Source organism: Quercus robur, chromosome 11 (genome assembly GCF_932294415.1).
Source record: "Quercus robur chromosome 11, dhQueRobu3.1, whole genome shotgun sequence".
NCBI lineage: Eukaryota > Viridiplantae > Streptophyta > Magnoliopsida > Fagales > Fagaceae > Quercus > Quercus robur.
Window position 1 is genome coordinate 6,668,635 of NC_065544.1, and position 72,089 is coordinate 6,740,723.

A 72,089-nucleotide genomic window follows, 5' to 3' on the forward strand; every position below is an offset into this window, starting at 1 on the left:
TCTAAAGAGTATCATGAATTTTTGGACTTAACTCTCCTTATTTATTTACATTTATCGAATCTAAGAGGTGTTTTGGACAATTTTCCTTCTATTTGGCATTTCTGAAAATTGACCCCGACAAATTTCAAATCAGATTTCTCTAATTTTGGACATCAAAAACTAGTTAATTTCAATTAAGAATTTCTTATTATTTGTAAAGTTGTTATTTACAACTATTTTGTGTTGATTTTAATTTTGTACCAAATTTGATTGTAATTATGTTTAATCATGTTTACCCTGTATTGTATGTGAGATTTTATTGTAAGGGTTGCGTGTGAGAGAGAGTGTGAAGACTCAAGCTATTATTGAAGAACAAGTGGATTTCGCGAGAAGATTTACGAGAAACTATCCCGCGAAGTAAGCCACATGCAGAGCACATGACTGGAATGCGAAGAGTCATGACAGCTGGTTTTCGCGAGTAATTCGCAGGTAAGGCCTTCCCGCAAAATACCTGTGAAACATTCTGTTTTGCTATTTTGGCTTATCTGCTCCACCATGTCTTCACCCACACTATTTATACCTTCATTACCCACATATTGTAAGGAGTTCTTTTTAGAGAGAAAACCCTAGCATACACACTTGAGAGTTAGAGATTGTTATTCCTACAATCATTGACACACTCCCTTGTGGTTTTCCTCTACTCTTACCTCTCCATATCCAAATCCTTGAGAGGTTGATAGCCCAAATGTTGGGACATATATGATTCACTTGTTGGGAACATATGTCACTATTTTATGTAATTGGCTAATCCTTTAACAAAACGTACTTTACTTGTAATTAGGTAGATCTAGGTGTTTTTAATACTTCAAGAAACTGTGTTTCAAGATCAAGTGTTGAAGTCATCAAGTCTATCCAAGAAACAAGTTGAGAAGTGCAAGTTCATTAGAGCTCGACAGCTAGCTTGACAGCTAGCATGTGTCGAAGTTTAAGAAGCTGTTCAGCCCGTGTGCTCGACACCTACTCAACAGCTGCGCGACACCTCCTATCTGTCGAGGTTTAAGAAAGAATCAGAAATTCTGATATGTTTTCTTGGAATCCGTGAATGTGTCTTTGGGACTTCTTTTCTCCCAACCCTAGACATATAAAAAGATTATTTTAAAGGCCATCAGAGAATTCACAAGTTGCACAAGCTTTGAGAAAAGTCTGTTCAAGCAAATTGTGACAAGAGATAAAGTTTTTCCCTAGTTCATCTCTTCTGAAGAAGTTGCTGTGTTTGTGCACTGTAGGGTTTTGTAACCAAGCATCTTCTTTATCTTCATCGTGTGGATGAACTGAAGAACTTTGCAACCAACAACCTTCTCTAGTTGGTGATTGAAGTCGCATACTAGGATCCGCACAATTGGTTAGTCACATACTTTGGAGCCGTGCATCAAAAGGAGAAATTGTCACTATAGAACAAATCCAATTGGGTATTGGGGTAAGGGTTCGACTGTAGGTTGGTATAAGGTACTGGGATTCCTTTACGTGTAACCGCTTGTTGTGATAATAGTGGAATTTCGGGAGTGGTGACCTTAAAATCACCCGATGGGGTTTTTGCCGTGTTGGTTTTCCCCATTCATAAACAAATCACTGTGTCAAATTTATTTTCCGTTGCATACTTAGTCTATTGGTGATTTGTTTGTGCTACCACGCATTTGCATGTTAATTAACTTAATTAATTCACTTGGCTAAATTAATTGGTTAATTTATCACAAGGGGTCAATTCGTTTTTGGCCTATCACCAAACACTTACCACACCCAATTTGAGTGTAAAGTGAGATTTTGGTGCTGTTGGGAAGTATTGGAAGAAGCCAATCGTTAGCGGATGCAATAGGGCTGAATTGCGTGATCCGAGAAAGCTAAAGAAGACAAGGTTTAGTCAAGTTAGTTGGTAGCAGAAGCTTGGAGGGCTCGAGTACATGGGGTAGACTAGGCTTGGAGGGTCTTTTGTTATTCATGTACTCCAAGTTATTCTCTAGTGGATTGATTTACCACTTGGACGGCGGCGGAGAGGTTTTTCGCTGAGTTCTTCGGTTTCCTCTTCGATAACACGTCTTGGTGTTATCTTGTATTTGCATTCTTCTTCCCTACTCTTTTAACTTTCATTTTATTGTTGATATTTGATGAATATGGCTTAGAGTAGTTTTATCATTTGTTCACACGCATTTACTCTTATTCCGCACTTAGTTTAAATCAAAGTAAAAGCAATTGAGCCGTATCTTTTAATTGGGGGTCTAAACAAACTCTTGTGTATTCACACATATTCGAGCTTTCATTATTGTATGTCACATAACCTCGCTTTTTAAATCAACATAACCTTATTCCTATTGGCTATGATTGGCTACAGGATTCATAATCCTTAATTAAATCCATGTTCAATATATGATTAAGAGAGTGAACAGATATCAAACTAAAACCTTAAACTCTAAATCTAAAGGGTTAAAAAGGACCAAATAGAAAAAGGCCATAGTGACTAATCCATCCAAGCTCAATTGGAAATGCTACTTCTTTTCTAGATCAAAAAAATTATGCAAAATTAATTAATTTAACACAGAAAATGAGTTCAAATTTTGCATAAAATTGATTAAAACTCGCAAAACAAAAATGCATAATCAAAACAATTTAAAGAACTCAACGAAAACTCGAACCACAACCATCTATTATATAATATCAAGATGGTTTGCCAGTCCACAATATTCACCCCAGGTGTTTTGCTTGATGGATCTGAATTGCATCTTCATATATAGTTCTCAACTCCATGGTATCCACTAGAACTAGAGGTCCATATTATTAAAAAAAATCACTTCCTAACCTCAAACTTATTTAACCCAAAAAAAAAAACACATAAACCCATTATTTTCTCAAATAGTAGATGTCGGTAGACTCGGTGCTAGTGTCTAGCGGCTTCCTTGTAAAGATATCACAATGAAACAAACCAATCTTATGGAACCATCCTCATTAATTCTATAATCCAAGACCATCTTGGAGTCTCACTTAAATGACACGAAGTGTAACTTAAACGCACCTATTATATATATATGAAATGCTAACGGATGCCCTTAAGGTAATGATTAACAATCCATTTAAAGAAATTTTTTATGGGGGAAAAAAAAAGCAATTAATATTTTGATAGTTTTTTTCATTTCTCATAAAAGTGGTGACAAAACTTTCTTAAAATGGATTGTTAACCATTACCCTAAAGGCACTCGTTAGTATGACCCTATATATATATATATATATATATATATATATATATATAGAGAGAGAGAGAGAGAGAGAGAGAGAGAGAGAGAGAGATGAGTTGGCCAGAATCCATAATTATTAGCAATGTCTGAAATCAAACTGCGTTTGGAATTCTTTATGCATGGTAAGTAATGTTTGTGAATGGGGGGTACCTATTGAAAACTCACTAAGTGTATAAAACACTTGTGAATGTTTAGACCCCCAAATGCAAAATTTCCAATACAAGTTTATATTTAAACAATATATGTGTGGAATATGAAATATAAGCAATAAGCAAATAAGCAAACTATTCTAAGCCATTAATTAATCACAACCAGCAGAAATTAAAAGCTAAGAGTAAAGGAAAGAGAGATGCAAACACAAGATACCGACATGTGTTATTGAAGAGGAAACTGAAGAACTCGGCGAAAAACCTCTCCGCCGCCCTCAAAGCGGTAAATCATCCACTAGAAAATCAGTTGGGATACATGAATAGTAATAGACCCTCCAAGCCTATTCTACCCAATGCACCTAAACCCTCCAAGTTTCTTGCTCCAAAAAGGTTACACCAAACTGTGTCTTCTCTAGCTTTTCGGATCCCACAATTAGCCTATTGCATCAACCAATATGAATTGGTTCTCTCTTAATCTGCTTCCCAAACACTAAGAACCTTCTCACTGCTCTGAACTTGGTGAGGCAAGGATTTGGTTTATGATCCTCTCATAGGTATGACAATGGAAAGGGTGGAGTAGAGGAATTTGGATAAACAAGTGTGTAAGATTGTGGATGAAGCAATCTTGTTTTTCTCCAAAGTTTCTCTCTCAAAATTCTCTCTAGATACTCTCTACATTTCGTGGGTACTTATAGTAGGGTAAGAGATAGAATGTGAAAAGTCACTTTTCAGCAAAATAGGATGCATTGGCGAGTCACTCGCGATTGGGATGAGTCACATGTTCCAGTCACCAGTTACTAGACTAGGCCAGACTATACTTTTTGTCCTGTAGTGATCCAACTGGCCTGACTCTTCATTTTCTTGCATGCTTCACATGTGTGCTTTATTTTGGCGAGTCACCACTCGCGAGTCAGTCGCGAGTTCAGTCGCAAGTCACCTTCTTGTTGCACACTCTTGATCAAATCTTCACACTCTCTCATACACAACCCTTACATTATTCCCACCTAAATACAAGGTTTCTAAATGCGAATTACAAGCAAATTTGGCACGGAATAAAGCCAATACATAGTTGAATAAATTTAACTTTACACATATATCAAGCAGGTTGAGGTGGAGTGTTATTGACGAGAAGGTATCTTTTGAAACCAGCATATAAAACATTCTCCCTCTCACAGAATGTGAAGTGAACTCCACAATTTGTGTGACTCACATGTTGTGATAGAGAGGGTGCATATGTCAAATGTATAAGATATTTATTAGTAACTAATAACCTGGTTGCATGGATTTGCTCAATGTGCCTTGGAAATATTATATAGCACCCAAGTCGACAAGGGAGTACTTTGATCACATGGCTTCTTTGTTTGGAAAACTTTTAGGCAATAGGGACAGTTTTTGTAGGTTAGAATCCATAATTTCCGTAAGGAAGAGCATAAAGTTTCTCGTCTTTTATTCCTATAGAGCCTCTTTCACATGTCTAGTTTGTTCCCATGCTTAGCTAGCTTCAGATGCTTGTCTATATAACTATTCTCTCTCTCTCTCTCTCTCTCTCTCTCTCATAGCTGATTATTCATCCTACCACATCCTCATTGAATAAGCAATATCATCACATACATGAATCAAAGCCAATAGAACTCCTGGCTTGGTGGAAAAATAAAAATGAGGAGGGCTTATCTATGAGTATGCAAAAATTGTTCCTTATTGGAGCCAAACAAATACAATTCAACATGTTCCATCGAAATCCGTAGCAACTAAATTAGAAAACCATGTTTTTTTGTAAGGTGGTAGTGCTGATGGCTGCTATGAAATAGTTCCATTCCTTGACATTTGAAGGTCTGGAATGATTTGCAGTTAATAATTGTCATCAATGGGCTGGCCCATCCTGTTTTTACTTGGCCCATAGGCCTATTGGACAGGGTCAAGTGAGCCATTGACTAGTCAATAGGCAAGGTTGAGCCGGGCTGAAAGGGAAAATCTTAACCTATGCCCTGCTTATGGGCAATGCTCATTTTATCTAAAGTGGACTGGGTCACCAGGTTAGGCCGAATGGGCTAACTATAGGCTTCTTAATGTTTTTTTTTTTTTTAATAAAAATTTTATCTTTAAAGAAAAAAATTAAACTATTATTTTTTTTAAAGAAAGAATCAAAGAATTCAAAAAAATATTTAATTTATGGACATAACTTAGGTACAATATCTTAAATATTGTTCGTTAGGTTCATTTATTCAAATTCAACCATGTGACTACTTAACTAAAAAATACACTTCCATCTTTTGAGAAAAAATCTACATGACAGAATCTTAAAGGAGAACCTAAATAATAGCATCTAAATACTGTATCTAAGTTTTGCTCTTAATTTATTTACTGTCAAAACCTAATAAATTTTTTTGCTAGGGTTTTAAATAGTTTTTTCTTTTTCTATCTTTTAATAAACAAAATGTCTAGCATTTATTATTATTTTTTTTTATAAAATTACCAACCTATTAGCAAAAATATATATTTAGAAAACGTAATTTAGCTCAATCACGAATTTAAAGTAATGGCCTAGGGATTTAACTTGGAGCTCATTTGACTGAACCCTAGAATTAAGCAAAGACGAACTAAAAGGGAAGGAAAATAAAAGGCAAATATTCACAAAAGATTAAAATATTTTTGGTATTTTAGGTTTTATAAGTGAAATTAAAATAAAACAAACAATGGTAGAAAATAAATTATTTATAAAAAGAAAATAAAAGGGAAAACTATACACCCTTAGTACACCCTTAGTGCAATAGTCACTCCACAAGTATAAGTACTTATAGGCTGTAGGGGGAAAAGGGCAGAGATTCAAATCTCTAAGAGAGAACTTTACACACATATATACTTAAATTAAGTTAGAATAGAATTTCTATCTTGTATATATATATATATATATATATATATAAATAAAAAAGAATCTGGGTTCTGTCAAAAATGCGTACGAAATGTGTCATTATGTTGGAATAAGTACTGGGCTTCAACTAGATTTCTAGATTCATATTATTTCTAAAAACTAAAAAATGAAATTAAAACATAAGTAAACAACATGTTATCATTTAAATTATCATACATCATGCATTATATTAATAACAAAATATAAAAACGAATGTAAAAAAAGAACATAACACAATATACCAAGCATCATATTAATAACAAAACATACAACAAATAAAAAACAACATAAGAATATACATCACACATCATACTAATAATAAAACATAAAAATATAAAATGAAAATAATTTTTTTAAAAAATGACATAAAGCAAAATAATAATAATCGTCGTCATCGTCGTCATCATCATCAAGGAGGAGAAATATGGGTCATGCAAAAAGATCCATACCTCACTCTTTTACCTCCTTACATGGATGTAAATGACCAGTCTAATGGTTGAAATGAACTATTGCAACTATGTTTATGAATCAACATCTTGAACAAAGGTGAGATTGTTTTGGTATTTTGGTGGAGAAACTTAAGACTAATGAAATGATGGCTAAATGATCATAAAAATAGTGAGTTTAATTGAGAAATCATGAGAAAAATATTAGCTTTCTAGCTACTAAAGGTCAAAAAATCAAGTTCTTCCAAAAATTGTTTTTAAACTCTTTGAAAATTATGGAATGATTTGGCAAAACTTTGCTACGGGTGTAAAAAGTGGGATCTTTTGAAGGTTGAAAGTGGGGGTATTTATAGAGTTTATTAGGCTCTAGGGTTTGGTGGGAAATTCAGGCCGCCAGGCTGATTGACTAGAAGATCCCATCAAAATAGAAGTGAAGTGATTTTAGGCTTTTGTCACAAAGATGCATATGCCACAACTTTGGTGAGCCATTTGCAAAAATGGGTTAGAAATGGAATTTTGGGTTAAAACTTGGGGTTTTTGTTTTTGGTCATTGAACTTCATACACAATACTAATAATTTTGCTGGTAATTTAATTTTTCGTCATTAAGACTGGGGACTTCCAAGTACATATAGGCCATGCAGAACAAAATGAGATGTCTACAACATCAGTTATAACTTACAAACTAAAATAATTAAAAGGTGTAAACATAAGACTTAGGCAAAATCCTTATTTGAATTTAAAAATGTTCCCCTGAACAATTTATGGTTTCACACGTTACTCTTTTTCTAATTCTACCATTATCATTTTCAGAATCCAAACAAGTAGCAATCGTATGACTAGAAAAACTAACTTAATACTACAAAGACAAGAAAACAAACTATTTCTTTGCAACAACAATACTGTCTGGCTTTGCTGGATTCTGAAGTTTTCTTGAACCACCACCAACGCTATTGCTATCATCTGTCTTCGGGTGATTGCGGCGCCAGATTCGCTGTACACGAGCAGCTGCCTTAGACTGCAATTGCTCTTGGCCTAATCTTGACAACTTAGAATGCCATATTTGTTTCAAGTCATGGGCCATTAGAGCAAAGGCTTCCACTTTTGTGTGTGTTTTCAGGGTTTTTGAAGAAATAGGGAGTTTTGATAGGTTGTACATGTCGTCGGAGGTAGGTGACAAAACCCATTCAAGAAGTTTTCCTCCAAAGTACTGACCTTTTTCAAGACGCTCAGCATGTCGAGGGTCAGATCCTTCACCATTGTTGCTTGTATAAGTCCATACAATGCCTTCTGTAAACAAGAATACTGCATCAATTGGGTCTCCCTCCCTAACAATGTACTGGTGCTCGTTGAAGAACACTGGTTTGAGAGAGTCGCAGATTTTAAGCAATAGTGGTTCTTCTTAGCAAATCCACTATCTTTTATGATAGTCAGCTGATGAAGAAAAACAAATATAAGTCGAAGTACAAATGTAGTTCATAACCATATAAAGAGATGCTCAAGTTGAAAATACCATAAAACTTTTTTTTTTTTTTTGACAAAATACCATAAAACTAATTAACCTTTAATTATATTACACTAGCAATATGAGCATTTAATGCATTAATTAATAAAAGAAACATATGTATATTAATTTAAGAAATGATTTGAGTAATATAATTTAATTCAAATATTAATTAAAGAAACATATGTAAATTAATTAAAGAAATGATTTTTTTTTAATAAATAGTTTGATAGTTATAAGTTATAACGGGGGAGAATGAATTCAAATCCTTGATGTCTCTGTTGGAAACATCAGGAATTAAGTTACAAAACTCTTAGCAATTAAAGAAATGTTTTAAATAATTAATATCATTGATCTTAAAAAATATAGACAAGTGTTTTTTAAGATCGCATGTGGAAACACATTTTGTAACATAAAGTAATTTTTTTTATGAACGTAATTAACTATATATCAATACCTACTATTACGGTAAATTAAAAAAAAAAGTACTTGCTTTTAAATTTTGTAGGAATTTTGGTAATAAAATTTTAGCCAGAGTACTATTTTAAACTTCTAGGTAAGTACTTTGATATTACAGTTTCATGTACAGCAAATTATCTTAATAATTTTACTATTTTTATAATAAATTACAAGATAAAAGCTTCTCATATGTAATATTTATATCCATTTGACATAAGCACAGTGTTTAAGACCCGAGTTTTATTATATTAGCTTAGACTTGTATTATATCTATATATATAACAGAATTCACAAGCCATAGCCACCCACTGCTGTCTATGCTGCAAGCCCACTTTATGGAAAATTGTTTGTACATAAATCTATAAATTGTAAAGAAATTGTGGATAATTGTAGAGAAATCATAGAAATTATGAAAATTTATAAAGATGTTAGGGAATTTGCTGCGTATATATTTTTTTTGTTCTGGTTTTTGTACAAATAATCAAATTAAAAAATAAATTTTTTTTCATATATCTAATTATATCATCTTTAGAGTTTAACAATTTTTTGTTCTTGGGTTATTATTTACTAAAATGATTAGTTGTATAATATTTTAATAATAAATTATTATTTGATGAAAAGAATATTCCCAAAAACATAATCGAATGCAATTTCAATCGGCATAATTATTTTTTCATAATAGTTCAACATAATTGAAAATTACATTTCTCTAAACAATGTATTTTGCCAAAATTCATATTTGTTAGAATCGATTCGAATTTTTATTTTCCAATAGTCTGACCACACGTAGCCACAACTATTCTTATGTATACTTAATAAATTCTAAAATCTATTTATTTAACATTTTATTTAATTTAATTCTCAAATGATATTTTATTACTCATTAGATATTGGATCTAGTAGGATATTATTATTAATTTTAAAAATAATTCATTCTCACTATCAATAATACATTAAAGCTAATAAATACTTGTTTCTAACTGTTATTCATGTAATTATATAACAAGCATATACAAATAACAAATTACATAAATTAGTTGTATTGGGTATTCATGCATGTTTGTGTAAAGTCAAACATTAAATAATAATGACAATAGTGAGTGCTTAATATAATTCGGCTTGAGCTTTCGTTTTTGTGTTAAGTAATATTCCCTATATATTATATTAACTAATCAATTGAAGTCTTTTAAAAAAAAAAAAAAAAAAAATTGAAGTCTCTTCAAATTATTTTCTATTTCATTCTAAAAAGAAAAAAGAAGTGTTCTCTATCTCAATAAGCTGGGATTTATTTATACTATTCTTCTTTTTTTCCCTTTTTATTTATGAAATTTAAAGTACAATTCTTAGTCATTAATTATGCATGGGAAAAAGAGTTATTTACCAAATTTATAAAGGTAATGAAACTCACATTCTTTAGTAGATCTAAGCAGATATGGCGCTTGACATCGCTTTGAAGTTCAGAAGGAAGATCAGGGATAAGGGTCTCGACATAAACGTCTTCGTCTGCTTCATATCTCTGACCTATGTAGTCATTAATATTGCCCTTTGTTGCACCATGAAATTCATGTTTGGACATCCACGACTTAAGATTTTTTTGTTGCTTTTGTCGTTTACTCGACTTCATCTTCATGCGTTTCTTTTCCCACTTTTTAATTGATTTTGATGTTGTCCACTGCATGTACATCTGTCCCACTTCTCTTGTCAGTTCAATTCACCAAATTCTTAACAGGGATTGAAATTAAGAGTTTCAATTCGGTAAAAGTAAGGTGTAAAACTCATATTTTATACCATTCAAGAAGATATTGATACATTAGTTTTTTACTTAAAATTTAATAAATCCTACTGCACATAATAACATCTCAATAAATTTATAGTTAAGTTGGATTTTTCAAATGGATATCAGAATTGATTGAGTGTGGTTGTGTTTATTCTTTAATACGTAATATGATTATGTGGCCTGTTGAGATTAGAGAGGTAAAACTTAGGTTTTACATCACATTCTTGTAGAATTTAATTTCTAAAATTAATTATAATAGTTTACATTTTACAATTATACATCTCATTGTTCAACTTCAACACACAACTTCTTTGGGTAATTCACAAAAAAAAAAAAAAAAAAAAAATGTTACCCTAAATTACATGTGTCGTGCACTAATACATTTCCCAAAAAAAAGAAAAAAAGAAAGGAAAATAAGATATAGAGAGAAGGTTTAGGTTTCAAATGATCCTTCTTCTCAAAAAAAAAAAAAAAAAAAAAAAAAAAGGTTTCAAATGACCTAAGGAACCTATGATATCGTAATGTGGATATCATAACGTAAAGTCTCAAATACATGGGACACCATGGTTCACCTTGGTGCACCATAAGCAGAATGCTGTTGTTGCATGTTAAACGTGTAAAATGTGGAACTCTACTAGATTTCTACTTTGAAAATAAGATGAAACTTTGCCGAATTTTCGTTGTGAAAATTTCTTCTTGACTCTTTACAACCAAGTGTGATATGCTCAATAAATTGAACCCTTACCCTCACCAAGAAATGGGCCACATTTCTTCTAATCTAGTTAGTGAAATAGACACCTGGTTATCTTAGGTTAGAATGGGATTTCAAGTACATCCTTTTTTTTTTTTTTTTTTTTTCAAGTACATCCTGACGCTAACATATTGATAAACCTTAATTGGTTTCTTAAAAAGTTGCCTGTTTGCATCATTTTTTATGTAAACATATCATGATGGAACACTTACCTTGAAAACTAGAAGTTAATGTTTTTATTTATTTTCTACTTATTGGTCAACAAGATTCAGTAAAAAAAAGGATGGGCATCATGGGATGTCTAACAATTTTCTCATGTATAATCGAATTTCCAAACTCATGTTTTTCGTTCAAGAATTTATTATTATTAATAAAAATGATGTCTCATACTTCATAGTTCCTATCTACAAATCACTCTCTCTTTCTCTCTCTTCATTATGTGCATCTACATCTAGTGTATAACAAATTTCTCTCGCATAAACATGAATCTTGTCGATGGGTCCATATATGAAGCTTCTAGTGTATAACAAATTTCTCTCGCATAAACATGAATCTTGTCGATGGGTCCATATATGAAGCTTATTTTTATGTGAGAGGAAAATGTAATATTTTGAATGTACTAAATAATTTCACATATAACTAGGAGACTTAAAAATTTTCAGAAAGAAGAGAATAGAAGAGAATAGAATTGGGTACTCACCTGCAAATTTCCCAAGAAATATAGAAATAGTATCATGCCAAAGATGGAAATACAAAGTGCAAAGCAATTTTCCCATATATAGTTACTTGTTTGGAGGTTTTGACCAAGGGAACTGCAAAAAAGGAACAACTATAATGTATGATAATTAATGTTAAAAATTTATAACAACAATGAATAAAATAAGACTACAAATTTTTTTGGGGAAATTGATAAGAATAATGCTAGAGATACAAACTATTTTTCAAAAAATTCTACAAACTGCTGATGTGGTGAGTAATTATTGATAAATAAAAAAGTGATATTAATAATGGGCATAAATAAAAACTAATAAGAGCTAGCCACATCAACATTTTGTAAAAATGTTGTAAAATAGTTTGTGTCTGTAACATTACTCTTCATTTTTTTTTTTCATTGAGAAATTTTCTCATTAATGTAAGAGGATTGAATTATCCATTGAGTACTGCTACAGACACAAACTATTTTACAACATTTTTACAAAATGTTGATGTGGCTAGCTCTTATTAGTTTTTATTTATGCCCATCATTAATTTCACTATGAATAGAAAGAAACCATAATCACATGCCTAAAAGAAGAAAACAAAAATTGAAGACTAATATTGAACTCGAATTCTATCACATGCTACTATTTCTTTTTTTAGGTAAAGCGCAAAACACACCCTTGAAATTTGGGATGTTTGGATTTTATACTCCAAAGTTTCAGAATTTTAATTGTGCCCCTTAACGTTCTATGTTGTTTGGATTGTTAACTCTCTGTCACTTTTTTTGCTAATGTGTCTGTTAAATGCCATATTAGCTTATGACATATATTAGTCGTCCCAATTAAATTGTGACATGGGGATTATTTATTACATGTAATAAAATATCTTTAAAAAATCTTTAAAATAATTAAAATAAATCCTAAAATCTAATAAAATAAAATAATTAGATTAATTTTTTTTCTTTTGAATATAATTTCGGAAAAACAGTATGAATTTGTTCTTCCCCAAAGAATCAAAACTCCTCAAGAGTGCAACACCGAATCTAATGAAGACTAGTGACTAGGTTTGGCATCAAAACAAATCCAAACCTTACAATCGATATGAACAGAAACAACAGTGATAAAACCAAGATGAAAGGCTCCTTCGACCCATTCCCCTCTGTTGGCTCTTTCTTTCTCTATTATAACCACAACTCCACAAAGAAGGTCCACTCCCATCAAAGAATCAGAGAGGCAAAATGGCGTAATACCACTTATTTTTGAAATATTTAGCAAAATAACATTATTTCCAAACTATCTGGCAAAATACCACCCTTTTGGAATTTGATAGTTTGAAAATCGAGTTCTATGTGAACTCAATATTACCAATATTGAATTCCATGTGTGTTTTGCCATGGTGGCTGGTGCTGATGTGGCTTTTCTGAATAAAAATTGCCATGTGAAACTTGATATTAGAAAACTTGTATTCTGTACAATTTTTTTTTTTTTTTTTTTTTTTTTTTTTTTTTTTTTTTTAAGTTGAACTATTGAGTTCTTTGCAAATTATATTTTTAAAAATAAAGTGGAACTCGATATCAGTAATGTTGAGTTCCACCACAACTAAACTTAGAAGCAAAAGATTATGTGAGAGAAGACTACTTGCAGAAGCTACTTTTGTGAGATAAGAGTACAAGTCAGAAAGCATTTTAAAAAATAAAAAAATAAAAAAATAGAAAAAAAAGAAATACAACAAATGTAGGACTAGGATTTTTTTTTAATAATCAGTTATACTTACTAGAAAACACACGAAAATAGTAATATTAGTGTCTTAAACTAGGTTTATAATACATTACATAACCAGAATACAATTACAAAATGGTCTAACCTTTGTAGTTGTAGACTAAGGTTATAAACAGCGGACACTAGACATACACAACTAATGTGGGATAAACATCCCTACTTTTTTTATTTTTTGAGTAAACAGTAATACTTACTAGGACATACACGAAAATAATAATATTAGTGTTTTAAACCGGGTTTATAATACATTACATAACCAAAATACAACTACAAAATGGCCTAATCTTTGTAATTGTAGACTGGGGTTATAAACAGCGGACAATAGACACACAAAACCAATTGGGACTAAGAAAATTGAAACTGATTTATTGTGGAAATCAAGGAAAACATGCACAGTACATTAACAGCAAAAGAGACTATGTTTTTCTCTTTCACTCTTTCTTATACAATCTGCCACACAAAGGCATATATATAGAGCAAAAGTTCATTTATAGTTGTATAACGCAAAACTTCATTTATAGTTGAATATTTTTGTTATTCTACTCCCCCCGCCTTGTACAATTTATAATTTTGTTATATGATTTTGTGCTGTCCTAGGTAATCCACAGAAGGGTTGTTGTTTTAAGGATTTATTTTGTGTTTTTAGGTGGTTCTATTGCAAATTTTGAATGACTATCAGGAAAATAGTTCTTTAAATCACTTTTGTGACATTAAGATAAAAATATCATTCTTATTCTCCTCTCTTAGGTTCCTTTTACATATTACAGTACATTTTAAGTGCAAACGAATAAGTTTGCTTTGTTTGTTTTGATATTCTTACTGAAAGATAACTTATAATTGTTTTTTTTATACAATGATTGGATAATTTATTCTGGTGCCTAGTAGAGATATAATGGATATAGATATAGTGACACGCTCTCATTTGAAAATGTAGACTATAGACTCTAGTTATTGAGTGTAAAAACCAAAGAATTCAAATTCAATTAAATTTTAAATTAGATTTCAATTAGAATCCAATTTTTTGCCATGTGTTTATCTAAGTTTCTAATTTTTGTGGCAAGTAAATTATTAGGTGCAAAAACTGAAGAGTCTAAAACTATTTAAATTCTAAATTATATATATATATATATATATATATATATATTAGTCCTAATATGTGCAGCCATCAAATTTAAGAATATATCTAAATAGATTAATAAGGAATATAATATAGCATATGTGCATACCTCAAATTTCGCATGCCCCACCAGAAACTGTAAAATAGTTTTTGTGGAAAATCTGTGGAATCTAAGACACCAGATCGAAGGGCTTCAAGAAATATTCCAAAGTTAAATGACGTTGTATTTTCGGTCTTTATAGGGCAAATATCATCTATAAAAGAGAGATTTCCAAAATTTTGGTCACAGTTAAATGAACTTCTACATTCCTTTTGATTTTCACATGCTATGTGCCAACAAGCCGCTAGTCGTTGAGAAGAGAAGAAATACCAAAAGGCTCCCAATACCTAAAAGACCATAAAATTATTAAACATCGTGAATAAATTCTATAGATGTCCAAACTAAATAATATTAATTGTTGCAACAAGAAAAAATAATATAGAGAAATAGAGAATTATGTAGAGATGAAACTTCTAATTAATATCTTTGAAAGATTTTAAGATATGTATCAGATATAAATCATTCTCAATCAACGAAAGTAGATGTTCTAAAAATTCAGGACCGGTGGAAAAATACTTAGGAAATTATGCAGGATCATCTACTATTGTTACTAAGACATTCTATTTGAACGTGACATGCAAATAACTCATGGGTTTGAACCAGAAAGTAGCAAAGAAAAATAAAACAAGTACATAGAGTGAGAACACAATATTATACATGATTTGGAAAGATCCTTGCGTCTAAGGAGTGCAAGATCAAATGAGTTTCACTCAATAACGATATAGGTGTTGGAAAGATAAATACCTTGGAGGGCTTCTTTAACTAATTAATATAACATATAGAGCCACACATTAACCCAAAAGGCTAAGCCCAATGAATATGTGCTCAATTATGTTATATTTTTTTGATACAAGATAAAAATTCTGCTCTAGCCTAATTTAAGTATACACATGTGTTGGGAAGATAAATACCTTGGAGGGCTTCTTTAACTAATTAATATAACATATAGAGCCACACATTAACCCAAAAAGCTAAGCCCAATGAATATGTGCTCAATTATGTTATATTTTTTTGATATAAGATAGAAATTCTGCTCTAGCCTAATTTAAGTATACACGTGTGTGGACAGTATCGGCTCTACAGGATAAGCAATTGATGTGATCGCTTAAGGCCCCAAGTAGAAAAAAATGCCCCAAATTTTAATTTAATTAAGCTCAAATATTAGCTGTAAGAACCAAGTGCAAGACTTTTGGACCTTAGGTCACTTGGGCTCACAATTTATTTGTAGTGGGCTTAAGTATTTCCTACAATGGGTCGTTCTCGGCAGAGAGACTCAAAGTAACACCCAGTTAGTACCCTCTCCTTGACTGTTTTCCCTCAAATTTTCTGAACCCCTTCTTCTCCCAACTTTCTCCTATTTATAGCCAAGGTTAGTGGGGAGAGCATGATTACAATCACCGTTAGTGCTACTGAAGGTCCAGTATTATCTGGTTAAAGTGGTTGTTTAGGTGAAAGGGCGGTGCAGCATTTATGATCTTGGAACTTGGTTCCATTTTCACCGATTATGTTCGGCAACTCACGTTCCCGTGCATATCATGACCTTCCCGGATATGACTCATGCGCTCTACCGGGAAAGATTAACCGGTCAACCCCGGGAACTTAATACCCAAAACTTGTTTTTACTCTAAGGCAGTTTCAAGAAGGGCATAAGGTAACTGGAACTTTCTGCTGGGCCTGTGCCCAAGGCCGGTATGGGCTTGGGCCCGGGGCCTAGATGGGTCTGGGCCCAAGGCCAGTATGGGCCTAGATGGGTCTGGGCCCAAGGCCAGTATGGGCTTTGGAAACTCAGTGCCGTACAATAGCCCCCCCTTGATTCATACTCGGTCGCCGAGGAGAATCAAGGAGCTGCCTGGGCCTTTTGACCTCGGGAATCTTCTAGTCTGGGACTTCTGGCTGTCACTTCTCATTAATATTCATCTCAAAAGACGCGCCGTTTCGCGGCGCCAGGCGCAGTCGTCATTATTGCCTGACAGTTCGTGAACCGAAGCGGCGCGCAAAAAGGTTACGCTTGGCATTTGTTGGGTCGCTCGTAGGCTGTGCCCATTTATTGCTTGATTAAGTGTTTCTTCTTTCCCCATTTCTTCTGACTCTATAAATAGTCCTTCTCCAAACATCATTCCGTTTTTCCTTCGCCTCTGATCTTTAGTGCCTACTCTCTGCCGACCACATTTCTGTGCGCTTGCTTGCTCAGCGTTCTTTTCCTCCTTAGAACCCAAAGTAAGTCTTTCTTCCCCTTCCTGTTCCTTCAGCTTTGTTTCTTTGAGTTCATTCTTGTAGTTTTAGGCTTTATAGATGGGTTATTCTTACCTTCTAGATACCCCGGCTGCTTTGGCCACCTTTAGGAGTAAATTTAGTATTCCCAATGACGTGGACGTGGCTTACTGCCATGAGAGTGATATGGAACTCCACCGAGGGCAGGGTACAGCCTTCTTTCCTTTGATGTCCATTTTAGAAGGTGGGGTTAGGTTCCCGGTAGATCCCCTCCTGATAAGCACACTCACCTACTATGGGCTGTGCCCCGACCAGCTTCCCCCCAATTTTTACCGGGTAGTTAGTTGTGTCAGCCAGTTGAACCATACCCTTGACTTACAATTAGACCACCATGATATCAACCAAATGTACAGCCTCTGTGGGAGCAAATCCACAAATTATTACTTAAAGACGAGGGATGCTCGGGTATGGCTGATATCGTGCCTACCCGATTCGAACAGGAACTCCGCCGGGGAGTTCGTCAGGGTGCGCGGCAATTGGTTTGCCGGGGAGATCCCTTGCCCCCTCACACGGCGTGAAGTGGGTTCGTACCATCCCCTTCTTATAATTGTTTGAGTAAAAAATTTTTTATTGTTGAAAGCTAATGCGTTATCTGTTCTTTTGCAGACGGCAAAATGTTTGTTCAGGACCTCAGAGCCGTCCACACCAGGGACTTAAACTTCGTCCTCCGTTCCGAGATCTACGTGCATTGGGACGGGCAACTCCAGGCCTCACACCTGATCCTCGGCGTGGAACCGGTTTACTCTACTTGGCAGCCTTTCAAGCAGGCGTTGATAGTTGACAGCCCCCTGCTATCGTACATAGACGTCCGGTACGTGAATTTCTTGCCGCCGAAGCTTACAACCGGGGAAGCGAGGGAATTTGGTCGGCGGTTCACTGCTGCGGACGAACTAGTTCCCCTGCGAGACGATTCCGCGGAACAGGTATCTCGGCGCCTTAGAGAGAGAGCTCACGAAGCCATACAACAAGGGGACCAAGCCCAAGAGCAGCCCCATCCCGAGGATCCACCCGCCGAGCCTCAACAGCAAGTGACAGACGCGGCTAACTTGCTAGTTGAAGCGATCCAGCCCGGTGCAAGAATGGTGGCAAGGAGAGTCATGACCCTTGATCGGTTCGTGCCTGGTGCCCGGCCGACTAACCAGCCCCCGCCTACTCAGGGTCGGGGTCCAGTGTCTCAGCCTCCTCCCCCTCCGCAGTCCGGACGGGCCCGTAAGAAGCAGAAAGTAACCGAGCAACATTCCACGGGCCCGGGGGATGCCGCTGTCCAGACTCCTCCCCGACCAACAGGGGGAATTGTTATCCGTGAGCCGCCAACCGAAGCCGGCACGGGGGGCGCGTCCTCCTCCCAAGTGGCTTCAGCGTGGGAGCCAAAGTTCCTTCTGGACGGCAAGCCATTGCCATCGACGGCCTCTGTTCGGATGTGGGATAAGGGCGAGGGCGGCCGTATTGCCCAAACCTTGGCCGGAGCTCTCCAACTTCCCGAGGACGTGCACGCCTTTGATGATGGGTCCGAGGAGTCCGTGGGGCGCCGGTTAGAGTGGCACGCCATTGCGGTAATTCTTTTGTCTATTTACTCCATGTAGATTTCCTTTTGTCACTTTGCTAACCTTCGTGCTTGCTAGGCCGCTCAACTGGCTCACATTGTGGCTGCCCGGGCACGGGAGCTTGATGAGGAAAACGAGCGCGAGAAGGGGGCGCGGGAGTCAGCAGTAAAAACGGCTAAGGAAAAGGCAAAGATTGCTGAGGCTGCCGAGAAGAAGGCTACTGCCGCGGAGAAGTTCCGGGCATCAGCCGAAAAAAGGTGTGCTGACCTCCTGGCCAGGCAAAATGAGACGGAACTCAAACTAGCCGAAGCCCTCAGCCTCAACACTTCCCATGCCGACGAGATAGCCGATCTCAGGGCAGGCTTGGCGGCCGCGGAGCAAAAGTGGTATGACGTAGGCTTTGCCGACGCCGAGAACTCCGCAGAGCCGGTGGTGGCTCGGGCTTGGCATATGGGTTTCGAGGCCGGGTGGTTTGCTGCTCTTCAGGCAATGGGAGTTCCTGAAGACTCGCCGCTGAGAGACCCCAGCCAGATTCCATTTTCGAACCCTGTACCTGCCGTCCAGAACGCCCCGGCTGCTTTTGACGAGGAGGAGACGGCCAGTATGAGGGAGTTGGTTGAGCAAATCGACTCTCATGCCGAGCCCGAGGATATGGAGGCCACGAGCATACCTACCGTGCAGGAGCTTCTTGGTGAGGGCCAGCCTTTTCCCCTGACCGTCCAGCAGGAAGTGCCAACACCGACTCAACCTCCCAGCTGATTTTATTTTTACTTGTTAGCTTATTTTTATTTTGCTTTTATTTGCCTATGTCACCGGGATGTGGTGATTGAACAATGGTTTTTAGTTTGTCGGTTTTATTTGCCCATGTCACCGAGATGTGGTGATTGAACAATTGCTTTTACCTGTTTAATTAGTAGTCCGTTTTCTTCTTCGTTCCAATTTGTTGAATGAAATTATCTTTGTTTTGCGTTTTGCTTGAATTATACCAGTGCTATGGTCGCTTAATAGAATGGTACCCTCAAAAACCTGTTGTGCGGCGCTGTGGGTAATTTGAGAGCGCTATTGGACTTAGTTTTTGCAAAAAGGGTTAGGTTTTTATCAGGATTTGGTTTAACCGAGAATTGTGCTTTCGTCCTTATAGATTTGATTGTAAGGTTCTCACCTGTTCGGCGATATTGATCGAGCCGAGAATCAGTTTTTTGTCCTTAAGATTTACTCGTAAGGTTTTCACCTGCTCGGTGACATTGATCGAGCCGAGGGTCAGGTTTCTGTCCTTAGGTTTTATTCGTAAGGTTTTCACCTGCTCGGCGATATTGATCGAGCCGAGGGTCAGGTTTCTGTCCTTAGGATTTATTCGTAAGGTTTTCACCTGCTCGGCGATATTGATCGAGCCGAGGGTCAGGTTTCTGTCCTTAGAATTTATTTGTAAGGTTTTCACCTGCTCGGCAATATTGATCGAGCCGAGGGTCAGGTTTCTGTCCTTAGGCTTTATTCGTAAGGTTTTCACCTGCTCGGCGATATTGATCGAGCCGAGGGTCAGGTTTCTGTCCTTAGGATTTATTTGTAAGGTTTTCACCTGCTCGGCGATATTGATCGAGCCGAGGGTCAGGTTTCTGTCCTTAGGCTTTATTCGTAAGGTTTTCACCTGCTCGGCGATATTGATCGATCCGAGGGTCAGGTTTCTGTCCTTAGGCTTTATTCGTAAGGTTTTCACCTGCTCGGCGATATTGATCGAGCCGAGGGTCAGGTTTCTGTCCTTAGGATTTATTCGTAAGGTTTTCACCTGCTCGGCGATATTGATCGAGCCGAGGGTCAGGTTTCTGTCCTTAGGATTTATTCGTAAGGTTTTCACCTGCTCGGCGATATTGATCGATCCGAGGGTCAGGTTTCTGTCCTTAGGATTTATTTGTAAGGTTTTCACCTGCTCGGCGATATTGATCGAGCCGAGGGTCAGGTTTCTGTCCTTAGAATTTATTTGTAAGGTTTTCACCTGCTCGGCAATATTGATCGAGCCGAGGGTCAGGTTTCTGTCCTTAGGCTTTATTCGTAAGGTTTTCACCTGCTCGGCGATATTGATCGAGCCGAGGGTCAGGTTTCTGTCCTTAGGATTTATTTGTAAGGTTTTCACCTGCTCGGCGATATTGATCGAGCCGAGGGTCAGGTTTCTGTCCTTAGGCTTTATTCGTAAGGTTTTCACCTGCTCGGCGATATTGATCGATCCGAGGGTCAGGTTTCTGTCCTTAGGCTTTATTCGTAAGGTTTTCACCTGCTCGGCGATATTGATCGAGCCGAGGGTCAGGTTTCTGTCCTTAGGATTTATTTGTAAGGTTTTCACCTGCTCGGCGATATTGATCGAGCCGAGGGTCAGGTTTCTGTCCTTAGGCTTTATTCGTAAGGTTTTCACCTGCTCGGCGATATTGATCGAGCTGAGGGTCAGGTTTCTGTCCTTAGGCTTTATTGGCGATTCTCTTGGTGTGGTTACAGGGTCAAAAAAAGAACAGCACAGACAAAAAAGTTCATCATGCTCTTAATCTTAATAGAATACAAGTTTTGGCTTACATTGATGGTTACGCGTAGAATTTCTTCAGGTTGTTGGCGTTCCATGGTCGGGGGAGCGGCCTCTCGTCCAGGTCCTCCAAGTAGTAGGCCCCTGCACCTGCGACGGCTGTGACCCTGTACGGTCCTTCCCAACTCTGAGCAAACTTCCCTGCAGCCATGTCCCGCATGTTCCCCACTACCCTTCTTAACACTAATTCCCCGGCACTGAATTCCCTGGTCTTTACATTTCGGTTGTACCTTTGCGCCAGCTTCTGCTGATACTTGGCAAGACGTACGGTCGCGGCCTCCCTGCATTCTTCTAGCCAATCCAAATGCTCCATCATAAGGTCGGCGTTCTGTACGGGGTCAAACCCGGCGACCCGTGCACTGCATAAGCTCACCTCGGTTGGTATCACTGCTTCTGCTCCGTATGCCAGAGAAAATGGGGTTTCTCCCGTGGATCTCCTGGGGGTCGTGCGGTAGGCCCATAAAACACTAGGTAGTTCTTCTACCCATCTTCCTTTCGCTCCATCCAACCTTCTCTTGAGCCCGTTCAAAATAGTCTTGTTTACTGCTTCAGCTTGGCCGTTGCTCTGGGGGTATGCCGGGGTTGAATACCTGTTCTTGATGCCGAGCTCGCTGCAAAAAGTCCGAAAAGCGTTGCTGTCGAACTGTAGCCCGTTGTCTGTCACTAGTGAATTCGGCACCCCAAACCTTGTAACTATGTTTTTCCATACAAATTTTTTTACGTCAGTATCCCGGATATTGGCCAAGGCTTCAGTTTCAGCCCACTTTGTGAAGTAATCCACAGCCACCAGTACAAAACGGCGGTTCCCCGTTGCTCAGGGGAACGGCCCGAGGATATCAAGCCCCCATTGTGCAAATGGCCACGGGCTGCTGACAGGATTTAGATGTCCTGCCGGCTGATGGATCATTGGGGCGTGCTTTTGACATTGTTCGCAACTCCGAACGTATTCGGCGGCGTCCTTCTGCATCTGTGGCCACCAAAACCCCTGCGTCATTGCTCTGTGTGCTAAAGATCGTCCCCCAGCATGCCCGCCGCATACTCCTTCATGCAGCTCGGTTAGGAGCTCCTTGACTCTTTCAGGATGCAGGCACAAGAGGTAAGGGCCCGCGAAGGACCTTCTGTACAACTTTCGGTCCGAAGACAACCAGTACCTGGGAACCATTCGTCGAATCTTGTTGGCCTCGGCCTCATCCTCTGGAACTTTATCTTCGGAAAGAAAGTCTATGATCGGGTTCATCCAGCATGGTCCGGCCACCGCCACCTGCGCAACCTCTACTCCGGCCTGGTCGAGAGCAGTCTTCACACAGATGCTTGGCTCCCTTACAAGTTCAATCGTGATAAGCCTCGGGGTGTCCTCGGTAGCAGATGAGGCTAACGTGGCAAGAGAGTCAGCATGCCTGTTTTGTGACCGGGCTACCTGGGATATCTTCACCGTTCCAAACTGACCGATAATTTGCTTTGCCGTACTTAGATAAGCTTTCATTCGGGGATCCCGAGCCTCGAAGTCTCCAGTGATCTGACAAACAACCAGCCGAGAGTCCGAGTAGATTTCCACGTCCTTGGCGCCCAGATGCAATACTGCCCTCAGTCCGGCCAGCAGGGCTTCATATTCGGCTTCGTTGTTCGAGGCTTTAAACCCCAATCTGAAGGAGTGTTCCAGTCGCATACCTTCAGGGGTGACTATGACAATACCAGCCCCAGCCCCCAGAGCATTTGATGCGCCGTCCACAAATAACCTCCACGGGCGAATCTCCGCATTACAGATTACCATGCCTTCACTCTTAGGTGTAAATTCCGCGATGAAATCAGCGAGAACCTGCCCTTTCACCGAGCTTCTAGGTCGGTATCTTATGTCAAACGATCCCAACCGAGTCCCCTATTTAGCAATCCGTCCTGTGAAATCGGATCTTTTCAACAGTGATTGCAATGGATACTCGGTGAGGACGAACACTGTGTGTGCCTGGAAGTAGTGTGGTAACTTCCTCGTGGCGTGTACCAAGGCCAAAACCAACTTTTCAAGAGGCAGGTACCTTGTCTCGGCATCGACCAAGGTCTTGCTCACGTAATACACCGGCATTTGCACTCCCCGGTCCCTTAGTAACACAGCACTTACGGCATGATTGGTGACTGCAAGGTACATAAACAGATCCTCCCCGGGTTCCGGGGCCGTCAACCTCGGCACCTTTGCCAAATATTCCTTTAGTTCTCGAAAAGCTTCATCGCAGCTCTCGTCCCACTGAAATCCCTTCCACTTCTTCAGAAGTTGATAGAATGGCCGGCAGCGATCGGCAAACTTGGAGATGAATCGGTTCAGGGCGGCCAACATCCCGGTGAGCACTTGCACCTCCTTAGGGTTGCTCGGTGGTTTGAGGCGATTGACGGCCTCTATTTGGTCGGGGTTAGCCTCTATTCCCCGAGTGGAGATCAGATAACCCAGGAACTTGCCAGCCCCCACTCCGAAAGTGCACTTTTCGGCATTTAGGCGCAGCCTGTGTCGCCGTAGTATCTCGAGTACTCCCCGAAGGTCTTCAGTATGCAGCGACTCTTTTCTGCTTTTTACTACCATGTCGTCGATATAAACTTCAACCGTGCACCCAAATTTTTCCCCGGAACATCCTTGTCATCATACGCTGGTAGGTGGCCCCGGCATTCTTCAATCCAAACGGCATGACCTCGTAGTAATAGTTTGCATTCGGGGATATAAATGCTGTCTTCTCTCGGTCCTCGGGCGCCAAGGCAATCTGGTGGTAGCCTTGGAAGGCGTCCAGGAAACTCATTCTCGGGTGCCCGTACGTGGCATCCACTAGCTGATCAATCTTGGGCATTGGGAATGGATCCTTGGGACACGCTCTGTTTAAATCGGTGAAGTCCACGTAAACTCTCCATTTACCGCTCTTCTTCTTTACTACGACAGTGTTTGCTAGCCATCTCGGGAAGAATATTTCTTTTATGACCCCGGCTTCCTTCAGTCGCTGGACCTCCAGGTTTACTGCATCGACGTGTTCCTTTGATGCTCTTCTCGGCTTCTGCTTTTTCGGGGGAAACGATGGGTCCACATTGAGTTTGTGAACAATGAACTCGGGGTCTACACCGGGCACTTCATACGGGTTCCACGCGAAGACATCTATGTTCTGCAATAGGAACAACAACATCTCTACCCTTTCCCGGTCATTCATGCTTGTACCTATCTGGAAGTATTTGTCACTATCTGGGAGAATTCTTACCTTCAGCACCTCCTCGGCAACGTCCGCCCCATTTTCCTGGGGTATCTGTAATTGCTATGCAGTCTCTTTCTCGGCGTGCTCAGCTTGGCCGAGCTGTTCCTTTTCCCACTGGACCGTGGCTACGAGGCATTGCTTCGCCACCTGTTGATTCCCCCTTACCTCCACAACTCCGTACTCAGTAGGAAATTTCACTTTTACGTGAAGGGTGGACGAAACAGCCCCCATGGCGTGAATCCACGGTCTCCCCAGGATTGCGGTGTAAGGTGCGAATGATCGGACTACTATGAACGTAACTACAACTTCCTTGCCCTCCATGTCCACTGGGAGAGAGATTTGCCCCTCGGGAATCACAATTCTCCCGTCAAACGAGACCAATGGCGTGTTATACTTCGCCAAATCCTGGGTTTTTAACCCGAGCCCTTCAAAGAGGTCCGGGTACATAACGTCAGCCCCGCTACCCTGATCAATCATCACCCTCTTTACCAAGAATCCGCCTATCCGGGCTGTCACCACCAAAGCGTCGTCGTGAGGTTGGATGGTTCCTTCGAAATCATCTTCTCCGAACGAGATGTCCGGCCGTCCAACTTTCTTTTGCTTCTTGGATGATTCTCCCTCCGCGCAAGCCACTGTCATCACCATCCTTGCCGCTGCTGCCCCTCTCGGTGCGGCATGAATGACGTTGATTACCCCCAGGGGTGGTGGAAGGGGATTCCTTTTCTGTTGGGCGCCCTGCTCGGTCCCCCGGTCAGTGGTATCTGCTACAAACTCTTTCAGGTGCCCTGCCTTCACTAACTGCCCGAGATGATCTTTCAATACCCTACACTGCTCGGTGGTGTGCCCCTTGTCTCTGTGATAGGTGCAGTATAGGCTTTGGTTCCTCCGAGATGGGTCGCCCCTCATTTTGTTCGGCCATCTGAAGAATGGCTCGTTCCTTATCCGTTCCAGTATCTTGTGCACGGGCTCTTTAAACAACACATTAACCCCTTCGATCTGCACCTCTGGTTCCTGCATTCTGAAGTCCCTTTTCGGCTTTGGCGGCAAGATGCTTTGCTGAGATCTCCCCGTAAAAGGGGCTTTCCCTCTGCTTTGCAGCCGATCATCCTCCAGGCGTTTGTACTCCTCTATGCGTCTCATCAGTTGCCTCATATCCTCCGGGGGTCTTCTTGTCAGCGACTCCCGCAGTTCAGAATCCTCGGGGAGCCCCATCCTGAAGGTGCTAGCCGCAATTTTCTCGTTTCCTCCACCAATCTCATTGTAGAGTTCCCAGTATCGGCTGGCATAACTCCGAAGGGTTTCCCCGACCCTCATTTTCATGGAAAGCAACGCGTCGACTGGTTGTTGCACTCGGCTACATGTTACGAACCTGCTGCCGAACTCCTGAATCAACTCGGCGAAGCTGTGTATAGAACCTTTCCGCAACCCATTGAACCATCTCAGTGCGGTAGAGCCGAGACTAGAGGGGAATACTTTACACATCAATGCATCGTTGTGCGCATGCAAAGACATCATGTGGATGTAATGACTGACATGCTCCACGGGGTCCGTCCTCCCCTCATAGGAATTGAATGGTGGGCGCGTGAATCTGCTCGGCATGGGTGCCCGTTCAATCTCCTCCGAGAATGGGGACCGGGCTGCCATCCGCAAGGCCCTGCTCATGGCGTCCATCGCGGCGTTGTGGTGCCGCCGCTCCTCTGGCGACTCTGACCCTTGGTTATCATATCCATGTGACCGGGAACGGTCCCGTCTACGACGCGTCTCCCGGGAGTGACGACGTGACTCTTGAGAACGTGATCGGTCTCGGTGTTGTTGTGTAACAGATCGGCTGGAACCTTCCTCGCCACGGTTCCTCCTGGGTTGGGGGTTGTGGTTCCTTTCGTGGCGCCGACCCCTTGCTTCCAGCTCCAAGTCCATTACCAATCTGCGCAACCGCTCCAGCTCCCGGTCTCTATCATCATGTTGCCGATGTGCTGAGACGTTTGAAATCGTCCGGTGTGTCTGGGCCGATCCTTCTCCCAATCCGGACCTTTCCTCTCCTCTTGGATGCTCCCTATCCTCCAGCCGTTTCTGCCTTCTCTCCCTCCACGTCGATCCCCGAGAAGATCCTGCGGAATTGCTCGGAACGTGCCCTCCTGAACGCTCCTCAGACATCTCCCTTGCTTGAGTCTCACTGAAACCACAGCTTCGTAGGAGAGCCCCACGGTGGGCGCCAATTGTAAGAACCAAGTGCAAGACTTCTGGACCTTAGGTCACTTGGGCTCACAATTTATTTGTAGTGGGCTTAAGTATTTCCTACAATGGGTCGTTCTCGGCAGAGAGACTCAAAGTAACACCCAGTTAGTACCCTCTCCTTGACTGTTTTCCCTCAAATTTTCTGAACCCCTTCTTCTCCCAACTTTCTCCTATTTATAGCCAAGGTTAGTGGGGAGAGCATGATTACAATCACCGTTAGTGCTACTGAAGGTCCAGTATTATCTGGTTAAAGTGGTTGTTTAGGTGAAAGGGCGGTGCAGCATTTATGATCTTGGAACTTGGTTCCATTTTCACCGATTATGTTCGGCAACTCACGTTCCCGTGCATATCATGACCTTCCCGGATATGACTCATGCGCTCTACCGGGAAAGATTAACCGGTCAACCCCGGGAACTTAATACCCAAAACTTGTTTTTACTCTAAGGCAGTTTCAAGAAGGGCATAAGGTAACTGGAACTTTCTGCTGGGCCTGCGCCCAAGGCCGGTATGGGCTTGGGCCCGGGGCCTAGATGGGTCTGGGCCCAAGGCCAGTATGGGCCTAGATGGGTCTGGGCCCAAGGCCAGTATGGGCTTTGGAAACTCGGTGCCGTACATTAGCCATTACGTAAAATATTTTTTTTTACTAAGTACAAATGTTATGTTCACAACATTTTTTACAATATTTTTACAACAAATCCAAAGTAGTAAGTTATTAGAGGCTGTTACGTATTGATAACAAAATAAATAATTTCAGTAGTGAATTCAAACTAGAATCAATAGCAACTTAACAATTAGGATTTGTTATGAAAAATGTTGTGAATGTAGCAAATTTAAAAAAAAAAAAGCAATACACAAAAAAAATTCACACCGTTTTCCACAATAATTGAGTTGACAAACTTTTATTAGTTTTTACCTAGGTCTATCACTAATATTTCTCTTTTACTTACCACTATCAATCTACCATATCAACAGGTATGAAAGTTTTGTCAATTTTTTATGTCTATAGACTTTCTAAAAAAATATATATACATTGTTCATGTAATTAGTAATAATTTTGCATCTAAAACAAGAAGGTAGAATTTAAGTAATATTTTTTTTAAGTCATATTTAAATATATAGAAGGCCTCAATTTTAGTTTTCGCCTTAAGCCCCCAAATGCATCAAGCCGCCCCTGTATGTGAAGCTCCCTCTTAGAGACTTAAACTCTACCCTTTGCCCCCACACCCCACACCCTATACCCCACAAACACTTAATACTTGTGGAGTGACCATAGTACCAAGGGTGCATGGTGGTTCAATTATGTTATATTAGATATTTATTCTTTTCATTATTATTCAACGTGGAACTTCACTCACACTAGTAACCCAATAACAAGACCTCTCACTATAGAAAACTTTGTGTTCTATTACATTTTTAGAATTGGGTAAAACATATGTACAATTCCTTTTTCTATTTTCGAGTGGAGAAGAAGCCATCGTAGTAGGTGGGGGTGGGTTAGGGCTTAGTTTGGTTTGGGGAAGACCAATTCGAAATGGGTTAGGGCTTAGTTTGGTTTGGGGAAGACCAATTCGAAATGGGTTTGATTTTGGTCTTCCCCAGGTCATGTGTTTTCTGATATGTCATGTGTAATTTTTTAACATAAAACCATTGTTGATCCATTGAAAATTATCAGGTCATTGTTCCATTAATATATAGGCAATGAGACTAATGACGCATAATAAAAGGACCAATAGTACTCATCCTTAAACTTTATGGGATGATAGTACTCATTTAAAACTTCAGGAACTTAAGTGCTTACTTGGTAAATTTTTTAGGGACTAACAACATATTTTGGCCTTAATAAAATGAAATCTTTAGACTATAATGATTGTTTTTTTGTATGTTGGTTCATTTGAAGTCTAATTTCTTATCAAAGTCAACAAAACAGCGATAAAACATCAAAACTTAACAACATATTTTGGCCTTAATAAAATGAAATCTTTAGACTATAATGATTGTTTTTTTGTATGTTGGTTCATTTGAAGTCTAATTTCTTATCAAAGTCAACAAAACAGCGATAAAACATCAAAACTTGCCAATATAAGTTTAATGATTACGAAGTTACTCAACCAAACTTACATGACCAGCAAGGATGTATAGTATGAAATTCAATGACGCTCTGACCAGTATGATTCTATCAAACTTCTTGTCATTTCTTGTTAGTTTCTTCCAGGATAGGTAGATTTGAGATACCCTTGGCACATATTGGAAAAGAACAATAGTGTTCAAGAGTTTCACTTTATTTGAAGTTTTCGTGCCTCTCATTTCTGAAAAAATAGTCGGAATTACCACCTGCACAAAAGATTAAAAGAAATTCCGTGTTAATTGGAAAAAAATCCGTGTGTAGTACAATGATAATTTAAAGAAAATAGTAGTAATGGGTGTCTGGGAGTTACTTTATATCTTTTTTTGTTGCAAACCTACTTTTGACAAATTTTTGGTTATAAAGTCAAATATTATACTTGACTTTCTCTTAATATAAAAATAAAATATATAAATGTTAAATGTTTATTACTTCATTATACGTGCAATATTATGTTAACTAGAAAACTAATTAATGTTGCCAAAAAAAAAAAAAAAGTTTATACATACAAAATGTTGGGGAGACTTCAAAATTCAAATTCTCCAATGTATAAGAACACTATAAACTTATGGGTTTGGATTTAACTATATTATATTAACTACGCTGATCTTGTCATTGTTATTTAATATACGACTTTACTCACACGTTTATACTCAACACAAAATTTTGAAACTACTCATCTTAAGCCGTATAGTATTATTATGTTCTATACTATATCCAACTTTCCTCTAGAGTATTGCCAAGTTTTTTTTTTTTTTTTTCAAAAAAGAAAAAAACCAAACGAATCATTAGATGGAGCAAGACAATAGCATGCACAAAATCCAAAATTCTATCTTTAAGGTTCTAAACAACAAAGTTTCTCCAAAAAAAAAAAGTCCTAAACAGCAACAAGATTTAAGCAACAATTAGCAACAAGATTTAAGTAACAATAAGCTAAGGTCTCCCTTACCTGTGGGATGGGAAGAATAGCTAGAATGTCGAATATTAAGCGTGGCCACAAATACTTCTTAGCTATTTTCCTAGCATTTGTATTTAACTCAGGTTTTCCACTTTTCAGAAGCTTTTTGTCTATAAAACCAGTACGAAATTGCAATATAATATGCACTAGATAAATGAAATCGAAGAAGGATCGCAAAACTAGAACTGTGATCCACAATCTATTGTCGAACCAAATGCACTTCTTGTCTTGAATGATCACAGGAAGGTAAAAGAACAATGGATCCAGTGCTACTGCAGTCACGCATGACAACACAAATACTACATTCCACCCTTGAAGGAACTTCTCCCTTGGGTCAAGAATATATGTCTTCGATGTTGTTGTTGCTTCTTGCACTGCATCTCCTCCACCATTCTTGGGTAATTGCCACTCGATGTCATGATTATTGCTGAATAAAACATAGCAAACATAAAATCAATTATTGACTCTTATCCTATGTAGGGTGCGAGTAAAACACAAAAAATGCAACCATTAGAACTACATAGTTTCACACTCACAAAATAATGTCATTCAAACATCAAATTACAAACTTTTTGCCTGAATAGGAAAGTTTATTATTTGATGTTTGGCACTTTGACCACAGGAAATAGAGGAAATCAAAGGGAAATGTAAATTTGGCTTAGTGTTGATTATCGAGCTGACGTGGCTTATTGTAGCACAAAAATGGGTGACATGTTATGGTCTATTTTCAGTATTTTGTACTTTTGAGAATAATAATAGAGATGGACCATTTTGAAAATGGAGCCAAACTTTAAGGGCCAAAATGAAACTTGCAAAACATCAAGGACCAAACTAAAAATAGTCTCACACGTTACCTGAGCTAAAAATTTTTAGCTTCTAGAGTTAAAAAAACTAATTTATTTATTTTATCAATTCATTTTATAAAATATATTATAATTTTATTTTAATATTCACCTTATTAAAATAATATATTCAACGTAATAAAAAATAGTATATCTAACCCAATAAATAACCGCCAAAGCCACCGCCACCCCGCCATAACCACCCATAACAACTACTGTCACTGCCATGGAAACCACTGCACATCCACATCCACAACCACAGCCACAGCCACAGCCACAGCCACAGCCACCTCCACCCATAGCCGCAACACCCAACTATCAATCCCTCCAAATTGAAACCAACCAAACCCAAAAAGACCACCACTACCACCCACAAGGGCCACAACCCCTACAAATCAGAAACCCCACCACCCAAAATCAAATCACAAACCCACCAAAACCCAGCCACACCCGCCGAAACTCATCCACATCCACCGAACCACCGCAAGACCCACAAACTGAGCTACCCACACTGTCGCCGATCTCAACCTCCAAGACATGCCCACATCGTCACCGATCTTAGCCATTTTGATTTTGAGTTAGAGGAGGTAGGCAAGAGAGGAGAGAGAAAAAAAGAAGAAGAAGAAAGGGAGAGACATGGAGATGCTGAAGAGAAAAAGAAAGGCAAGAGAGGAGGACGAGACGAAGAGACAGAGAGGAGAGAGAAAAATAAGAGAAGAAAGTGAGACACGGAGATGCTGAAGAGAAAAAGAAAGAAAGACAAAAAAATTTTTTAAAGGGAAGAGGACAGAGAATGAAATCAAATATTTTTATATAACTTTATAGCTACAGTAAATTGTCAAATATATTTAAGTAATTTTTTTGTTTTTCCTTTTCTTTTAAAGCTATAGTAAATTGCTTAAGATAATGGCTTACTGTAGCTTGATTGTTAAAATTTTTAACTTTTAACACCATTGAGGTAGTCTGCTTTTTTATGTTTTGGTGGCTAAAATAACTTTTAAGCAATTTTAGCACTATCAATGTGAATACTCTTATGGGCCAAAATAGAAATTTGGAAATATTAAAGACCAACATGAAAATAACCCTAAATATTAAGGGTCAAAAATATATTAAATGAAAGAGAGTGTGTGTCTGTGTTAAATTAAATCGCATTAAGAGCAAAAGAAATTAACCTAGAACCATTCCCATGCGGTTGCCGAAGGTAACTCATAACTAAAGTTTATCAGTGATACAACGTCTAGAAGAATGAATCAACCTCTAAATATGTACAGAGCCAACGAACATTACCACAAAGTTCTGACTTTGGATCCCTGAAAAAATGGAAAAGAAATTAGTGAGTTACAACCTATTAGCCACTATTCACACTACGCTTATAAGGGGAAGAGTCTCACTCGAGCTAGACATGACAAGTAAGCAAATATCATTACATATAACATAATTTAATTTTAGCTGTTTAGAAATGTAAATATTAAAGCAAACTATAAGTAGTTTAAAATATGTATCTTAGAGAGACATGAATGTGTATTTACAAGAAGTAAATTGAACCTGCTTAACTCAAGTATGAAGCATTTACAAGCCGGAGGCAAAGCAAAGAGAGGCAGAAATTGGCTTCGTTATAGGATTCTAAGAGTGCATAGATGCAAATGAAGATGCACATCCAAGTAATAAGCTAACTCCACGGGCACTAGTCCACCTTAAGTCTTTCTTTAAATTTATCTTTCTAACCGACCACATGATAAAGTTTCAATTTATTACAAATTCAACTCAGCCAACTAACCAAGTTCTCTGGTAGTGTAAACATAAGAAAAAAAATTCAACCTCGCGACTTCCAAGCAAAATAAAATGATAAAAAAATGAATAAAATAAGCTTATATTTGCAATTTGCACATTAACTATAAGCTTGAAATTGAATTGAAACTCGATCGGTGAGGAAAAAAGAGAGAGAAAAGCAAGAAGATGAGTATGGAAGCTGAGTATTGCAATGACCCACCACGTTCAAGTGAGGAAGAAGATGAGCTAGGTCGTAGTGTGAAGAAGTTTAAAGAGAGTAGTGGAGTTAATCAGTCTACACCACAAAGGGACTTTGTTAGCTACAAAGATAGACTTGTAGGAGACATTCCCGGAGCTTATGAACAAGCCTTTAAGCTGGATAATGTTTGGGATGATGGTGAAGAATCAGACACAGAAGTTGAACCGCTCATTGAAGGAATGGCGGAAGTGAAGCTGTCTAAGGAAACCAAGGATCGTATCAGAGCCCCATGGTCAAAGGCCTTGATAGTGAAAGTGTTCGGTAGAACTGTTGGTTACAGCTATCTCACTTTCAAGCTCAATGCCTTGTGGAAACCTGCAACTAGGATGGATTGTGTTAACCTTGGGAAAGATTATTTCTTAATTAAGTTCTATTGTGCAGATGACTATGATAAAGTTCTACGTGGAGGCCCATGGTTTATTGGTGAGCATTTTTTGGCCATTAAGCCTTGGGAACCATACTTCAGAGCCTCAGGAGATAATCTAACCTCAGTTGCAGTTTGGGTGAGATTCCCCGAATTGCCAATTGAGTTTTATGATATGGAAGTGTTGAAAGAAATAGGTAGTGTTATTGGGCCGGTTCTTCGTATTGACTCCTATACAGCCACAGGTTCACGGGGAAGCTACGCAAGGCTTTGTATACAAATTGATCTGGTAAAGCCATTGATAAATTCTATCAGGATTGGTAGATTGGTGCAACAAGTTAAGTATGAAGGCATCTCGTCGCTTTGTTTTTGCTGTGGGCGACTTGGGCACAGACAAGAAAATTGCTTCTACCAGATTAAGGAAAATGATAGGAAAGACAGTGAAACAGAAAAGAGTCCGAACCAGGCCAGTGAGGAAGACAAACAATTGGATCCAAATTTTGGTCCGTGGATGCTAGTTACAAGGAAAAAGAATTCAGTTAGAAATGGACGGTCAAGATTTCCCTTGAGGAGTGATCATAAGGGTGAAATCAACCAAAAGGGCTCTTTTGTCCAAGGAAAGGAAATAGATGAGGGTGATTCAGTCAAACCCATAAAAGAAAAGGTATTGTCTAATCCTTCTGACCGATCACGTGAAGAGAGGAACGTTGCTGGTCAGGAAGCTCCACAGAAGGAAGATTTGAGGGATCTTGTTGGAGGCTCCAGTGTGAGGTGCCCGATACAAGGAGAAGACGTGATGAGGACTGATGGGAAATTTCAGTTTGGTGCTTCAGGCACGGCTACAGGAGGCAGTAGACCTAGTGGAGGGAAAGGAGCAAAATCTCTGAAAAGACAACACCCATCTTCATCTTCTTCACAGAGAGCTTCCTCTTCCAAGAGTGTGCAGAGAAAGGAGAATGGAGGAAAACCAAAGGAATCGGTGCAGTTCAATCAGGAGTGGTTGGGCGATTTGGCACCAAAACAGTTTGATAGAGGTGCCAAAGGCGATAATACACCAGATCAGGTCCTTGCCGACGCAGGAGCTGGAGTGGTGCAAGGCCAAGATGGGTCAGGCAGGGCGGGGCATTTTTCCGTTAACCATGGGGAGCGGCAGTTCGGGGACTCTATCTCCGGATCATCTGGCCTGGGGGCAGACGCCCAACCCTTGGTGGCAGTTCATAACGGACACTCCGTTAATTTCAAGGGAAGAAGCCGAAGCTTTGAACAAGCTGAGAAGGCCATTGGTGGCGCCCCACTTCGACGAATTCGGGTGGGTGATACAGGAAAGAAGACTCGTGGACCAGAGGGGTATGGCAACAGCTCTGATGGGGAACCAACCGATGCTGAAGCTTATCCAAGTTCTGGCTCCGATAGAGAAGAGCGATGTGTTGATATGTTGCCGGGAAGACATAGCGGGGATATTGAAGCACATGATGATATGGAAACCGGAGTGGATTCACTCGACGGAGTTGTTAAGGAGGCTGGGATGGAGTTTGATTGAAGCTGCAACAATGAATCCCAGTCAAGCTGAATTTCCCCTGGATCAGTGTGTGAAGATGAATGTTCTTATGTGGAATTGCAGGGGTGCACTAAACCCGGATTTTAAGAGGAGGGTGTTTGAGATGGCTGTGAATTATCTTCCATCGATAATGGTTATCACAGAGACCAGGGTGGGTGGAAGTAGAGCAGAAAGGATCATTGAAGGTCTTCCCTTTGATGGTTTTATTATAACAGAGACTATTGGGTATGCTGGAGGCTTATGGATTTTGTGGAAAAAAGAGGATGTGGAGATTAAACTTCTTGCAGCTACAGAGCAGGAGGTTCATTCTACTGTGAAGGTATGTGCTTCAAATTTTTCTTGGTTAATTTCTGCAATTTATGCTAGCCCTCGATTAGCTGAACGGAGAATTCTTTGGTCCAACATAGAGGAGATAGGGCAGTTACATAACCTCCCTTGGTTGATGGTTGGTGATTTTAATGAAGTGCTTAGTGGGGAGGATAAATTTGGGGGGAATCATATTAATTTAAATAGAGCCCTGGAATTCAAATCTTGTTTAGACTCTTGCAATTTTGTTGACCTTGATTTTGCCGGTCCAAAATATACTTGGACTAATAAAAGGCAGCTTTCGGATTTGATTTTGGAACGTTTAGATAGGTGTTTTGCTAATCCTAGGTGGAGAATTTTGTACCCGGAAGCTGTTGTTACTCATCTCCCTAGGACATTTTCTGATCACCACCCTGTTTTGATTGAATTATGGAAGCCCAATGTGAATAGACTGGTGAGGCCTTTTCGTTTCCAAACGATGTGGCTTCTTCATCCGGATTTTTACAGAATTGTGAAGGAAGCTTGGCCCAATGAAGCTCAGTTACAAATGGCTATCCCAGAATTTACTAGAAAGGCTAGGAAGTGGAATTTTGAGGTTTTTGGGAACCTTTTTGGGAAGAAAAAGAGAGTTTTAGCCAGATTACAGGGGACTCAGAAAGCTTTGGCTGATAACCCGAATGAGTCTCTTATGAGACTTGAAAGCCAGCTCATTGAGGAGTATTCCTCTATTTTGATCCAGGAAGAGGAGTATTGGGCCCTTAAGTCGAGGATTAATGTGGCTGCCTTTGGGGATAGAAACACTTCTTTCTTTCATTTAAATACTGTCGTTCGAAGGCAAAGAAATAAGATTAGGTGTTTGAAGAATAACATGGGGGAATGGATTGTAGAGGAAGAAGTGGTGAAGGAACATATCTTGAATGGGTTTAAGAGACTCTACTCCACGGATCTTGAGATGTCCTATAGGTCCTCTCATGTGGCTGAGTTCTCTGGTAGCTTTCTCACAGAAGTTGATAGAAATTGGATGGGGAGGGAAGTTACTGATGAAGATGTGAGAAATGGGTTGTGGGCTTTGAAACCGTTTAAAGCCCCAGGCCCGGATGGTCTCCATGCTGGACTTTTTCAGCATTTTTGGCATGAAGTGAGGAATCCTATCTGCAAGGAGGTGAAGAGTATTTTCTCGGATGGTGTAGTTTCAGATTATCTCAATGATACTCTTGTGACTCTCATTCCGAAAAGTAAAAACCCTGAATCCCTAAACAATTATAGGCCGATTAGTTTGTGCAATTCGGTCTATAAAATTGTTTCCAAGATTTTAGTGGAAAGGATTAGACCTCATCTAAACAAGCTTGTGTCTCCTATCCAATCTGCCTTTGTGCCCGGAAGGAAGGGGATAGATAACATTTTAATTGCTCAAGAGCTCTTCTATGCTTTGGATGGGAAGAAAGGCAAAGAAGGGTATATGGCTATTAAGATAGACTTGGAGAAGGCATACGATAGGTTGGAATGGTGCTTTATTCATAAGGTTCTTCTAGCCTATCACTTTCCCCAAAACATTGTTAAGGTGATAATGAGCTATGTCTCTTCTACTAAGATATCAATTTTGTTTAATGGAGGGGCTTTGGAGTCGTTCAATCCTTCAAGAGGGATTAGGCAAGGTGATCCTTTATCACCATACCTTTTTATTCTATGCATGGAATATTTAGGGCATTTAATTGAAAAGAAATGTATGGAAGGAGATTGGAAACCTTTAAAAGCTTCTAGAGATAATATAGGAATCTCTCATCTATTTTTTGCGGACGACTTAATTCTCTTTGCCAAAGTAGATGATGATGCATGTGAAGCCATCTTGGAAGTATTAGATGAGTTCTGTGAAGAGTCGGGTCAAAAAGTCAGTGTAGAGAAGTCTAGAATTTACTTTTCCCCCAATGTGCAAGCTGAAACAAAAAGTGTAGTCTGCTCAAAACTGGGAATACAAGCTACAACCAATATTGGGAATTACCTGGGGTTTCCGATAAAGCATAAAGGGGTTCCAAGGAATAGGCTAAATTTTATAATTGAGAGGGTAATGAATAAGCTGGCTGGTTGGAAGGCAAGGTTCTTATCCTTTGCAGGAAGGTCTGTTTTGGTGAAGTCGGTCATGTCATCCATTCCTAACTATGTTATGCAGGCTGCCACCCTCCCTTCGCATCTTTGTGAAAAATTAGATAAAATTAATCGTGATTTTCTATGGGGTTCAACCAGTGAAAAGTGAAGGCTACATTTGGTGGTTGGAGCAAGATTATTAGGCCAAAGGAGGAGGGAGGTCTTGGGATCCAATCTTCTAGAGCTAAGAATTTGGCTTTATTAGCTAAGCTAAACTGGAGAATGTATCAGGAAAAAGAGAGCTTATGGGCCAAAGTGATCTTAAGGAAGTATTGTTCGATTGAGAGGAGGAGAGCTAGAGACCCGGATAAGCTGCCAGCTTCTCCAAATTGGAAAGCTTTAAAGGCTGGTTTCCAAACTTTTAAGGATGGAATTTGTTGGGGGATTGGAAATGGTGAAAGAATAAATATCTGGACTGACAGTTGGATAAGGGGGTGTTCTTTGAGAGAGTTGATTGAAGGCCCTTTAACTCAGAGGGAAGTTGATATGAAGCTGTCTGAATTATTTCTTGATTATATGCAGGGGTGGAAGTGGGATGTTTTGTCTTTTGAAATACCTCCTTGTATCAAGGATAGGATTAAGGCTATCCCAAGGCGGCTGGTTGACAGTGGGGAAGATGTCATTATGTGGAAGTATTCTAAGGATGGAGAGTTCACCACCAAATCTGCCTATGCTTTGCTAAATGATGCTCCTCAAATTACCGTGCCTTTCCAAGGTCAATGGGTCTGGAAATTAGACACGTTGCCAAGAATAGTCAGCTTTCTTTGGCTGTGTATGCATAACAGTGTTCCTGTGAGGTCTGAATTAGCTAGGAGAGGTATAATTACTGACAGTTGCTACCCTTTGTGCAACAATTTTGCTGAAACCTTAAGCCATATGTTAAGGGATTGTGTGGTGTCAAAAAATTTCTGGTTTAATCTTAAGATTCCCCCAGCTATGGTTAGCTCCTTTTTTGATTTAGATTTGAATTGTTGGCTGGAAAATAATTGTCAAAGTAGAGTGCCCAATTCCTCTTTGGTGCCGTGGAGCCATATTTTTACTTTTGCCATTTGGAATTTATGGAAACAAAGGAATGGAATGGTTTTCAATAACACTACCCTCAATGCTAACTTACACAGATCTAGTATAAACCAAGCTTTGGAGTTTTACTACTGTGTGGGGAAGCTCAACTGTCATAGGAACAAGGTGGCGTGTATTGTTAGCTGGAAAAAACCTCCTTTAGATTGGTGTAAACTAAATACTGATGGATCCTCTCTTGGTAATCCGGGTAGGGCAGGAGGAGGAGGAATTATTAGAGATAGTGAGGGGAGATGGGTGAAAGGGTTTGCTAGAGCTATTGGGTTCACTACTAGCATTATTGCTGAGTTTTGGGCTCTAAGAGATGGGTTGTTGCTGGCAGATCAGATTGGAGTGCAGAACTTGGTGATTGAACTAGATGCTAAGGTTGTGGTGGAGTTAGTTCAGTCCAATACCACATCTAATGCTTTCTACTCCTCTTTGCTGGCTGATTGCAGGTCCCTGTTGGGCAGATTTCAACACTTCAAGGTGCAGCACGTGTTCCGTGAAGCTAATAGAGTTGCAGACGCACTGGCTAAGTTAGGATGTAGTATGCAAGAACATTTTGTTGTAATGGATAGCTCCCCATCTGATGTTGTTGCTAATTTTGTATATTCAGATGCCATGGGGGAAAACATTTGTAGGCTTACTGCCAACAGTTTGGCCATTTTGGCTTAGTTGAATGTTAATTTCCTTTTAACCAAAAAAAAAAAAAAAAAGCTTGAAATTGCAATTCTACGTTGACCAAAAAAAGAAATTGCAATTCTACATGTGGAAGTACTGTAGCAAAAAACAGTCCAACTTGGCGTCTTCCTAGCAATTAAAAATTGGTAAACAAATGATAAAAAATAAGCTTAAATTTTCAGATTGCTAATTGACTACAGAGTAAAGACTAATTCTCCTTAACCAAAAAAAGACTAATTCTCCGTTTGGATGGAGGGAAAGGAAGGGGAGTAGGTGAGAGTTGGTTGAAAATTAGTCTATTTTCGGCCAATTCTACTCTACTTTCCCTTCCTTCCCCTTTAATCCAAACATACCAAAGGAATATATTCTTTTGCACCAATTCACATCTACTATTTCATATACACATCCACAATAAGAAATAATATGCTTACAACATTTATGCAATAAACCATAGGTGATAAGTGGTTATTACTTCTAATTTGAATCCACAATTTAAATTATTTTCTTGCTCACTCATAACAACCTATAACAATTTATCACTTAGAATTTATTATGAAAATACTATGAAAATATTGTGAATATACCATTTATCTGTCCACAATTGAGGTGAAAATGTTCACATGTTAACACATAAAAATAAATGTGAAAAGTGGAGTGTGAAAATCAAAACACTAATCCTGGACTAAAACCTTGAATTAGCAATCACAGGTGGTAGTCCAAACAAAATATAGAAGAGTTCAAATTATGCTGGGGAATTGACATTTCAGTATCCAACCTTGAAATTTTTACATTAGATATAACTTGAACATATGTATGTGGGTTCCAGTTAACCCAACTGGTAAAATCTCTTATGGTTGAATAAGAAATCTAAAGTTCAATTCTCGCCTACCCCAAAAACCTATTGGTGTCTTGGTCTAATAATAAAAAACTATCATTAAAAGCGGACGTCATAATTTGAAACTCTCTCTCTCTCTCTCTCTCTCTCTATTTAAAAAAAAAAAAAAAAAAAAAAAGAACCTTGAGAAAAATGAACGAGTGGATCTTGTAGGATTCCCAAGAAATTCTTCAATTTCTTCCATCTTCCAAATTTTTAAAGAAAAAACCATTTAATACATTATCTTTTGGATAAAAATTTTTAAGTTTGCACCTATGATCAAACTTATAAATTTTTATCCAAAAGATAATGTACAATTGCCCTCTCATGAGAGGGCAATTGTACCCCTAGACTTCTGGCTCCACCATTGTTGAACGTCCAAAAGTGTTGTATTTTATTGTGATTCTAGCATTTTTCATATATTATTTGGCATTACAATATTTATCATGTTAGTGAATAAGTCCAAGAGGCCTCCGTTGCTCGTTTGGTGGCATGAGAGATCACGTCTGATCTACCTAGGAAATGTTACTGCTTGAACAGTCCCAACAATGGCATCCTGCTAAAAAGATGAAAGCAGTTGGTCTTCATGCACTTGTTGCGCTTTGAACCACTTGCTGCACTCAAAGGAACACAGGGATAAACGACAAGTAGCATAACCTCGCTTTTCAAATCAACAAAACCTTATTCCAAAATTCTCAATTAAATCCAAGTTCAGTATATGATTAGAAGTGTATAATAAGATGAACCAATTATTAATGCATCCAAACTCGAGTGGAAATTCTATATCTTTTTCGGTTCATATGCGCAATTAATTTAAGTAATTTAACATGCAAATCAAAATGAGCTCAAATTCTGGACCAAAAAAAAAAAATCATAAAAAATTATTAAACAAAAAAGCATAATCTAGACAAATCAAACAACTCGACGAAAATTCGAACCACGTTGTTAATGAACCTCTCGAAACCATCTATTAAATAGTAATGCACAATGGGCTGGCTTAAGGCCTAGGCCTAAGGCTTTCTTTGCCCCCAAACATTTTGAATAAGTTCTTAAGCCCCCTATTACATATGAAAAAGCCCGCCAAAATTGTATAAAAATGTCCCCAAAAAAAAGAAAAAAAGAAAAAAAAAGAATGATAATTGAATATTTTCAAAAAGAGAATAATATAGGTGGGTTTTGTATTCTTCCCCCACCTCCAAGTAGACATTCAAAATATTGAGTTAATAAAAATCCCACCCAATTAAAATGTCAAAGAATTTCACTAAAAAATGATATTAGTGTGCCAAAGATATATATATATATATATATATATATATATATATTTAATAGTTTTTTTGGCTCAACTTCATCTTTTTATCCTGTTTTTGTTGTAATTTATACAATTTTTTAATAGATTTTTTAATATGTATTTTTTTTTTCACTTAATACGATTCATATCATACAATATGTATGAACCCTCATTGTGCTAAATAAGAATGGTTTTGAAATCTGGACCGTTCAAAAAACCGTAAAAGTATTTGGAGACTACTAAAAATAAAATGATATTTTTCAAGGTTTATTATAGATTTTAAATAGATATTTTCTTATCATTTATAATATTTCAATAAATTTGTACAATAGTCAACATAACAATATCTTTAAAAGCCATGATTTATGCCATTAAAATATTTCAACTATTTATTAACCATTTAACAGATTAGGAACGTACAATTTTAAAGGGGAACATAAATGATAATTCCAAAGCTGAAGGTTTAAAGTTTCAAGGTGGCTAGCTATTAGAGCAATCACATCAATTCGTGTAAATTTTCTATCTATTTTGCAAGGAAAAACTCACTTTTTCTATTTTACACATCCATTTTTACAAAACACCAACATCAGTTTATCTATTCTACACATTTATTCAATAAAATATTCATTCTTTTTACATTTTTTATTATTTCCTTCCTTCTAGAACAAATTCACAAACTCGTCTTCTTCGTCGAGCCACACCCACACCTAGCCAGCCACCCTTCAACAAAATCTGCCGAGCCACACCCACACCCATCCTTCAACAAAATCACCCACACCCAACCAGCCACTGTCTTCTCCGTCGAGCTACAGACCCAACACAAGCCCAAAATCACCCACACCTAGCCACCATCTATGATCAAATAGAACAAACCCGATGGAATCACCAGCGTTCACTGAGTCAAGTCCTTGGATCGTTGGATCTTGGTCCGCCGAGAAAGCCGATCGTTTTCATGTGATCAGAGATGAGAGAGGTTGATCAGAATTATGGTCTGTCGTTTTCATGGTCCGTTGGAATCACCGCTATATTTGATCAGAGAAGCTGATCAGATTGTTGGATCGAAGAGGCTGATCGGCTTTGAGAGAGAGTTGATTGGTGAGAGTGAGGTGAGAAAGGAAATGAGAAAAAGAGAGTGAGGTGAGAAAGGAAATGAGAAAAAGAGAGTGAGGTGAGTCATAGGTAGAGAGAGGAGAGAGAAAAAAAGAATAAAAAAATTGTTTACACGACGAATAGTAACCGTGCATATATGCACGGTTACTGTCCATTTACATGGCTATGGTGTATATTTGCACATTTTTACAAAGACTGATGTGGGTGTTTTTTGGGTTAGAATGTGTAAAATTGGTACTTTTTTCTATTTTAGAATATTATAGATGAGCTAATGTGGTTGCTCTTAGGCATTTGAGCATCTAACCGTGGCTTTTAAAAAATGAAGTATCAACACTGCCTTTGAAAAACAGAAAAAGCTCTTACCTCTCTCTCTCTCTCTCTCTCTCTCTCTCTCTCTCTCTCTCTCTCTCTCTCTCTCTCTCTCTCTCTCTCTCTCTCTCCTATAAATTTCTTGTTCCTCTTTCCTCTTAGACCAAAATCACAAAGTAAAGATGTCATCTAGTCCACAATGGAGCTGCGCTGCAAAGAACAAAGTCCATAGTGAGCTGTGTCTTTAGATTTGGTTCTTTTGGACCACCTTTTTTTAGGGGGAAAAAATGGCAGGTCCGACCGATTTACCCGCTCACAGGTCTAAAAACCGTCTGGTTGGACTATGGGTCAAAAGGTTCACGGAAAAAATGCATTTTACGGGTTTCTAAGTTTAAAAAACCAGATTTGTGACCGGTTTTCGGTTAACCCGGTTCGACTATCCGGTTCAGTCCAGTTTTCAAAACTATGCAAATAAGGTGCGTATGAGTTACTAGCTAGCTGTGGTTCGTGCCATTAATGTAGCGAGTGAAAGACATTATGGTATATAATATTGTTTTTAAAGGAACTCTTGCAGCTGGATTGCGACTTATGAACACCACCAATCCTATATTTTTATCTTCTGGTAAGGAATGGTTCTTGAAGACGCTAGAGGCAAGTGCACAAAACATGCAAAGTGAGTGGAGCTTTGTTAGTGTCCCATCTATTATAAAGCAAGTTGAAAGGGCTCTTGCCCATTATGCATGTAAATGTAATATTTATTCCGCGCTTGAGTGGAATGGATCGATGTGGTCCATCCTTAATGAAAGCGATCAATATAATAAAGATTTATACTCAAAGGATATAGTTTTATTATCAATAAAAATTTCTACCATTTTTTTTAAAGCATTATTCATTAAAAAATAAATAAAAAATTAGACACCCAAATTCTGTGCCTCCCATGAGTTACAAGCTATGTACTATAATTAAAATAAATTCTTCTTTTTCGGGTCCGTTTGGGATCCGCTTATTTTGTTGAAATTGAAAACTTTTTGCTAAAAGTACTGTAAATAAAAAGTTAGCTGAAATAGTATAGTGAGACTCATTAATAATATCAAAAAGTTCAGTGGGACTCAAGAATAGTATTAAAAATAAGTTTTTTTTTTTTTTTTTTTTTAGGGTGAGTATTAAAAATAAGTTGAATAGTAAAATAAGTTAGAAAAAATAAATTTTACTAAACGGACACTACATAGTGCGGTATAGTATAATACAATATAGATTTATACTATATACAAGTAAAAAGTAGCAAATGTTATACATATTTACAAAAAGTAGTAAATATTGTACACTCTTTGCAAATTTGTACAACATTTGCTACATTTTGTGTAAAAGGGTAAACATAAAGTTTGGCATCAAACACTTTAATTATTTTACTTATACTAAAAGCATTACTTCTTTTAATAATTTGAAAATCTCATTTGGAAAAATTAGGACAAAGTGTCAACTAATTGAAATAGAAGATTCTTGGTTATACTAAAAAAATTGAATTCTAGAAACACGGATTTTTCTTAAAATAATTTTTATATTAAAAAGTTCTTTTATTTAAAGAAGGGCCACACGTTAGCCTAAATCCCTTTTTTTGTTTTTTACTTATTGGGATTAATTGATTTTTACGATGAAAATTTAACATATTTATTATAAAAACTATTTATAGTGGTGGTAACATAGCAAATAAATACAATATAATGAATGTGCTATCTTTGTATAAGCAGTATATGTGTTTTGCATATTAGACTTAAGTGTGCCATATATAATGTGTATATGTGTTATGCTTTTAGACAATGTGTAAAAATCTATATGTATATATGTTGATATATAATGATAGGATAAAACTTAGGTACAGTACACTGTTTTTTGAGTTTTCTTCTTAAAATTTAGCCAAGTGACTTTTTTCTCATGGGATAGAAAAGCATTTTTAATTAAGTAGTCAGGTTGTTGAATTTTAATAGAAGAACATAAGCAACAACACTTGGTGTATGTTTGGATAGTGCTAAAAAGCACTTTTCAGCTGTGTCCCATGTTTTCCAGTGGGTCCTGTGCACTGTTCACGGGACCTACAAGTACTCTTTTCAGCAAAAACACACTGTTCATAGGACCCGTAAATACTTTTTTCAACAAAAACAACTTCAAAGCTGGGTCTCACAGTACTATTCACACATTTAAAAATTATTTTGTTACAGTGTTTTCAATTTTCAGCAATAAACAGGTCTATTGCACTTGAAATAAATAAAAAAACTATTGTGGTCACTGGTCCTAATAATGAAGCCTGAATATTGTGAAGTCAGCATCATATATGACAAGCAAGCCAAACTTTTCTGAACAATTAGATTGAGAGAATTGTGGTTCATTAGTATTGTTAGATGAAAATATCTTTACTTCTTCCTATGAAAATCAAAAAGGTCTATTGCACTTGAAATAAATAAAAAACTGTTGTGGTCATTGGTCCCAATAATGAAGCCTGAATATTGTGAAGTTAGCATCAAATATGACGAGCAAGCCAAACTTTTCTGAACAATTAGATCAAGAGGATTGTGGTTCATTAGTATTATTAGATGAAAATATCTTTACTTCTTCCTATGAAAATAAAAAAGGTCTATTGCACTTGAAATAAATAAAAAACTGTTGTGTTTAGCAAAAATAAAAATAAAAAACTGTTGCGGTCACTGGTCCCAATAATAAAGCCTGAATATTGTAAAGTTAGCATCAAATATGGCAAGCAAGCCAAACGTTTCTGAACAATTAGATCAAGTGAATTGTGGTTCATTAGTATTGTTAGATTAAAATATCTTTACTTCTTCCAATGAAAATCAAAAAAGTCTATTGCACTTGAAATAAGTAAAAAACTGTTGTGGTCACTGGTCCCAATAATAAAGCCAAATATTGTAAAGTTAACATTAAATATGAGAAGCAAGCCAAACTTTCATATATATATATATATATATATATATATATATATATGCCTCATTTGTATTTCAAGTTTTGAACAATGTTGTGGTCATTGGTCCCAATAATGAAGCCTGAATATTGTGAAGTTAGCATCAAATATGACAAGCAAGCCAAACTTTTCTGAACAATTAGATCAAGAGAATTGTGGTTCATTAGTATTATTAGATGAAAATATCTTTACTTCTTCCTATGAAAATAAAAAAGGTCTATTGCACTTGAAATAAATAAAAAACTGTTGTGTTTAGCAAAAATAAAAATAAAAAACTGTTGTGGTCACTGGTCCCAATAATAAAGCTTGAATATTGTAAAGTTAGCATCAAATATGGCAAGCAAGCCAAACGTTTCTGAACAATTAGATCAAGTGAATTGTGGTTCATTAGTATTGTTAGATTAAAATATCTTTACTTCTTCCAATGAAAATCAAAAAAGTCTATTGCACTTGAAACAAATAAAAAACTGTTGTGGTCACTGGTCCCAATAATAAAGCCAAATATTGTAAAGTTAACATTAAATATGAGAAGCAAGCCAAACTTTCATATATATATATATATGCCTCATTTGTATTTCAAGTTTTGAACAATGTTGTGGTCATTGGTCCCAATAATGAAGCCTGAATATTGTGAAGTTAGCATCAAATATGACAAGCAAGCCAAACTTTTCTGAACAATTAGATCAAGAGAATTGTGGTTCATTAGTATTATTAGATGAAAATATCTTTACTTCTTCCTATGAAAATAAAAAAGGTCTATTGCACTTGAAATAAATAAAAAACTGTTGTGTTTAGCAAAAATAAAAATAAAAAACTGTTGTGGTCACTGGTCCCAATAATAAAGCTTGAATATTGTAAAGTTAGCATCAAATATGACAAGCAAGCCAAACGTTTCTGAACAATTAGATCAAGTGAATTGTGGTTCATTAGTATTGTTAGATTAAAATATCTTTACTTCTTCCAATGAAAATCAAAAAGGTCTATTGCACTTGAAGTAAATAAAAAACTGTTGTGGTCACTGGTCCCAATAATAAAGCCAAATATGGTAAAGTTAGCATTAAATATGAGAAGAAAGCCAAACTTTCATATATATATATTCCTCATTTGTATTTCAAGTTTTGAACAATATTTGTGTGAATTAAGCTAAAACATGGACGGTTCAACCAAGGAGGTCAATGTCCCGAGGCCCCTTAGAATTTTTATTATAAATATAGCATATAAATTTTATGAGATTTTATAATTTAGATTGAAGAAAATTCTTCTTAGCTCTCTTAATATAATCCCAGGCCCCTTTAAACAATATATATATATATATATATTAGGCCCAAACAATAACAACAAATATTTGCGCAAACAACAGCGCCCCCTCCCCAGCAAAAACAAAAGCTATTTAAAAAAAACCATTTTTATGAGATGTGTTGACAGATCACAAATAAATTCATTTAAAAAAAAAAAAAAAAAACCACACGACACACTATACATGTCTAATGAAAATAAACACAATTGGTTAATGTCATGATGAGAGCTTTGTAAATTTATGAGGACAAAACATAGATATAGTTTCTTAGGTGCCACATTAGATCATTCAATTAAATTCAAATAGATAATTAAATCTAATTTAATTTTCCTTGAAAAAAATAATATTTTTGTGTTTCATTGATCAATGTAGGCGTACGTTTGAATTTAATTAGAAAATTTAATATAATGCATGTAAGGAACTTTATATAAAATTAACTAGTTTATTATTAATGATTGTTGGTGGGTGGATTAGTGATAGGCAACATTACAATTGGACATGTCCAACAATGAAACCTGATCCATCAAACACTCAGACCAACCAACAAACCGTTGAGTAGCCAGCTAAACCACCACAAGGACTATTCATTGAAGTGAGTCATCCAGCCATCTTAACTGGTCAAACCCCCATATGGACAACAAGTGAGAGCAGTTCACTCCTCGAGGTGATATAAGTACTCCCATTCCACACTTACACATACTAGAAGGTCCTCCTATAAATCCGTACCCACTAAGTATGAGAAGTTAAACCCAAAGATCTCAGTGCCACTAACTCCACTCCCTCCATTATACTAGTGCCTACATTCCTGCCTTCTTGGTAGAATCCTCAATGATTCTAACTCTCTAATTCTCTTGCTCACTCAATATGGGAGTTCTTCGAGGGAACTAGTCCTCCAATGATTCTTCGAGGGAATCAACCTCCAAGCTAGTCTCAATGAGAACTAAGCAAATGCGTTCTTATTCAATTCTTATTGTTAGAATCATCTCAATCTTATACTAGTTACTCTGGTACTATTAGCAGTAACTAACTAACTAACCGCAAGGTACACATATTATAGCTCAACACTCCAACTAACATTGTACAATAGTTTGATGCATGTTCTAACTAACACTGTACAAGTACCTAATGCTCATAATTATCATAGTTGTGATGTCTTGTACTGAAGTCCTAACATTACCCTCCCCTTTTAAAGAACCTTGCCCACAAGGTGAGGATATTGCTGCTATAGCTTGTGAAGTAGCTCCCAAGTAGCATCATTTGGTGAAGAGCCTTCCCAGTGCACTAGAACTTCAAAAGCCTACCTATGCTTCCATAACTAAACTCGACTTTGCTACAAAATTGTAGTTGGTTCAGGAGATAAGTGGCCCTGGGAATCCACTGGTGGTAATGTAGGAATAGGATTGATGTGTTGACCAAGCTTGGCCTTTAAGCATGATACGTGAAAAACGAGATGAATGCATGAAGTTGGGGGTAAGTCCAACTTATAAGCAATAGGGCCAATCTTCTACAAAACTTGGAAAGGTCCAAAGAAATTAGGTGCCAATTTCCCAACCTTCCTTAATTGAATGGACTATTGTTTAAAGGGCTGCAGCCTTAGGAAAACCCAATCCCCCACCTCAAAATGTCTTTCCACTCTATGCTTATTAGCCTGGAGTTTCATTTTGCCTTGAGTAGTAACTAAATTAGTCTTGAGAAGACTCAAAATCTGCTGTCTAGTTTAGAAATACTCCTCAACAATAGTTGCCTTAGTAAGACCAGGAATGTAATTCAAAAGTTTGGGTGGTTGAAACCCATAAAGAGCTTCAAAGGGAGTTAGTTTAGTAGTTGTATGATAGCTGGTATTAAACCAATATTCAGCTATAGGTAACCACTCTACCTGAAAGTTCAAATAGTGTAAAAACACCCTTGAACGTTTAGACCCCCAATTTACAAATTAACCAATTCAAGCCTTATGTCAAACAACTAGTGTGCGGAAAATGAACATAAGCTATAATATAGAATTGGAAAAACAATCTAAGCCAAATTAAAATCACAACCCACAGTAGATAATAAAAGGCAAAGATAAAATGGAAGGAAGATGCAAACACAAAGACAACACGCGATGTGTTGTCGAAGAGGAAACTGAAGCCCTCGGCGTAAAACCTCTTTGCCGCCCTCCAAGTGGTAAACAATCCACTAGAAAATGTAGTTGGGATACATGGATATCAATAGACCCTCCAAGCCTAATCTACCCAGTGCACCTAAGTCCTCCAAGCTTCTTGCTCCAACGAGGTTACGCCGAACCTTTTTCTTTTCTAGCTTCTCGGATTCCGCTACTAGACCGTAGCATCAACCAATGTAGATTGGTTCCTTCCTAACTGCTTCCCAGAACACCAAACAGCCCTCTCACAGTGATGAATATGGTGAGAACAAGGTTTTGGTAAAATGCCTCTCAAGGATTTGACAATGGAGAGGAAGAGAGTTGAGGAATTTGAAGAGACTCTAATGTATAGATTGTAGGTGAATCAATCTTGTTTTTCTCTAGATTTTCTCTCTCAAAATTCTCTCTGGAAGTTCTCTTTCATTTGTGGGTATAAGGGGTATTTATACTGAGGTGAGAGGAGAATGTGAAACATCAGGTTTTTCAAAACAGGGGTGGCTCGCGGCTTGGCCTCGCGACTTGACCGAGTCGCGAGATCCAGTCGCGAGATAACCGTATGGCCAGTTGTCCTGTTTTGTCCTGTAGTACTCCAGCTAGCATGATTGTTCACCTTCTGGCATGCTTGGCACGTGTGCTGCGTCTGGCGGCTTGCAGCCGTGAGCCACCCGCGAGATCAAGCCGCGAGTATCTGTTTTCTTGCACACTCTTGAGCAATCAACACTATCTCACTCACTACCCTTACAACAAAACCCACCTAAATATAGGGTTACTAAATGCTGACATATAAGCAAATTTGACACGGAATAAAGCCAATAAGATGGTTGATTAAATTCAACCTTACAATCTCTCCCTTTGGCTATTCCGTGACAAAACCCTAACAGACTCTAGACTTAACATGTGAGTTGGGAACAGTTGAGCAAAACTCACTCACACCTAACTCTAGAAGCTGTGAAGCACTTGAATCATAAGAACATGAAACTCCTGAAACACAACAATACACCATGATCATTGTATGCAGAAAAGTATGAAATGCATGTGAAACAAGCTTAAGGTGATCAAGTAAAGATGAAGTGAAGAATCAAATCATGGCTAGATCAACTAAGTAATCACCACAAGGTAGTGATCACAGTGCTTAGTCACACTTGGAATGAACACTTGAACATACAGGTTAACAAGAACAAAGCAAGTTACTTGTATTCCTAACACTCAACCAATGCATAATACACTAAGTATATGCATCTAGGAACAATCCTACAAGGGCACAAGAGTGACAGTACTTAAAACAAAATGCAAGACATTTAGATAGAAGTACTGATTTAAACAAAGCATAAAAGGCTGCATAAAGCATGGTACAAACCATAAAGCCTACAAATCATGCACAAAAACATAACCCTAAAAGCTTACAAAAGCAACATGGGTACAAAACACAATATATACTGAATAACATCAACAATATATATGAAAGTGTAAACCAAGTTCAAGTTATGAGTTAGAAACAGAAATAAACCAAAACCACAGTGTATCAAAAACACAAAATACCCAAAACATAAACACAAATAAACAATGTCTGATTATGACTACTCCCCTTCAACATATTACTCCCCCTTAAGAGCTGCTTTTCTGCTTCTTAACAAAACAGAAACTTATATTTCTCCCCCTTTTTGACCGAAATGGCCAAAAGGTCACTGTCCACGCTGAGTGGTGAAGCTGTCAAGTTTTGCAGACAAAATATCAATTTGGTCCTGCATGGCTGCCATCCTCTCAGAGTGCTCGGTCTAGACCCCTTTGATTCCATCAAGTCGTTCTAGAATGACTTGAAATGCATCTGGAGGTGTATCTGAAGAAGTTGAAGCTCTAGTCCTTTTGCCTCTCCTCCTGGGTGTTGAGGTTGATGCATGCCCTGCTACCTCTGCCTCAGTCTCCATTGGTATACCCTCTCCTTCATTACCCTCATCTTCTTCACCTAGAAGCCGAAAACTTATCATTTTGAAGGTTAGCTTGTTAATTGCAGAAGGTGTGGACATGGGACTGATGTCTCGAGGGATTGGAACACCCTTCTTTCTAAAGATCCTCATCAGCAGACTAGGAAAGATCAGTTTAGGCCTAGAAGTGGTTCTAGTCTCATCCACAATAGTGTCAAATATGTGAGAAATGATGTCAATGAAAGTCTTTTCTTTGAGGTCCATCAGAAAGATTGCTCTTGCACTATTGATTGTAGTCAACTTCCTTATGGGATATAGGTTAAACATCATGATTATAGTGAGGCACCTCATGTCCACTGGAAAAGCTGTGGTATTCAGACACTTCCCTTCTCTCTGTCCACCTATCCTCTGTTGTACAGTTTCAATAGACAGAATCCTCTCTTTGTAATTGACAAACTCTTGATCTTCTAATCCTTCAAGACCTAGCACATCATCAATGTCATGTGTATCCAAAGTGAACTCTTTACCTCTAACCCAGCAGCTTAGTTCATCCTCCATTATCACAGCATTAGAATAAAACTCCCTAATTAGGGGTTCACACACAACTAGGAGATCACATAGAAACTTTTCCCATCCTCTCCCTTCAAAACAGCTGGGGATAAAAGTGTCCCTTAAATCCTCCAAATCTACAAACCTTTCTTGAATAATTCCTGCTTTTAAGAAGAAGTCCTTGTATCTCTCAAAGTGGGAAACAAACTTGAACAAGTTAGGGTCCATTTTCATTCTATTATTTGCCTTCTTTGCAAGTGTTTTCTTCTTTGGGGATGAAGGTGCCATCTATGAACAATCAGAAGAGGCCATAACAACATAGAACAATACATGTGTAGAACTAATTAGTACTATGTTATTAACAAGGACAAAAATGCAACCACACAGATGAACTTAAAACACTTAAACCTTATGCTACTTAAATCAACCACACGGATGAACAAGCCTAAAAGAGGATACATAAGAACAACAAGGAAAATGCAGGGGAGTATTAAAGCAGTAGAGATTGAAAACATCCTAAAGACAGATATATGTCAATGAGACATACATTTTAATGAGAATGATATGACTCAAAGAACAAAAGACAGATGCACAGAATAGATGAACAGGCACATTCAACACGGTAAACCTCGCAACCAAAATAGGAACATTTTGACTCAACACATCAACATAAGATCAGACAAGATGAGTAACCAATAAATAATAAACCCTAGCTAAGCATATGATGAAGAACAAAACCAACAACTTAATTAAGTTCAAACTAAATCAATAGCTTCCACCAGCTAAGCATGAACAAAAAACAACTGCCGAAACAAAAAAAAATCTCAAAAACATACACAAATGCGAATAATCAAGAGGGAAAAAACACAAAATCAAGTAAAATAGAGTTTGAGAAAGAAAACCCATACCTGTTACCTGAAGATTTTGAGTTGAAAGGAAGCAACAATGGAGTTTGAAAATGGGTACACGGAGTGTTTGGGAAGGAGACAGTTGAGAGAGAAGATGAATAGTCACAAAAGTTCAAGGGAAAACTGAAAAAGATTTAAAAACTGCCCCTATTTTTGCCAAACACGCGTTTTTCGCGACTTAAGTGAGTCGCTAACAAGTTGCCAGGTCAAGCAGCCAAAACACTTAAAGACAAAAATTTTGAAAAATTTTCTAAGTGTTTTTCGCGACTGGAAGGTCTACCCACGAGAGAGTCGCGAGCTGAGCCGCGAAAATCTCTGTGTAACCTTCGCGACTGGACCTTCCACTCGCGAACAAGTCGCCAAAAATGACCTGCGAGCTCGCGGCTGTGGCATGTGACTGGACTAACCTGCGACTGAGTCGCCAAAACAGGGCAAAAATGAATTTTTCAAATTTTAAGAACAAAATACTTTCCAAAAACACCTAAAACACTCAAAAATATTTTTGTGCTTGAATCAACAAAGATTGAGCATGTGAAAATGTAAGGTTGAATTTATTCAACCATCTAATTGGCTTTATTCCGTGCCAAATTTGCTTGTAATTCAGCATTTAGTAACCCTGTATTTAGGTGGGATTGTTGTAAGGGTAGTGAGTGAGATAGTGTGAAGATTGCTCAAGAGTGTGCAAGAAAACAGAGAGTCGCGGCTGGGACTCGCGACTGGACTCGCGGCTTCAACCCGCCAGAATCTGCACACGTGCCAAGCATGTTGGAAGATGAACAGTCATGCTAGCTGGAGCACTACAGGACAAAACAGGACAACTGGCCATACGGTTAACTCGCGACTGGAACTCGCGACTTAGTCAAGCCGCGAGGTCAAGCCGCGAGCCACCCCTGTTTTGGAAAAACCTGACGTTTCGCATTCCACTCCTCTTCAGTATAAATACCCTTTTAACCCACGATTGAAAGAGAGCTTCCAGAGAGAATTTTGAGAGAGAAACCCTAAAGAAAAACCAGATTGTTTTACCCACAATCTCTACCTTAGAGTCTCATCAAAATCCCTCACTCTCTTCCTCTCCATTGTCAAATCCTTGAGAGGCCTTTATACCAAACCTGGTTCTCACCATTATCATCTCTGTGAGACAGTCGTTTGGAGTTCTGGGAAGCAGTTAGGAAGGAGCCAATATTCATTGGTTGATGCTACGGTGTAGTAGCGGAATCCGGAAAGCTAGAAAAGAAAAAGGTTCGGCGCAACCTCGTTGGAGCAAGAAGCTTGGAGGGCTTAGGTGCATTGGGTAGATTAGGCTTGGAGGGTCTATTGCTGTCCTTGTATCCCAACTGTATTTTCTAGTGGATTGATTACCGCTTGGAGGGCGGCGGAGAGGTTTTTCGCCGAGGTCTTCGGTTTCCTCTTCGATAACATATCTGGTGTTATCGCTGTGTTTGCATCTTCCTTCCTCTCTATCTCTGCCTTTACATTATCTGCTGTGGTTTATTTTTGTTGTGGCTTAGATAGTTGTTTAGTCAATACCATGTTATAGCATATGTTAAGTTTCCGCACACTATTGTTTAACATATTGCGTGTGTTGATTAAATTGGTTTTTGGGGGTCTAAACGTTCAAAAGTGTTTTTGTACACGTTTTTGAACTTTCAATTGGTATCAGAGCGGGTACACATCTGTTTGGTTTTATTACCATTGTGTGATCCTTGACTCCCTTTCTTTTTGAGATGGATAGGTCTCAATCCCTTAATGCACCTCCATATTTTGATGGAAGTAACTATGCATTTTGGAAGGTTCGTATGAGAGCCTTTTTATGCTCCATTGATGAATCCGTGTGGGATGCTGTTGAGATGGGTTGGACCAAACCTGAAGCAGCCAAATCCACATGGGATAAGGCAGCACTTACTGCATCTAATGCTAACAGTAAAGCACTAAATGCTATTTTCTGTGGTGTGTCTCCAGATGAATTTCACAGGATTTCTCACATTACTATTGCAAAAGATGCATGGGAGATTCTGGAAACAACTTATGAAGGCACGAAGAAGGTGAAAGATACCAAGTTACAAATGCTGACCACTCGGTTTGAGGAGCTCAAGATGAGTGAGGATGAGTCTTTCGACTCATTCTATGGGAAGTTAAATGAAGTGGTTGTCAGCAAGTTTAACTTGGGGGAGAAGATGGAGGATTCTAAGATTGTAAGGAAGATCCTTCGATCATTGCCGGAAAGCTTCCGTGCCAAAGTGACAGCCATTGAAGAGAGCAAGGATCTTGACGACATCAAGGTGCAGGAGCTGGTTGGTTCTTTACAGACCTATGAAATGTCGCTGCCAAATCAACGGAAGGGTAAATCCATTGCTCTAAAGACCGTTAATGAGAAGGTGGAAGATCAAGGCTCGTCAGGAGAAGATATGGTTGACAAGGATGTAGCCTATCTTGTTAAAAATTTCAAGAAGTTTTTGAAATTCAAAAACAATGGAAACTTTGATGATAAGAGAAATTTCCAAAATTCTGGAAGGGAGAAGAGGGATTTCAAGAGGAAAGATGGAAAAGAATCCCAATCCACACAAGGTGTTACTTGTTTTGAATGCAACGGGCATGGACACTTCAAGAGGGAATGTCCTAACTATTTGAAATCAAAAGGCAAGGTGTACGCCACGACTTTGAGTGATTCAGATTCGTCCGACTCAGAATCTGAGGAGAGCTGTGATGGAGAAGGGAACTACTCAGCTTTCATGACTATTGCTCATGTTGAGTCTTCGGATGAATTGAATTTGCTTGTTCAAGACCTTGGAGAACATAGTGAGGATGACTCACTAGGAATTGTTGAAGAATCAGAAGCTGAAGAAGAAGAAAGCACAGCTACTCTTCAAGAAAATTACAATTCACTGTTGGAGAAATCTGGTGAATACACAAGGGTGGCCAAGGCTGCAGTGAGAAAGATGAAGAAGGCTGAGGAGGACTACAAAAGTCTCCTAATCCGGTATAGGGAGGCCAAATGCGAGATTGAAACCCTTAATGGTGAGCTGTCCGAAGCCTACACTAAAGTGAGATTCCTTGAGAATGAGGTCGTTCAAGCAAATGCAAAAATAGAGAGGGTCACCACCAAGAAGCTTGATGATGTTATATCATCTCAAAAGAGCTTCTCAGACAAATCCGGACTGGGATATACCGGAGGAAGTAGCTCAACTGGAAATGTCACTAAAGAAGTGAAGTTTGTGAAGTCCAAAGATCCAGTTGTAGCTGACTCTACTAGTGTGAACCTCGAGTTGGAGGAGAAGAAGAATGTGGTGGACCATCGGATGCTGAATCATCATAATCAGTATGTGGGCAGGTCTGAGTCTCGTGCCAAGTCACGTCCTCGACCACAAAGAGGTCCTAGAGGAATGTATGTGTGCCATTACTGTGGACTTCAAGGGCACACTCGACCAAATTGCCAAAAGCTGAGAGCAAAGAACAGTGCTACTCCTCAAAGGTCAGGAGGACCAAGAGTTGATAGGAGAACGTGGGCAGGGGATCAACCTAGAGAGCAAAACGGAGATCCCGGAATGATGAACGTGATGAAGATGATTGGTGCATTCACCAACTGCTTGGAAAGCTTCTCACGAAGGTTTGAAAGCCCTAACTCCCGTACCCAATCCTCTTCTAAGGAAATCACCCCAAACGCAAGTGTCGTGTGGGTGAAAAGGGGTACTCATGCATAAGCATTACAACATATCCATGCATTAATACTTCCTATGCTTTGTGACTATGTTTGTTTGGTATGCTTGTTGTTTTTTTTATTTTGGTTGTTTGTTTGTGAATATCTCTTAATTGTGTTTTATCATTCTTTTTGTTTCTTAAGTCAAAAATCCAAAAATTACATAAACATTTGAAAATCAAAAGGGCTTGATTGACTTTGTTGAGTTTTTGTCTTAAAACTCGTTTTGCCGTGTACCTTTGTGCTAATGGCTTTGTGCATTTTCGAACATTACTTGTTTTCATGCACTCATATCACTATGGGAAAAATCTTGAAATCTATGTGATTGTTGTAAATAGATCTTCAAACTTGTCATGAATGATTGGTGAATGGTTATGTTGATCTTGAAACATGCATAGACTTGTGTCTATATCTCTTCCCATTTTTTATTTTTTTTTGCTAAAAAGAGCTCACTATATGTAAATCTCCAAATGAAAAGAGATATTGAGCTGCAAAAGCCAGTCGCACATTCTAGTATTTGACTAGGAAAAAGGGTAAGCGACCTTATATCAAAAGTGAAATTTCTTTCAAAAAGGCCAAAGGCCTGTTCTTCAAAGAAAAATGTTGTCTATACCTCTCACAATGAGAGATGATTGCCTCAAAAGATCAAATGGTATGGCTGAAAGTGGAGTCAAATGAAAGGCTCCAAGTTATGTTATCAAGTTGTGTGGGAAGTCATATATTCATATTTCTATAATTGAGATTGGTCACATGATCTAGTGCTAATTGTGTATGCCTTGGTTGAATTGATCATTGAAGCTTCACATTAGACAAAGGACTATTTCATTGTTGATATCCACACACAACACACAAGTTTATGTTTGATAAATGCCATATTCATTTGTGTGATTGTACTTGATAAAATGTGTTTTCACATACTCAATCTTTGTTACTTCAAGCACAAAAAGATTTTTGAGTGTATTAGGTGTTTTTGGAAAGTATTTTGCTGAAAAATCTGAAAATTTCAAAAATACAGTTTTACCTTGTTTTGGCGGCTCAGTCGCGGGTGTGTCAAGTCGCGTGCCTCAGTCGCATCTTCGCTGGTCAGTTTTGGCGACTTGTTCGCGAGTGGAAGGTCCAGTCGCGAGATTCACTCAGAGATTTTCGCGGCTCAGCTCGCGACTCACTCGCGGGTAGACCTTCCAGTCGCGAAAAACACTTAGAAAAATTTTTCAAAATTTTCCTCTTGAGTACTTTGGCGGCTTGAGCTGGCGACTGTGTGGCGACTTGAACCAGTCGCGAAAATCGCGTGTTTTGCAGAAACAGGAGCAGTTTTTAAACTCTTTCAGTTTTCCCTCGAACTTTTGTAACTGTTCACCTTCTCTTAAAAACTGCTGTTTTCTCCCAAACCTCTTCGTGAATCCATTTCTCAAACCCTTTTGGTACTTCATTTCTTCTCCAAATCATCAAGAAAAGGTATGGTTTTTGATTTTTCAATCTCAGTTTCTTTTTCCTGCATATTTCTGTTACTGTTTGGACTGGTATTGTGTTCGTTATTCTTATCTCTATGTGTAATGGGTTTTGGAGTATCCTGTTTTTGATATTGTTTTTCACCCGTTTTCATGCTGAGCAGTCAATGTGTTTTTCATTGTTCTGAATTTTTTGCTGATTTTTGAATCTGAGAATCTTTTCTGAAATGGGTTTGGTGTTCATGTGACTTACTCATTACTCTTGTCTGAATATTGATGTGTGGATGTTAAGGTTTCTTCATGATTGAAATATTTTCCCCATGTTCATGTCTCTGTTGGAGTGATGTTTGTTATCTGTTCTAAATATTCATATGCTGTTTGTTATTACATATCATGGTCATGTTCACCTGTCTCAATGACAGTTGTTGCGTCTCTCTTTGTCTTGGTGCTCTTTCACCAAGTTTGATGCACGTATTGATTTGTGCTTCTGTGGTTTATTGGAAGGATTGTTTGGGTCTGCACTATATTCAGTCTGGGTTTTTATATTGAAATATTGTTTATACTGAATCTTGTTGACAATCTTTTGTGGGGTATTGTTGCTTGGTTCTTTTCTGTTGGTCTGCTCTCTTGCAGATGTCTCGTCGATCATCCAGGGGTAAAGACATTGTTTCTGACGAACCAGCAACCCCAGTTGCTAAAAGGACTCGTCTTTCATCTCAAGCATCTCAAGATCCCAATGAGGATAGATTCAGAGTTCCCCTAAACTCACACGCCTACTCAAATGTGTTTGACAAGTCAACAACTATAGTGGAGCGGGTCGTAGAGTTCAACACCTTAGGGACTACTTTCATCCCTCGAATCTTTGAGAAACGAGACTGGGCAAACTTGTTCGGAAACTTTGATGATCCAATGGATGAGCTGGTCAAGGAATGCTTCTCCAATGCATCTGATTTTGGACCTATCCTCATTTTCTGGGTCAGAGGAACAGAGTTTAGTGTTACCCCAGACTCCATCGCAGATCTTCTCGGCATCACCAGACCTCAGAATGTGAACTTAACTCCCTATGATGAACGAAATCCAGAGGTTGGGGAAATTCTACAAATCCTAGGACACGATCATGAGGTGTCTAGTGCAGGAACTTCCATCAGCACCGCAAAGTTTGCACCTGAGTTGACCACACTGAAGTTGATCATGTTCACCAACCTCTACCCATTGTCCAACACTACATTCATCAATCTTGGGAGAGCTATATTTCTGTGTGATCTCATTACCGGAGCCCCCATTGATATATGTGCTCACATCTACTACAACCTGAGGAAGACCGCTTGTCGATCTACAGCTCGAGGAATCATTCCATTTTGCAGTCTCGTCATGAAGCTCATCCTTAATGCAGGCATTACTCCTCCTGCAGATGGTAAAATGTTGACTCGTCAACGTCCCATTTCTTTGTTTACTCTTCAAGCAAGCAGAAGTCACTCCTCCAAATCACCAAGACATGCTCACATCTCTCCGGGTCCTTCATTTGCCCCTGACTTAGAGACACCTGCACATACCACCTCTACATCTCGTGCTGTTCCTGAAGCTTCACAGGCTGGTATTCCGCAAGCACAAACTGCTTCTCATTCTGACAGAGTTGGCAGTGTTCTTGAGCATATTCAGAAACGAGTTGATGAGCTTGTGGCACTTCTCTATTCCACAAACAACCATGTCCAAATGCGCCTCGAGACTATGGAGACTCAGCTAGATGAGATTCAACGGAAGTTGGATGAGAGTCTTTAGCTATTCGTGACAAAAAGGGGGAGAGCATTCAGTAAGGGGGAGAAAAAGTTCAAAGGGAAGTGTGCATAGTGATAGGGGGAGCACACACACACACATATTTTTGCTTTCGTCTCATCTTCTAAACTAATGGTTATTTTGGTTTTGATACACTGTGTTTTGGTGTATAACTGTTTCTAACTTTCCTCATATACTCTTGGATAAACTTTTATATATGTTTGTTGATGTTATTCAGGTATTTGTTGGTTTGTACCCATATGCTTTTGTAAGCTTTGAGGGTTTATGTTTTATGCATAGTTTGTAGGCCTTGTGGTATGTACCATGCTTAAGTGCAGCCTTTATGCTATGTGAAATCAGTATTTTAAATCTAAATGTTCAGCATTGTGGTTTATATACTGTCACTCTTGTGCCCTTGTAGGATTGTTCCTAGATGCATATGCCTTGTGTGCTATGCATTGGTTGAGTGTTGAGCATACAAGTGTCTTGCCTTGTGCTTGTTAACTTGTATGTCTTTGTGTTCATTCCAAGTGTGAATGAACACTGTGATCACTACCTTGTGGTGTTCACTTGGTTGATCAAGCCATGGTTTGTTCATTAACTCCATCTTATGCTTGATCTCTTTTTGCCTGTTTCATATGCATTAATAATTTTTTGCTTACAATGATCATGGTGTATTGTTGTGTTTCAGGAGTTTATGTTCATATGATTCAAGTGCTTCACAGCTTCTAGAATTAGGTGTGAGTGAGTTTTGATCAACTGTTCCCAACTCACATGTTAAGTCTAGAGTCTGTTTTAGGGTTTTGTCACGGAATAGCCAAAGGGGGAGATTGTAAGGTTGAATTTATTCAACCATCTAATTGGCTTTATTCCGTGCCAAATTTGCTTGTAATTCAGCATTTAGTAACCCTGTATTTAGGTGGGATTGTTGTAAGGGTAGTGAGTGAGATAGTGTGAAGATTGCTCAAGAGTGTGCAAGAAAACAGAGAGTCGCGGCTGGGACTCGCGACTGGACTCGCGGCTTCAACCCGCCAGAATCTGCACACGTGCCAAGCATGCTGGAAGATGAACAGTCATGCTAGCTGGAGCACTACAGGACAAAACAGGACAACTGGCCATACGGTTAACTCGCGACTGGAACTCGCGACTTAGTCAAGCCGCGAGGTCAAGCCGCGAGCCACCCCTGTTTTGGAAAAACCTGACGTTTCGCATTCCACTCCTCTTCAGTATAAATACCCTTTTAACCCACGATTGAAAGAGAGCTTCCAGAGAGAATTTTGAGAGAGAAACCCTAAAGAAAAACCAGATTGTTTTACCCACAATCTCTACCTTAGAGTCTCATCAAAATCCCTCACTCTCTTCCTCTCCATTGTCAAATCCTTGAGAGGCCTTTATACCAAACCTGGTTCTCACCATTATCATCTCTGTGAGACAGTCGTTTGGAGTTCTGGGAAGCAGTTAGGAAGGAGCCAATATTCATTGGTTGATGCTACGGTGTAGTAGCGGAATCCGGAAAGCTAGAAAAGAAAAAGGTTCGGCGCAACCTCGTTGGAGCAAGAAGCTTGGAGGGCTTAGGTGCATTGGGTAGATTAGGCTTGGAGGGTCTATTGCTGTCCTTGTATCCCAACTGTATTTTCTAGTGGATTGATTACCGCTTGGAGGGCGGCGGAGAGGTTTTTCGCCGAGGTCTTCGGTTTCCTCTTCGATAACATATCTGGTGTTATCGCTGTGTTTGCATCTTCCTTCCTCTCTATCTCTGCCTTTACATTATCTGCTGTGGTTTATTTTTGTTGTGGCTTAGATAGTTGTTTAGTCAATACCATGTTATAGCATATGTTAAGTTTCCGCACACTATTGTTTAACATATTGCGTGTGTTGATTAAATTGGTTTTTGGGGGTCTAAACGTTCAAAAGTGTTTTTGTACACGTTTTTGAACTTTCAGAAAACACATTTCATCAAGTACAATCACACAAATGAATATGGCATTTATTGAACATAAACTTGTGTGTTGTGGGTGGATATCAACAATGAGATAGTCCTTAGTCTAATGTGAAGTTTCAATGATCAATTCAACCAAGGCATACACAATTAGCACTAGATCATGTGATCCATCTCAATTATAGAAGTATGCATATATGACCTCCCACAAAACTTGATAACATAACTTGGAGCTTTACATTTGACTCCACTTTCAATCATAACATTTGATATTTTTGATCCTTTCAAGACAATCATCTCTCATTGTGAGAGTGATAATAGATATTTCACCTTGATGAGATAGCCTTTGGCTTTTTGAATAAACTTTCATTTTAATTTTTGGTCGCTTTCCCTTTTTCCTAGTCGAATACTAGTATATGCGACAGGCTTTTGCAGCTCAATATCTCTTTTCATTTGGAGATTTACATTTGGTGAGCTCTTTTTAGCGAAAACAAAAATAAGGAGTGGGAAGATATATAGACACAAGTCTATGCATGTCTCAAGATCATCATAACCATTTACTAATCATTCATGACAAGTTTGAAGATCTATTTACAATAATCACATAGATTTCAAGATTACTCCCACAGTGATAAGAGTGTAAAGAAACAAGTTATGCTCGAAAATGCACAAAGCCATTAGCACAAAGGTACAAGGCAAAACAAGTTTTGAGACAAAACTCAATAATGTCAATCAAACTTTTTGATTTTCTATTTTTTATGTGATTTTTGGATTTTTGACACAAGAAGAAACAGATTGATCAAAAACAAAAAGAGAACCAAAAGTATGCATAAATAGACAAACAAACAGCCATCAACAAAAACAATAAGCAAACACTCAAACATCGTCGCAAAGCATATGAACTATTAATGCATGGACATGTTGTAATGCTTATGCATGAGTACCCTTTTTTACCCACACATCACTTGCGTTTGGGGTGATTTCCTTATAGGATTGGGTATGGGAGATAGGGCTTTCAAACCTTCGTGTGAAGCTTTTCAAGCAGTTGGTGAATGCACCAATCATCTTCATCACGTTCATCATTTCGGGATCACCGTTTTGATCTCTTGATGATTCACCAGCCCAATTTCTTCTATCATTTCTAGGTCCTCATGACCTTTGAGGAGTTGCACTATTCTTTGCTCTCAGCTTTTGACAATTTGGTCGAGTATGCCCTTGAAGTCCGCAATGATAACACACATAATTTGATCTAGGACCTCTTTATGGCCGTGGACGAGACTTGGCTCGAGATTCAGACCTGCCCACAGATTGATTACGTGAATTCAACAACCGTTCGTTCCCCACATTTCTCTTCTCCTCTATCTTGGGCTTCTCAGCAGTAGGACCAACATCAGCTGATTCTTTGACCTTTATAAACTTCACTTCTTTAGTGACATTTCCAGATGAGCTACTTCCTCCAGTATATCCCAATTCGGATTTGTCTGAAAAGCTCTTTTGAGATGAAATAACATCATCTAGCTTCTTGGTGGTGACCCTCTCAATTTTAGCATTTGCTTGCACAACGTCTTGCTCAAGAAATCTCACTTTTGTGTAAGCTTCTAACAGCTCACCGTTTAGTATTTATATCTCACATTTGGCTTCCCTATATCGAATTAGAAGACTTTTATAGTCTTCCTCTGCCTTCTTCATTTTTCTCACAGCTGCCTTGGCCACCCTTGTGTACTTACCCGACTTCTCCAGGAGTGAGTTATAATTCTCTTAAAGATTAGCTGTGCTTTCATCTTCTTCGGCATCTGATTCTTCAACAATTCCCATTGATTCTTCATCACTATGTTCTCCAAGGTCTCGTACAAGTAGATTCAACTCGTCTAAAGAATCAACGTGGGCAATAGTCATAAAAACTGAATAGTTCCCTTCTCCATCACAGCTTTCTTCAGAATCTGAGTCGGATGAATCCGAATCACTCAATGTCGTGGCATACACTTTGCCTTTCGATTTCAAATAATTCGGACATTCTTTCTTAAAGTGTCCATGCCCGTTGCATTCGAAACAAGTGACATCTTGTGTAGATTGGGATTCTTTTCCATCTTTCTTTTTGAATTCCCTTTTCTCCCTTCCTGAACTTTGGAATTTTCTTTTATCACCAAATTTACCATTATTTTTGAATTTCAAGAATTTTTGGAAATTTTTTACAAAGTATGCAACATCTTTGTCAACCACATCTTCTCCCGATGAGTCATGGTTTTCCACTTTCTCATTAATCGTCTTAAGAGCAAGAGATTTACTCTTCTGTTGATTGGGCAGCGACATCTCATAGGTCTAAAGAGAACCAACCAGCTCCTGGACTTTGATGTCATCAAGGTCCTTGCTCTCTTCAATCGCTGTCACTTTAGCACGAAAACTTTCTGGCAATGATCGAAGGATCTTCCTTACAATTTTAGAGTCCTCTGTTTTCTCTCCCAAATTGAATTTGCTTACAATCACCTCATTCAGCTTGCTATAGAAAGAGTTAAAGGACTCATCCTCACTCATTTTTAACTCCTCAAACCGAGTGGTCAGCATCTGCAGTTTGGTGTCTTTTACTTTCTTCGTGCCTTCGTAAGTGGTCTCCAATATCTCCCATGCTTCTTTAGCAACGGTAATGTGAGAGATCCTGTGAAATTCATCTGGAGACACACCATAGAAAATAGCATTGAGTGCTTTACTGTTAGCATTAGATGCAGCAAGTGCTACCTTATCCCATGTGGATTTGGCTTCCTCAGGCCTGGTCCAACCTATCTCAACAGCATCCCAAACAGATTCATCAATAGAACACAGAAAAGCTCTTATGCGAACCTTCCAAAAAGCATAATTACTACCATCAAAATATGGAGGTGCATTTAGGGATTGAGACCGATCCATCTCAAAAGGGAGTCAAGGATCACACAATGGTAATGAAACCACTAGAAGTGTACCCGCTCTGATACCAATTGAAATTTCAAATAGTGTAAAAACACCCTTGAACGTTTAGACCCCCAATTTACAAATTAACCAATTCAAGCTTTATGCCAAACAACTAGTGTGCGGAAAATGAACATAAGCTATAATATAGAATTGGAAAAACAATCTAAGCCAAATTAAAATCACAACCCACAGCAGATAATAAAAGGCAAAGATAAAAGGGAAGGAAGATGTAAACACAAAGACAACACGCGATGTGTTATCGAAGAGGAAACCGAAGCCCTCGGTGTAAAACCTCTCCACCGCCCTCCAAGCGGTAAACAATCCACTAGAAAATGTAGTTGGGATACATGGACAACAATAGACCCTCCAAGCCTAATCTACCCAGTGCACCTAAGCCCTCCAAGATTTTTGCTCCAACGAGATTGTGCTGAACCTTTTTCTTTTCTAGCTTCCCGAATTCCGCTACTAGACCGTAGCATCAATCAATGTAGATTGGTTCCTTCCTAACTGCTTCCCAGAACACCAAACAGCTCTCTCACAGTGATGAATATGGTGAGAACAGAGTTTTGGTAAAATGCCTCTCAAGGATTTGATAATGGAGAGGAAGAGAGTTGAGGAATTTGAAGATACTCTAATGTATAGATTGTAGGTGAATCAATCTTGTTTTTCTCTAGGGTTTCTCTCTCAAAATTCTTTCTGGAAACTCTCTTTCATTTGTGGGTATAAGGGGTATTTATACTGAGGTGAGAGGAGAATGTGAAACGTCAGGTTTTTCAAAACAAGGGTGACTCGTGGCTTGGCCTCTCGACTTGACTGAGTCGCGAGATCCAGTCGCGAGATAACCATATGGCCAATTGTCCTGTTTTGTCCTGTAGTACTCCAACTAGCATGGCTGTTCACCTTCTGGCATGCTTGGCACGTGTGCTGCGTCTAGCGGCTTGTAGCCGCAAGCCACCCGCGAGATCAAGCCGTGAGTCTCTGTTTTCTTGCACACTCTTGAGCAATCAACACTCTATCTCACTCATTACCCTTACAACAAAACCCACCTGAATACAGGGTTACTAAATGCTGAAATACAAGCAAATTTGGCGCGGAATAAAGCCAATAAAATGGTTGATTAAATTCAATCTTACACTACCCATTGCTTTGGTTTGTCTCCTACAATGGCTCTTAGATACTGCTCAAGACTTTTATTGACCTCCTCTGTTTGACCATTAGATTAAGGGTGATAGGCAGATGACATGGCCAACTCAACCCCTTGTAATCTAAACAATTCCACCCAGAACATAGATGTAAAGATAGGATCCCTATCACTAACTATAAAGGTAGGCATCCCATGTAATTTGAATATGTGTTGCATGAATAAAGTAGCAACCTTGTCTATTGTATAAGGATGGGACAAATGGGATGAAATGAACGAACTTAGTATGTCTATCTACCACTACAAGCATAACATCATGTTTTTCAGATTAAGGTAAACCCTCAACAAAATCCATACTGATAAAGGTCCAGGTGTATGAGGAATAGCTAAGGGTTGTAAAAGACTAGTTGGGTTACTAGTTTCATGCTTGATTCTCTGATATATATTAAAGACACCACATTTTGTACCCCTTATGACTTGGGGCCCCGTTCTCGAATGATGCTTGAACTCTAAGGCCCAAGGTCAGTTTAGAGCCCAATCATATATCAAATTGACATAAGAAGTGTTAAAATGGAAAATATTACTGATTAAATGCACAAAAATCTATTTTTGGAAATAAAAGACTAAAGTGTCCCTCGGCCCACGTATGTGGGCAGAAGCCTGCATACGCAAGCCAAAGCATGGATACGCAAGCACAATCCTGCATACACAACTAGGGTTTTAGAAACATAGAAAATGCAAGTTTTCTACAATAATGACTGAGGTTTGGAATGAATCTCACATCGTTTGGGAGCCGTTCCAAACCCTATTTTTTCAATTATAAAAAGTCTTACGTGATACATTTTCAAAATACATAGAAATTCCACGGGAAAAACTTAAGATTCACTAGAAAATAGTAAATCAAAAGGGCGTTTTTCACAAAACACCCTCAAGTCAATTTTATTTGTTTGTGACCTTTTTTGGCCCCAATCCTTTTAGTTTGACATTGCTAATCGCTTGTTTAATAACTTGTGATAAATTTGACTAAAGGAAACGGTCAAAATCAAAGCTTGGGAACATCTTTTGGAGGTATCAAGCTTTGACTCCTCCTTTTTCTTTTAGTTTTTCTTTTCTGTTTTAATCTTGTTCTTTGCGTTGTTTATGTTGGTGCATTTCTGTTTAGATTAGTCTTATATTTCTTTTCATGTTTTATGCATGTTAGCTTGTTAGATTTTCATTTTAAAGTTCTGCTATGTTTATGTTCTTTTAGGTTTTCTGGGCAAGAGGCTGCATATGCATAATCTTGCCTGCGCACACAGGCTTGTTCTTGCGTGCGTGAGCCGCTATCCAGAAACCTTAATTTTTTTATTTGTCTATTTTGTTTTTTCCTTCACATGTTTGTTCTGTTTTGCCTCTTTTCATATGTTTTAGGCTCCATAAGTTTTTGTTGGCCTCATTCACATGCTTGTTTGCTATCACATGTTTAGATTAGGGTTTCTTAGTTTCTCTTGATGCATGAATCCCAGTACGTGACTAACCAATGTGCATGAATCCCAGTATGTAACTAATTCCAACAACTTGAAGAGATTGTTAGCTACAAAATTCTTCAATTCATCAAAAATGAAGATCAGGAAACTCCTTGGTTACAAAACCCAATGGCGCAAAGACGTAGTAGCTTCTTTTAGACAGACCAAGGCACTTGGTAACTTTCTGCATGTGTTCTCCTTGTATAACAGCCTTTAAAATAAACCCTATATATGTCTAGGGTTGTGAAAAAAGAAACCCTACACATACATGTCAACTAGGGCCAAAAATTAGATCTGAAAATTTTGATTTTATAGATCTCGACAAATTCAACTTCTATCAAGCTTCAATTTTAAATCTCGATAGAAGTCTTTCTGTCGAGATTACTGTCGAGCTTTAATGAACAGCTCTTCTTCACTTGTTTCTTAGTCAGATATTCATGGCTTTAACACTTGACTTGAACAACAAGTTTCTTGAAGTCTTAAAGCCATCCTAGATCTACCCAATTACAAGTAAAGTACATTTTGTCAAAGGATTTTCCAATTACATAAAATATGTCCCTAATAATCTCCCCCTTTGGCAATCCATGACAAAACCACAACAAAACAAATAATCATGAGAGAAGTCTTAAATCACTAAACTCATAACCACTTGTTGTATTACAAAGTAAATCTATCCCTACTACAAACTTTTGAAAACTTTGCAAGAAAAGAGCTCATGGCATGATAGACTTTCACAACCTGTCTTCCTGAAACACTTAGACAAAACTCATCAAGGCATCATATGTGAAACAGAAATAAGGATTGCATACATAAAGAAACATGTGTATAAAATAGAAAAGAAACAACACATGTAGAGGTAGGTGAAGTAAAACATACATCATCATCATATATGAAAATAAAGTACAATGTATGTAATAAAATGGTCACAAGACTAGTGTACAAAAGGCTAATGTAACTAAAAGAAGTAAAAGTACACATAAACCTCACTACATCCCTCAATGCTATATACACTCCCCCTAACAAAAAAAAAAAAAAAAAAAAAAAGTCCTATACTAACTCTCCCCCTAAGTACAAGAGTACTCTCAAACCCAAAACTACTCCCTTTTTTGTCATGAATGACAAAGGGCAAGCCACTGAGAGGTCATCATCTTGTCATCACTGGAAGAGTCAGCATCATCCTCATCATCATCAACTTCATCATCTGGCGAGGCCTCTGGAAAAGGAGAGGGAGAAGGAGCAAGACCAACCATGCGAGCTTGCTGACGGGCAATGCGGCCTACTCGGGTGTTCATCTGACACATCTCATTAGTGAGATAGTTGAGACGACCACCAAAGTTAGCCTGCATCTACTAAAGCTGCTCCATGATGGCCTCGAGGGCCACACCACCAGCCGTGAAGGAAGAAGGAGCGGAAGAGAATGAGACTCAGTGATGGAGTTATAGTGAGACAATGGTGTGATAGTGAATTGCAAAACCCGATCATAGGGTGTTGAGGTTACCACCCCAAACAAAAGGAGTCCCATGGAAATGGGAGATAAGGTCATCTCTAGACATGGTCTGGAGAGACTCATAGCCAAGGTAGTCAGGATGCGCTACCCTAGGGAGGTTTAGTACCTCAGAAGTAAGATCCAGAGTAACTATGATAAGTGTACCTCTAAATGTAGAAACAAACTAAGGCACAGAGGTATCAATGTCGTGTATGATGGAGTAGAACTCCTGTATAAACATGATAAGACAACGCACAGGTTTCTCATAGAGAGATTCCCATTCCCGAGTCTAAATGACATAGGGTAGCATAGTGTCGAAGAAATCCGACAGAATGACCTGGCATTTCGGATGAACACCACGGGCCTAGAAGTTCTCAAAGAATTCCGTCTTGGCCTTCTCATCACTAAACCGAATATGAAAGGGTATGGGAGGAATAGAAGAAGATGACCCAAAACCATGAAGAGGGTTCTGAGCCGGAGTAGATTTATGATGTTTAGGTGTCATAACACAATCTATCCTAGAGAGAGAGGGAGAACAGAAGGAAACACAAGTTCAAAGTAGATAAGAAAGAACGTATGCATGAAAAATGCATGAAAAATGCATGAACATATTACATGAGAAATTAAGAGCATTATGGGCGTCACCCAATCCAAACCTAACAGCATTCAACAACAATAATCAATCACACACATCTAAATATGCATGAAACATTGTTATAATGCAATAAGGATGCAATGCATGATCATATAAGATCATATTCACATACCCCAACCTACAAAAATCTCAAAAACCCCCAAAAATACAGCAAAAACCTAAAACCTAGGTTTAAAATTGTGAATGCATGTAAAAAAAGGGATTTAGGATGATTACCAAGTGATTTGAGCTTGATGTAGGCCGAAAATCACAAGGGTGAGGAGATTTGAGTGTTAGAAAAGTGTTTGGATTGAGAGAGAAAGAAAATCTATCGAGGAAGAGATGAGAGAATGAAAAATGAAATCGCACCTCAACCTTAAATAGAAAACACAACTCGATGGATCAAGGTTTTTATTGAGAATCTCTTGAGATTTAAATCTCGACAGAAATGAATCTGTTGAGGTGCAATCGAGAATCTGTTGATGGCAAATAGAGTGTCTCGATGGATCGAGAATCTGTTTAGAATCTATTAAGCAGATAGAAAGCACAAAAATTTGGCTTGATGGATCGAAGAAGCCGTCGAGAATGTGTCAAGCAGGAACCTAGAGGATCTATCGAGAAAGGAGAAAGAAAAGCTCGATAGAAAGGAATCTGTCAAGGATCTGTTGAGGAACTGTTTAGCTTGAAGAAAAGGAGTTTTTCAAGGAGGAAGAACATAAAGAGATAAATGCAACAAGCAAGCTACTCAACCAAAGATCCAATCAACATGTTAAGATTTCAAAACATCTCTCAACATATAAGCATAGCATCCATAGATCCAAAAACACACACACACTCACACACACACACACACACACAACAAGTCTAACCTATTTTATATTTCAAAAACAAGTTAAGGCAGTTTAATGAGCATATATTAACACATGTATTCCTTGTGATAGCCAAATCACGTCGTACCTGCACATGTATCAAAAGTAGCAAAGAGTTTGCGTGTTGCGTGTGAAATATAGCAAGAGTGCATAAGTGTCTCATATTATGAAGATTTGAGACTAAAGAAACTCAATTACACTCACACACAATCATAAATAGTTGATGTGGACTATAACCTTCGAGGTACATCCTGTAACTCCCACATCTCATAGATACACACTTACAAGCATATTAAAAGCATATTTGATTCTTTTTGCTTTTATTTTCTTTGCATATTTTTCTTTTGAGCATAGCATGCATAGGCATATAAGAGAGAAAAGAAAATACCCAATTATGTATGTTTAACATCCCAATTTTGTTGTGCCAAAGCACACAGATGTTATAAATGATTGGCGGGTTTTAGTGATGAGATGGTTATTTATGCATTTCTCTTAGGATTTTCTAGTCCTTCCCATCAAAAAGAGTGATATGAGTATGAGATATAAGAGATAATCTTAATTGTACTCATCATAAACACAAGACACAAATCTCACTTTCTTATTTATGCATTGAGATGCCCATCTAAACTACAAGAGATAACAGAGTTTAGAAACTTTGTTTCAATGCCACCAAAGGTACAGAAGTACTAATATACACAAACACACACTGTTTTTGTATTTTCTGATTTTTCAAATTTTTTTTATATAAAACAAAATAAAACAAAATTGAAAACAAACAAACAAAAACTTGTTAAACAACAAAACACACAAAGCATAAAGACTAGATTGACTTAAAAACAACTAGAAAGCAACACAAACAAGTTATGCAAGAACATAAAGGGAGAGAAAGAAAAACTTACTGAATCACTTTGAGCCTTTTTCTTTCCAAACTTTGGTTTTAGAGGAAGATCCTTTCCTAGAGTTGAACCTTTTTTCTGGAAGTGAGGGGGAAGGATTGAAACCTTTCAAGATCAAAAGGAACATGAGGGCCTTGAGAAGATCTCCAAGAGGACCCAAAGATGGTGGAATATGACCTTGACCACCAGATGATAACACACTATTACTCTATTGAGTGGCTAACCACTTATAGCAATTTGGATTAGTGTGTCCTGAAGCTCCACAGTGATGACAGAAATGCAGCTTCTTTAGTTGAGACTTCTTATTTTTAGGCTTATTACTCTTATGGTTTCTAGTCTCTTTCTTCTCTATCTTAGAGGGTGCTCCTAGAATAGATTTGCCTTTGTCTATATTGTTCCCACTAGCTATCTCAGTTTTAGTTTAATTTTTCTCAAGATTTTCATTATTAGCAGGTGAGACAAAAACAATCTTACTAGAGGAGGCAATATGAGAAGAATTAGAAAGTTCATACCCCAAGCTGGTTCTGTCAGAAGCTGATTTTTGGAGGTTCAGCATTTCATCCAGCTTTGAACTTGGAACAATTCTGCTTCAAGCTTCTTGGTCCTTTCAACAAGAAGTTGTTCTCCAACCTTAGTGCTCCAATAGTTTGATTTGTTTCATCAACGTTTATGGATAGCTCCTCTCATTCGAACTCCACTTCACTAGCCTTCTTAGTAGACAGCTTATACAACTTCTCATGCTTTTCAGATACCTTGTATAACTTTGCATAGGCTATATAGATGTCATCTTGTTCATCCATCTTCTCGAACTTGGATTCCACCAAGTCCTTTTCTTCACCCGCTACTTCTATAATGCCCTCAGTAGGATCCATTGTGGCAGTGAAAGCACTCAAGATTTCCTCATCATCACTGTCATCTAACTCAGTCTCAAGCTCGGTATCACTCAAGGTAGTAGCAAGAGCCTTGCTTTTCCCAATCGACGTGAGATATGTTGGACATTCTTGTTTCATATGTCCAAAACCTTGACATCTGAAGCACTTTGATCTAGAGGGAATAGTATACTAACCGCCATCCTTAGCATCCTTCTTCCCTCTATCTTGACTTTTGAATTGAGAAGAACTAGATTGCTTACAGTCCTTGTCATAACCTTTCACATTGGCATTCTTCATGAACTTTGTGAACTACCTTGTGATGCAGTACTTCATCTTGGAATCTTCATCATCTGAAGACTCATTAGTCTCATTACTTTTGGCCTTCAGTGCCATATTCTTACTTTTGGTTCCTTTCCCAAGTCTAGTCAAACCTAATTCATAGGTTTGCAAATTGCCAATCAACTCTGTCAAAGGAATGGTGTCAATGTCCTTTGATTCTTCAATTGCTATTATCTTGGCATGAAATCTCTCAATGAGAGGTCTAAGCACCTTTCTCACAATCTTGGGCTCGGGAATATGATCACTAAGATTAAATGTTGAGTTCACTATGTCCTTCAGCTTGGCATAGAACTCATCGAACGTCTCATTCTCCATCTTGCTCCTTAAAGCTAGTCATG

General features: G+C 38.4%; 1 protein-coding gene across 2 annotated transcripts; it reads right to left on the minus strand.

The window, feature by feature from the left end:
- Positions 1–7,480: 7,480 nt before the first annotated feature.
- On the minus strand, positions 7,481–32,272 carry LOC126706417 (cyclic nucleotide-gated ion channel 1-like). 2 transcript variants are annotated; one of them, XM_050405857.1, is made up of 8 exons: positions 32,251–32,272; positions 31,878–32,015; positions 29,855–30,290; positions 28,902–29,114; positions 14,959–15,236; positions 11,956–12,067; positions 10,136–10,411; positions 7,481–8,198 (listed from the first exon to the last, which is right to left on the minus strand). In XM_050405857.1, the coding sequence occupies exons 2-8, from the start codon at positions 31,913–31,915 to the stop codon at positions 7,881–7,883; spliced, it is 1,671 nt and encodes a 556-aa protein (XP_050261814.1). In that variant the 5' UTR covers positions 31,916–32,015; positions 32,251–32,272; the 3' UTR covers positions 7,481–7,880. The 2 variants fall into 2 exon arrangements, with proteins under 2 accessions (XP_050261814.1, XP_050261815.1); XM_050405858.1 differs by lacking the exons at positions 31,878–32,015; positions 32,251–32,272 and adding an exon at positions 30,865–31,439.
- Positions 32,273–72,089: the final 39,817 nt, after the last annotated feature.

What these genes read in the sequence shown, in the direction of transcription:
- LOC126706417 (XM_050405857.1), bottom strand. Translation starts at nt 31,915, where the DNA reads ATGAGTTACCTTCGGCAACCGCATGGGAATGGTTCTAG. An exon ending in CTATTCTTCCCATCCCACAG is followed by an intron (nt 29,115 to 29,854) that starts GTAAGGGAGACC and finishes TCTTTTGTGCAG; the next exon opens with GTGGTAATTCCGACTATTTT. An exon ending in ATTTCTTGGGAAATTTGCAG is followed by an intron (nt 10,412 to 11,955) that starts GTGAGTACCCAA and finishes GAAGTGGGACAG; the next exon opens with ATGTACATGCAGTGGACAAC.